The sequence below is a fragment of the Lactuca virosa genome, chromosome 5 (assembly GCF_052849685.1).
Source record: "Lactuca virosa cultivar CGN04683 chromosome 5, Lactuca_virosa_CGN04683_v6, whole genome shotgun sequence".
NCBI lineage: Eukaryota > Viridiplantae > Streptophyta > Magnoliopsida > Asterales > Asteraceae > Lactuca > Lactuca virosa.
This window is the reverse complement of record NC_136430.1, coordinates 459,595,017-459,667,105: the sequence shown is the minus strand read 5'-3', so window position 1 is coordinate 459,667,105 and position 72,089 is coordinate 459,595,017. Positions and strand designations below refer to the sequence as shown.

General features: G+C 39.5%; 2 protein-coding genes across 2 annotated transcripts; both read right to left on the bottom strand.

The window, feature by feature from the left end:
• Nucleotides 1–18,150: 18,150 nt before the first annotated feature.
• On the bottom strand, nucleotides 18,151–18,621 carry LOC145114361 (uncharacterized). Its single transcript, XM_079050352.1, has one exon. The coding sequence runs from the start codon at nucleotides 18,619–18,621 to the stop codon at nucleotides 18,151–18,153; it is 471 nt and encodes a 156-aa protein (XP_078906478.1).
• Nucleotides 18,622–30,269: 11,648 nt separating this feature from the next.
• Nucleotides 30,270–31,052, bottom strand: LOC145114360 (uncharacterized). The gene is made up of 2 exons (XM_079050351.1): nucleotides 31,005–31,052; nucleotides 30,270–30,782 (listed from the first exon to the last, which is right to left on the bottom strand). Exons 1-2 carry the CDS (start codon nucleotides 31,050–31,052, stop codon nucleotides 30,270–30,272), a joined length of 561 nt encoding a protein of 186 aa, XP_078906477.1.
• Between the last annotated feature and the right edge of the window lie 41,037 nt (nucleotides 31,053–72,089).

Sequence of the window (72,089 nt, the reverse complement as noted above, 5' to 3'; positions counted from 1 at the left end):
TGTGTTCCTGGAGGAATTACCTAGTGTACCTCCTGCGAGGCAGGTTGAGTTCAGGATTGATTTGGTTCCTAGAGTGGGCCTGATTTCTAAGGTGTCGTATCGCCTAGCACCGCCAGAGATGCAGGAGTTGTCCTCTCAGCTTCAGGAGCTATTGGTCAATTAGTTTATCAGGCCGAGCAGTTCGCCTTGGGGAGCGCCGAATTTGTTTGTAAAGAAAAATTATGGTTCACACTACATGGTATTGGTTATCGAGAGTTGAACAAGTTGACGGTGAAGAACCATTACCCACTTACACGAATTAATGATCTCTTCAATTAGTTGTAGGGTGCATCTTGGTTGTCCAAGATCGATTTGAGGTCAGGGCATCATCGGATGAGATTTATAGAGGAAGACGTAGAGAAGACCGCGTTCTAAACTCGTTATGGTCATTACGAGTTTATGGTGATGCCTTTTGGGCTCAACAATGCGCTTGTGGAATTTATGGATTTGATGAATCGAGTGTACAAGCCGATGCTTGATCGATCAATTATTGTTTTCATCAATGACATCTTAGTTTTTTCCAAGACCGGGGGCAGCATGACGAGTACCTCTCAGAGCTGATGGGAGTTTTGAGGAGGGAGAGGCTTTATGCCAAGTTATAGAAGTGTGAGTTTTGGTTACAGGAGGTCCAGTTCTTGGGACACCTCATTAACCAGAACGTGATTCTGGTTGATTCGGCCATGATTGAGGTTGTTATGCAGTGGGAGGTCCCGAAGTCTCCTTCGGATATTGTTTTGGTCAAAAAATGAACAATCAATAATCAACCAAATTGTATGAGAGGTTGTGATGTTCAGGGTAAAGCAAGTACAAGATGATGATCAAAGTGACACGAGTGGTTTACAAGGAAAGCTCTTGATCCTTGATAGGATTTCCGGCATAAAACCTTGGGAGGTGATAATGATCACCTGCCTTGATGAATTTATTGATTAGAAATGTTGATTATAGAGATGAATGTTGAAATATTGATCAGAAATGTTGATAATGATCACTTGCCTTGATGATTTCAACGATTAAATTTCTAGCCATTGGAATAGGTCAAATCACCCTTTTACCTCTCCGTGATTCCTGTATAAATAGGGCATTCAACTCTTTAGTTTCATCTTACTCTTTTATCTCTTATTTCTGACATTCATCGAATAGCATTCGAAGGTACTTTTCTCATTTCCTTTTCTTTTCATCCCTATTCAGTTCTGATCATGGGCAAGAAAGTAACTCGATCTCGTGCAAGCATCATTGATATACCCGATGATGATTTCACAGATCAGAAGATATTGTCTTATGAGGAAACTTGTACCTTCACCGACGATGACATTGAGATGTTGAAGTCGTCCGGAACTTTTCCTGTCGGTACCGTTTTTAGGGATTTCGATGTTAGGATTCAGCCTGATTTCATTTCTTCTACTTGGGTTTCTCTTCTTGAGTATCCTTTCACCCTATGGCTCTCTTACCCCTTCTCCGGAATCATTTCAGAATTTTTTAAGATCACAAAAATCTCGTACATTCAAGTCATGCTAACCATTTGCAGGATCCTCTATTGGATTGATCATTTGAATCGCTCCAGGGATCTTTCCATTGGCATAAATGAGCTAGCCTAAATTTATGATCTTACGACTTTTAGGAACTCCCGTTTCCTATTGAAGGTTAAAACTGATAGATTTCCCCTTGTTTTGAAGTCCAAGCATAATAACGGTGCTTGGAAAGGAAAATACTTTTTCATGAAACGCGACTCCATTCGTCATGGAAATCTCTTACCTCAGTCCTGGGTTAAAAAGGGTAGGATTTCATATTTTTGTACTAAGGATCCCGACATTCACATCTCTTATGTTGTTTGATTTTTTGCAGCTTTCAAGTTTGACGAGCTAGTTCCTCCCACTAGAGATACAGAAGACAGAATAAAAAAAATTCACTTTGTCTGAATGAAGGAGATCAATTAAACTCAACCAATTCAATCATCAAGAAAGTTCATCCACCATTGTCTCCATGTCGAAAGGTAAGGATCCTAAGTTCTTCTACTTCTTTATCATACGGAAGATCCTGACTTCTTATGCTTTTTGTTATTCTACTTAGGATCCAAGATTACCCGTTCTGGTGCTCACTTCACCCTTGCTGACTTGGATACGAAAATGTACAACATTCAACTGGTGGTGAAGAAAGGGAAGACCTTGACCTCCATTCCCATCATTAGAGCCCCCTGTAGTTTTGACCGTGAAAACTCCGGTATCCAATAAGAGAAAGAATATAAGCTCCACTGAGTTAAGTTTGGACAATCTTTGGGCGGAAGATGCACTCCAGAAGTTGGTTTCCTTCTCTCAGGTTGTACGAACAAATATCCTTCTTCCTTTGCATTTTACTCTTTTCTATTTCTTATGTCTTTCTTGTTTCAGGCCTCCGACCACGTTTCTGCTGAGTTGAAGATCCGGGTTGAAAGAGCCGAACAAGCCCTCAAAGAGCAATATAAAATGTCGAAAGCAACCAATGAGGATATCCTAAAAAGGATGGAACTTTTGAGAAAAGAGAAGGATGAGAAGGAAGAAGAGCACGTCGCGGAGATGGAGGAGGTGATCGTCGAGGCAAAGGCTAGTGTTGTTGTGGCCGTCTGGGAAGCCAAGATCAAACTAGCTGAAGACATGGCCAATGTAGGATCCTGGAACCTGGAAGGGTGGCGTGCCGCTCTTTCCCAACTAATTGGTGAGCCTGTGAACACCAGTCAGGATCCTGAAGGGTATCAGCCAAAGGCGGGCGAGGAGGAGAAGACCCCAGGCAATGATGACCAGTCTACGGTCTAGGCCCGCAAAGAATTAGATTAAATAGTTTTTGGTTTCAAGTGATGTAAGACAATTTAATATTTTATGGGGAATGCGACCCTTATGATCCATGGTTATGCTTGATTTTATATACCTTTCTTTATTTGTATGATTGTCTTGTGATTGTAGTAGTAGGATTTCTGAGGATCCTTATAATCAGGATCTTAAAGAGTTCAGGATTTGCAAGAACTCTCAGAATCTGAATAACCTGAAATAGTTAGTAGCCCATTTAGGATCTCAAAATAGTTGAGATCCATTTAGGATGATAAATCTTTAATCATCGCACAAGAAATACAACTTTTGAGGAATAAGGATAGATAGAACCTGATTATCTTTAGGCTTCATGTCACACCCCCGAACCGAAGAAACGGCGGAAACGTCCGGGGGTTGGGTGACTTCATCTTGTAATACCATCATAGTTTATATAATTGATGGACGACAACATCATCATCACACATACAATAATACAACCATCATTGTTTACATCGATGTTTTGGTTTACAATATTACATTCCCAAAATATAAGTGTACGATGATAGCAAAAATACATCAAAATCCACGAGTTCTTGAAGGCTAACCTGCTTAACGATTTCTTGAGAATACAAGTTATTTTGAAAATGGTCAACATATATAATGTTGGTTAGTTCATAAGCATATTTATATGAAAAGTTTGTATCATTTGTAAACACCAGAAAATCCGATATTTTCTGTAAAGAAATAAATGGTTTGAACGCTTTGTATCAAATCTTGTATTAAAGCATGTGTGTTACTGTTTTGAAAATGTATGAAGAGTGTATTCCAGAATTCTCATGTTTTCTATTGTGAGTAGAAGGTAATGTATAATTGTAAGTTTCCCAGAAAATCCGATATTTTCTGCCTGTAAAAGTATTGTGGTCTTAAAACCCAAAGACCGTAGAATGGTGTTTGTATAGTATCGCAACTGTATAATTGTTTATGTATTCCGTAAATTTTACAGTGGAGTTAATTTCTATGTGAGTCGTTATAACCATGCTTGATATGACGGAATTGCCTGTCATGACGTTTTTCAGGCGTCAACTTGTTTAAGGTAAGACATTTGTCACCATAGACTGGCCTAGTCTAGCTGTAGTGAATAGCTCAGGTGCGGGGCTGTCAACCCCGTATAGATCTATACACAAACTCTCGCTCTCACTCCAGGAGACTCTGGTTATAACTACAGGACTAAAGGTTGTACACTAGGTAGGTACGAATGAAAGAACGTGTCTCACAAGAACCTTAACTATGTTTACGCGAATATTGTATCACATTATGTAACACAGTAAATAATGATTCCGTGTATGTTTTATGTTTACAAGGCCCAATAAGCATGTAAATGGACCACAAAGGGCCAATAAACATGTAAATATATATTTCAGGCCCAATAAGCATGTAAATGGACCACAAATGCCCAATAAACATGTAATGTATATTCCAGGCTCAATAAGCATGTAAATGGACCACAAAGGCCCAATAAACATGTAAGGTATATTCTACGCCCAATAAAAGTGAAAATGAAGTATTTAGTCCGTTTGTTATTACGTTGTTTGTTTTAGCTCAATTGTTTACGAAAATGACATAAAAGGTCCACTTTTTGTAATGATGACATTTTTGGCCCATTAAGCTGAAAATTTACACTTAAGGCACATTTTTGGTAAAAATGACACTTTAGGTCCATTAAGACCAAAAGATTACATTTAAGGGCTTATTTTAAATAAAATAACAATTTTAGCTCACTTTTGTTAGAATTAACATTTTCGGCCCAATTTTGATGAAAATTGACATTTGCGGCCCAAATGTAAAGAAATTTAACCTTTTCGGCCCAAGTTTAGTAAAATTTACATTTTCGGCCAATTTAACCGAAGATTTACATTTTTGGCTCAAATTTGTTTAAAATGAAAATTTAAGACACAAAAGTCAAAAGTTTACAAATTTAGCCCATGAAACCGTGAAGGCCCAACTTTAAGCCCATTTTGTAAAAATTAATACTTTTGGCCCTTTTAAAACCATAAATACCTTTAAGACACATTTTTATATAAAAATGACTCTTTTAGTCCTTGAAAAACCGTGAATGTCCTAAATGCTTTACCTTTTTGTTTATTTGTCAAGAATGGCCCCTTAAACAGTTTTGTTTAGTTTTCTAGTGTTCCACAACATGTTTACTCCTTTCACTTCATAGTAAGTTGTATAACGTGTGTTAGTTTACAAACACCACTAAGTTTTGGTAGATTTTTCAATATTTATGAAGTTTCATCACATAATCACCACATATAACATAGAAAACACACATAAACACATAGATCTAACACAAATCAACTTGTATCCTCCCCCACAACATAGTAAAAACCGAAAATAGGGGGTATGAACTCACTTTGGTGTGATGGGTCGGTTTTGGTGCAGTGAAGGAGATGTTTTCGGCCTAGCTTACTTCTTTAATGAGATCTTCGAATTCTAGGAGATTCTAAGAGCATGAATCACGATTTGGAGTGTTAATGAGTGAAAGATTTGTCTTATGTTGAAGTTAAACACTATAATAGAGAGTATCTTACCAAAATGATGAACCTTGATGAAGTATCCTTGGACTCTTACACAAGCACACACGAATTTGGAGAGGGAAAATGAGATTTTCTTGAGAGTTCTAGAGAGAATTTTTTATGTTTGAATTGTGGATGAGGTGAGGATGGTGGTGGGGAGGTGGCTTTGGCTGTGAATAAGAAGAGAGAAGAGAAGAGAGAGAGAGAGAGAGAGAGACAAGATGTTGCATGGAGATATGAGAATGTCATAGATATCCAACATGTAATATTGAGGTGTCAAGATATTAGTTCCCACAATCTTTTCCCTTTCTTTTTTTATATATTTTCGAGAATGAGAGGAGGAAAAGAGAAGAGAATGTTTGGGCTTGAATAAAAATCGAGATCTTATAGCCCAATGAGAAAGCTTTCGGCACATTAGGCCCATACATGAGTTTTCGACCCAAAAGTGGTATAAACAATGGGTTTTCGGCCCAATGATGTCCACAATAGTGTTTACGGCCCATTAAGGCCCATGAAGAGTTTTGTGGCCCAAAATCAAATACTTGGTGAATGTGGGTCCAATTAGGGCCCAAATGAGGATTCGTAGCCCAAAAGAATCAAGTTGTGAGTTTATTGGTCCATTAGGCCCAATAACTGATTCCTGGCCCAATAAAGGGTTGAACCGGGAAATTAGGGTTACAAACCCAGGTTGAGTGATTGTAGTGTATGGAATTAGGTTTTGGGCTTCACGAGTGAGTTTTGATTGGAATTTTTGTTTTTGAATGAGTAATATGTATAACCTTAAACTTGAAGTTACAAAATATATCAAGAGTTGATTACATATAGACAGAATTTCCTAGCCCAAAAATGCTAGTTGTGACATCATCCCCCCGTTAGAGGGAATTTCTTCCCGAACTTCTTTTGAAGGTTGTTCTTAGGAACTAGAGAAAAGGTGAGGGTACTTTTGCATCATTTGGTCTTCGTGTTCCCATGTGAATTCCAGTCCGTGCTTTGCGTTCCATCGAACCTTCACAATCGGAATGCGGCTTTGTTTTGTACGCTTCACTTCCCTGTCCATTATCTCAACCGGATCTTCGACGAATAGGAGATTCTCGTTTACTTCGATCTCATCCAGAGGAACGACGAGGGTTTCATCTGATAAGCACTTTTTCAGATTCAACGCGTGGAACACGGGGTGTATGTTGCTGAGCTCTGCAGGTAGCTGAAGTTTATAAGCCACCAGACTAATCCGGGCAAGAATCTCGAATTACCCGATGTACCGCAGGTTTAGTTTTCCTCGTCTCCCAAAACAGATCATCCCTTTCCATAGAGAGACCTTCAAGAGCACCCGATCTCAGACTTGAAATTCCATAGGCTTTCGCCGTTTATCTGCATAGCTGTTTTGTCGGTCTCGCGATGCTTGAAGTCGTGCCTTGATTTGAACTATTTTCTCCGTCGTTTCCCGAATGATCTCTGGTCCTGTAAGAGTGTTGTTTGGTGTTTGCCCTCTTGCCAGCTGGGTGTCTCCCACCTCAGCCCAACAAAGAGGCGATCTGCATTTGTAGCCATACAAAGCCTCAAAAGGAGCAACCTTGATGCTTTTGTGATAGTCGTTATTGTACGAGAACTCAATTAAGCGCAAGTGGGTATCCCATGCCTTGACGAAATCAATCACACAGGCTCGGAGCATATCTTCAAGCGTTTGAATGGTCCGCTCGCTTTGGTCGTCGGTTTGAGGGTGGTAGGCAGTGCTCATATCTAGTTGTGTTCCCATTGCTTTTTGGAGCGACTGCCAAAATGGTGAGGTAAATCAGCTATGTCGATCCGAGATAATAGATATTGGCACCCCATGGAGTCTCACGATCTCCTTTATATAGATTCGAGTTAACCTCTCCATCTTGTATGTCTCTTTTATTGGTAGGAAATGGGCGGATTTAGTTAGCCTATCGAAAATTACCCAGATAGCATCCAATCCGTCCACTGTCTTAGGTAATTTGGTTATGAAATCCGTGGTAATCCTTTCCCATTTCCACTCGGGTATTACTGGCTGTTGTAACAATCCTAAGGGCTTCTGATATTCCACTTTAACCTTAGCACAAGTGAGACACTTGCTTACGTAAGTGGCAATTTATGCTTTCATGTTTGGCCACCAATAATGTTGTTTAATGTCCAGGTACATTTTATCGGAACCTGGATGGACGGAGTATCGTGTTTTGTATGCTTCGTTTATGACTACATCCCTGAATCCTCCAAATTTTGGGATCCAGATACGTTCCATAAAGTAATAAGCTCAGTCTCGTTTGACTTCCATATTCTTATCCATTCCACGCAATGCTTCATTTGCGGCATTCTCCGGCTTCAATGCCTCTAATTGAGCTTCCTTGATTTGTGAAGTTAGGTGAGAGTGGATGGTTATCGATAATGTTTTCACCCGACGACCCGAGTATTCTTTCCTGCTCAGGGCATCGGCTACCACGTTAGCCTTGCCTAGGTGGTACCTGATCTCGCATTCATAATCATTTAACAGCTCAACCCACCTTCGCTCCCTCATGTTCAGCTCCTTTTGATTTAGAATGTGCTGGAGGCTTTTGTGGTCCGTGAAGATGGTGCACTTTGTACCATAGAGGTACTACCTCCAAATATTTAGGGCGAAGACCACGGCTCCCACCCCACCTTGAGATCATGGGTGGTGTAATTTACTTCATGTGTCTTCAATTGCCTGGACGCGTAAGCTATCACTTTTCCACACTGCATAAGAACACAGCCTAACCCTTGATTCGAAGCGTCGCAATATACTACGAAGTCTTCGGTTCCCTCTGGTAAGGATAGCACTGGAGCACTACAGAGGGCTCGCTTCAAGGTTTGGAAAGCAGCTTCTTGTTTGTCCATCCAGTTAAAGGGTACGCCTTTTGTGTTAGAGTGGTGAGGGGCTTGGCTATCTTGGAGAAGTTCTGAATAAACCTTCGGCGGTAGCCTGCGAGACCCAAGAATTGCCGGATTTCTGTTGGTGTTTTCGGAATCGTCCAACCTTCAATAGCCTTGATCTTGGAAGGATCCACATGAATTCCTTCCTCACTAACTACGTGGCCCAAGAAGTTTACATTACGAATCCAGAACTCGCATTTGGAGAGTTTTGCATATAGCTTTTCAGCTCTCAGAGTTTCCAAGATGTGACGGAGGTGCTGACCGTGATCCTCCTTACTTCGAGAGTGTATGAGTATATCATCGATGAAGACGATTACAAAATTATCAAGGAATGGACGGAATACTCGATTCATGAGGTCCATAAATGTTGCGGGGGCATTTGTCAGATCTAAGGGCATAACAATGAATTTGTAATGGTCGTATCGAGTTCGGAAAGCAGTTTTTGGAATATCCTCTTCCCGGACTCGGAGCTGATGATAACTGGATCTTATATCTATTTTAGAGAAATAACTAGCTCCTTGAAGCTAGTTAAATAGATCATCAATCTGAGGGAGTGGGTATCGTTTTTTGATGGTGAGTTTGTTCAACTCCCTATAGTCGATGCACATTCTGAAGGATCCGTCCTTCTTCTTGACAAACAAGACCGGAGCTCCCCAGGGTGAGAAGCTTGGTCTAATGAATCCCTTGCTCAGAATTTCGCTTAATTGACTGGATAGCTCCTGCATTTCGGCGGGAGCTAACCTGTAGGGTGATTTGGCAATTGATGTGGCTCCCGGTTTTAGGTCAATTCGAAATCCGACTGTCTTTCTGGGGGTATTCCCGGAAGGTCTTCAGGAAATACATCCGGAAATTCACATGACACCGGGATATCTTTGATGTTTAGTTCCTCTTCTGCTTTATCCACAACGTGAGCGAGGAATACATAATTTTTCTTGTTCAGGCATTTTTGTGCCTTGATGCACGAGATAAGATGGAGATTGGCGCTAGGTTTATCACCGTAGATTATTAGGGTTTCGTGATTGGGGAGGTGAAGGCGAACGACCTTCTCGTGGCATATAATGTCGGCATGGTGGGGGCTTAACTAGTTCATGCCTATAATCACATCAAAACTCCTAATATCTACTGGCATCAATTTGATTGGGAATGAATGATTATTTAACGTGAGAGTGCACCCTATGTATATATCTTTTTTTGTTTCGGTTTTCCCATTAGCCATCTCCACCGTGAAGGCTTCGCTTAGCTTCTGGGGTTGTTGGTTTAGTAAGTGTTTGAATTTATTACTCACGAAACTCCGCTCAGCCCCACTATCAAATAAAATGCATGCGTAAGTGTTGTTGAGAAGAAACGTACCAGTAACAACCGTCGGGTCTTGAACTGCCTCTCCTTGACCCAAACTTAGGACCCTGCCTGATCCTCCTGCCCCTTGGATGTTGGCTTTGGGGAAATTTCACCTAAAATGGCCAGTTCCTCCACACCTATAACAAGTATGACTGGCCCCGACGTTATTGTTGTTGTTGTTGTTGTTTGGCTGTTGGTTCTGTTGGGATTGAGATCTGCAGTACCGGGCGGTATGCCCCTTGCGGTTGCAATTGGTACACTGCAGGTCTCTGCACTCGCCATTGTAGTGGTAGTTGCATTTGTTACACTTTTGTAAGGTTCCAGAGTAAGGCTTGGTAGTTGTTTGCACAGATGAGGCTGGAGCAGCTGCTGCTGGCGCAACTGGGGCGGTAGCAGCGTGGACTGCTACAGTTTGCTGCTTTTTGGAGGATTCCTGGTTCTATCGCCCCTTTCGTTTGTTGTCCCTATTTTTCTTGTTATTCCCCTCCTTCTTGGTCTCGGTCTCAGCAGTTTTGACTCCTTTCTTGTTTCCATGGTCGTAAAGCTTCTTAGCTAGCCTTTTTCGCACTGTCAAAAGTCTCAGGGTTTGCTGTTATTACATTTCCTTGGATTGGAGAAGTTAGTCCCCAAATGAACCGCTCAATCTTCTTTTCTTCCGAGGTGATCATACCCGGGCATAGAAGTGCCAACTCACTGAATCTTGAGATGTAAGCATCGATGTATGAGTTTTGTACTATAAGGTTCCATAGCTCATGCTCTAGTTTCTGTACTTCCCCATGGGGACAATACTCTGCCACCAACATTTCCTTGAGCTCTCCCCATGGCATAGCATTTGCCACTGGGAGTGTCATAGCCTCCACATGACCATTCCACCACGAGAGTGCTTGATCGACAAACGTGCAAGCTTCAAATTTCACCTTGCATTCTTTAGTACATCCGCACATCTCAAATTTCACCTTGCATTCTTTAGTCTATCCATCGCTTTAGAGTTATTACGCCTCCAGTCCCATTAAACGTTCGAGGTTTGGCACTTGAGAAGTCCTTGTAGGTACAGACTTTTGTAAGACCTTGGTTCATTCCTTGGTTTGAGCTTCCAGTTCCTTGACCGTTACTGCCACCATTGTTCCCAGTTTGAATGTGTGTCAAGGCTGCTGTGACTGCAACCGAGACTGCTGCTTGGAAAGCAACAGATTTCACCTCTGGCGGAGGCGGTGGTGGTGGTGGTCCCGTGTTGTTGTTCCTACGAATGTATCTTCGAGGCATCTTCTGTCATGGAACAGAAAGATGGTGAGTACATAGTGGTTTGTGGTTTCGTGTTCCTTTGGTATATAATGTTTTCAATGGTTCGGTTGTGCATATAAGTGAATTCATGCAATATCATGAAATAAGGAAAATAGAACACATAGCAGATAACAACATCACAATTAAAACATAACTGCTTCATTAATGATATAATATTCGTAGTACAGAGCATGAAAATTTGCCTTTTAAAAAGTTATACAGTACATAGAGAAAATATGATCCGACAGCATAACGACTTTATGAGTAGTGTAATCACTTAAACATAAAGTCGGTCCTACATACAATAGTACATAAAAGAGAACCATAACAATAGTGGTGATGGGTGGAGCGGATCATAGTCGCGGCGGGAAATGTCTGGTGGTGTTGATGATGAGGTGGATGCACCATGAAGTCTAGCCAGATGATGCTCGGTGGCTCGTAGCCGGTCCTCCAACGCTGCCTGTATTGCCTGATAGTCCCTAACCACCTCATGATTCATTCTCTCTGCGCGCTCAATTGTAGCTCTCGTTGCATCATCTGACCGGCGGTTGCCTGTGCCTGCTCACTTATATCACGCGTCCTCCTAACCATCACTGGCAGGGCTCAATCTGCAGGTCCGCCGTGACTCAGGTCGTAATAGTCCCGGTTCATGTCGAATGGGGGACGCACCCCCTGCTGGTGACTCCACCTCCAGATCTCATGTGCCTATGGGGGCGTAGGGCCGTTGGGACCCATCCTGTGCGGGGGCACCCTGACCACGTATGGCGGATTAATGACTTCAGACTCCACGTCCGAGTCATCTACATCGCCACCATCAACCTCCTCCTCCTCTGAGTCAACCACCGGTTCAGCTGGTCCTTCTTCGGGTTCTTCTTCTAGTTCCTCTTTTGCTTCCTCTTCTGGTTCCTCCTCTGGTTCTTCCTCGGGTTCCGGCTCTAGCCATCCTCCGTTCCCCTGGTTGGGGAAGTAAGGATCTCCGGGGTGATGAAATCCAGCCATAGAGTCTGCACAGAACTATATGAATGCGAGAAAAATGGATAGTATACAAAAATACTCATATAGTATTTTAATTTTTTATGTTTGAGTTCCTTAAAACTTTTTGGATACAAGGTTGGTAAGTTTCTAGATTCCTTTCCCACCATGATCACTCCTAAACACATGTTGGTCGTATTTTGAATAAATATAGTTGATCATGCTATATTTATCCCCAATACGACTACGTAACTGTCTGGGTTTAACCATAATGTTCAATTCATCTATAAACTTTTATCGTTATTGTAATAATGCACACATAGGTATGTATTTTATTTTTGTTCAGAGTATTTTAGTCCCAATGTATTTATAGTTGCATATCTTGTATGATTAGATATGTCAATTCACTATAAACATTGCTCTGATACCAATCTGTCACACCCCCAAACCAAAGAAACGGCGGAAACGTCCGGGGGTTGGGTGACTTCATCTTGTAATTCCATCACAGTGTATATAATTGAATGACGACAACATCATCATCACACATACAATAATACAACCATCATTGTTTACATCAGTGTTTTGGTTTACAATATTACATTCCCAAAATATAACTGTACGATGATAGCAAAAATACATCAAAATCCATGAGTTCTTGAAGGCCAACCTCCTTAACGATTTCCTGAGAATACAAGTTACTTTGAAAATGGTCAACATATATAATGTTGGTTAGTTCATAAGCATATTTATATGAAAAGTTTGTATCATTTGTAAACACCAGAAAATCCGATATTTTCTGTAAAGAAATAAATGGTTTGAACGCTTTGTATCAAATATTGTATTAAAGCATGTGTGTTACTGTTTTGAATATGTATGAAGAGTGTATTCCAGAATTCTCATGTTTTCTATTGTAAGTAGAAGGTAATGTATAATTGTAAGTTTTCCCAGAAAATCCGATATTTTATGCCTGTAAAAGTATTGTGGTCTTAAAACCCAAAGACCATAGAATGGTGTTTGTATAGTATCGCAACTGTATAATTGTTTATGTATTCCGTAAATTTTACAGTGGAGTTAATTTCTATATGAGTCGTTATAACCATGCTTGATATGACGTTTTTCAGGCGTCGACTTGTTTAAGGTAAGACATTTGTCACCATAGACTGGCCTAGTCTAGCTGTAGTGAATAGCTCCGGTGCGGGGCTATCAACCCCGTATAGATCTATACACAAACTCTCGTTCTCCCTCCAGGAGACTCTGGTTATAACTACATGACTAAAGGTTGTACACTAGGTAGGTACGAATGAAAGAACGTGTCTCACAAGAACCTTAACTATGTTTACGCGAATATTGTATCACATTATGTAACACAGTAAATAATGATTCCGTGTATGTTTTATGTTTACAAGGCCCAATAAGCATGTAAATGGACCACAAAGGGCCAACAAACATGTAAATATATATTCCAGGCCCAATAAGCATGTAAATGGACCACAAATGCCCAATAAAACATGTAATGTATATTCCAGGCTCAATAAGCATGTAAATGGACCACAAAGGCCCAATAAACATGTAAGGTATATTCCAGGCCCAACAAAAGTGAAAATGACGTATTTAGTCCATTTGTTATTATGTTGTTTGTTTTAGCTCAATTGTTTACCAAAATGACATAAAATGCCCACTTTTTGTAATGATGACATTTTTGGCCCATTAAGCCGAAAATTTACAATTAAGCCACATTTTTGGTAAAAATGACACTTTAGGTCCATTAAGACCAAAAGTTTACATTTAAGGGATTATTTTAAATAAAATAACATTTTAGCCCACTTTTGTTAGAATTAACATTTTCGGCCCAATATATGATGAAAATTGACATTTGCGACCCAAATGTAAAGAAATTTAACCTTTTCGGCCCAAGTTTAGTAAAATTTACATTTTCGGCCCATTTAACCGAAAATTTACATATTTGGCTCAAATTTGTTTAAAATGAAAATTTAACCCACAAAAGTCAAAAGTTTACAAATTTAGCCCATGAAACCGTGAAGGCCCAACTTTAAGCCCATTTTGTGAAAATTAACACTTTTGGCCCTTTTAAAACCATAAATACCTTTAAGACCCATTTTTATATAAAAATGACTCTTTTAGTCCTTCAAAAACCGTTAATATCCTAAAGGCTTAACCTTTTTGTTTATTTGTCAAGAATGGCCCCTTAAATGGTTTTGTTTAGTTTTCTAGTGTTCCACAACATGTTTACTCCTTTCACTTCATAGTAAGTTGTATAATGCGTGTTAGTTTACAAACATCACCAAGTTTTGGTAGAGTTTTCGAGATTTATGAAGTTTCATCACATAATCACCACATATAACATAGAAAACACACATAAACATACATAAACACATAGATCTAACACAAAGCAACTTGTATCCTCCCCCACAACATAGTAAAAATCGAAAATAGGGGATATGAACTCACTTTGGGGTGATGGATCGGTTTTGGTGGAGTGAAGGAGATGTTTTCGGCCTAGCTTACTTCTTTGATGAGATCTTCGAATTCTAAGAGATTCTAAGAGCATGAATCACGATTTGGAGAGTTAATGAGTGAAAGATTTGTCTTATGATGAAGTTAAACACTTGAATAGAGAGTATCTCACCAAAATGATGAACATTGATGAAGTATCCTTGGACTCTCACACAAGCACACACAAATTTGGAGAGGGAAAATGAGATTTTCTTGAGAGTTCTAGAGAGAATTTTTGATGTTTGAATTGTGGATGAGGTGAGGATGGTGGTGGGGAGGTGGCTTTGGCCGTGAATAAGAAGAGAGAAGAGAAGAGAGAGAGAGAGAGACAAGATGTTGCATGGAGATCTGAGAATGCCATGGATATCCAACATGTAATATTGAGGTGTCAAGATAATAATTCCCACAATCTTTTCTCTTTCTTTTTTTTATTATATATTTTCGAGAATGGGAGGAGGAAAAGAGAAGAGAATGTTTGGGCTTGAATAAAAATCGAGATCTTATAGCCCAATGAGAAAGCTTTCGGCCCATTGGGCCCATACACGAGTTTTCTACCCAAAAGTGGTATAAACAATGGGTTTTTGGCCCAATGATGTCCACAATAGTGTTTATGTTTACGGCCCATTAAGGCCCATGAAGAGTTTTGTGGCCCAAAATCAATTACTTGGTGAATGTGGGTCCAATTAGGGCCCAAATGAGGATTTGTAGCCCAAAAGAATCAAGTTGTGAGTTTATTGGTCCATTAGGCCCAATAACTGATTCATGGCCCAATAAAGGGTTGAACCGGGAAATTAGGGTTACAAAACCAGGTTGAGTGATTGTAGTGTATGGAATTAGGTTTTGGGCTTCACGAGTGAGTTTTGATTCGAATAGTTTTTTTGAATGAGTAATATGTATAACCTTAAACTTGAAGCTACAAGATACATCAAGAGTTGATTACATATAGACAGAATTTCCTAGCCCAAAAATACTAGTTGTGACACTTCATGACCTTCATGATTCACTTTCTTTTGACTTAGGAGAAGTGTAAATTTACAATTCTCTTAGTTTCATAGGATCATGAAGTTCGTATATGGAAGGATCCTTACTTTAAGAGTTCATCAAGGAGGATCCTTGATTGTCTTCAACTTAGTAAACTTTATGGAGGATCCAACCTTAGGAATCAATTGGAAATGACTCCAATTTAGAAAATAACTGAGGGAATATTTGTTTTGTAACATGATAGTGCTACAAGTCTTGCATATTTTCTGGGGAGTATCCCATCTTCAAGCAATACGTTAGTATCATAATTCTTGAAAAACCTTAGGGGAAAATCCCAATCTTGGAAAATTACCGGGGAAGATCTCAATCGTATGATAATATAAAAATGTTATAAACCTTAGTTTTTTTATAGGGAAGATCCTAACTTGAGATAACATGAAAGTGTTATGAACCTCGTGTATTTTCTGGGGAAGATCCCAATTTGAGATAATATGAAAATGTTATAAAGCTTGTGTATTTTCTAGGGAAGATCCCAACTTAATATAACATGTTAATGCTATAAACCTTAGATTTTAACTTTAGGATCTTAACTTATGTTCAGAAATAAGAGGGTTGTCAAGTCAGTGCATCGTGAAATGTTCCCCTTATTCACATCCCATAGTTAGATAATGTGCGTCCAAGCGATGTGTAGAAACCTTAATTCATATGAAAGAGGTAATTAACTCTTTAAACCTTACTGGGGATTAAGTACCCTTATTCGTAGGAGAGATGATCAGTCTCTATTATTAGTTACTAAGATACTTGCGTAACGAATAATAGAACGTTGTAGCTATGGGACTCTTAAGTGCTAGGGTTTTCAAACGTCAAGATCTTTGCATGTCAGGATCCTTGGACCTTCATGTGTCAAGGTCCTTATGTGTTAGCATCCTTGTGTGTCAGGATCCTTGAGTACCTGAGCACGACAAACATTAGATAGGGGTGGGCGTTAGTCTATCTAACGCCCCTCCGATGCTTAAGTTAGTAATGGTATTTGAAGAGAGCAAATAGTAATAAAAATAAAAGGTAAAAGTAAAGAGTATGTGTACCATGAGTGTGTTGGAAAATGACTAATCTTACTTACATAAAATAAGCTTTAAGATGTATAGCATTCCAGGATCTTGGCAAGAAATCTCCATCGAGGGTAGCTAGACAATATGCCCTCTTTCCTGCTTCAGCCTCTATGAGATACGGTCCTTCCCATTTAGGTATCAGTTGGCCTGCACTAGGATCTTTGGTGTTTTGGAATGTTTTCCTTAATACCTAGTCTCCTATCTAGAATCTTCTGACTTTTATATTCTTATTGTATGCCTTGGTGATTCTCTGTTGATGAACAACGATGCGAATCTTGGCAAGATCCCTGAGTTCATCAACAGTATCGAGATCTTGGGCCAGGATCCTGTCGTTTTTTTCTTGACTTTGAAGTAGGTATCTTGCTGTTGGGATCACTACTTTAGTGGGTATCATTGCTTCTGCCCCGAATACCAAAGAGTATGGAGTTTGGTATGTGGCTACTTTGGAAGTGGTCCTATTTTCCCATAGTACGAAAGGAAGTTCTTCTGCCCATCTTCCTTTCTTTTTTTTTTTCTAGCCTTTTCTTCAAGTTACTAACTATGATTTTGTTGCTAGATTTTGCTTGACCGTTGGCTTGAGGGTGAACAGGAGTAGACATTATCATTTTGATTCCCCAACTGGCGTAAAAGTCTCTTGTCCTCTTGCTTATGAACTTAGATCCGTTGTCACATATGATTTCGGCAGGGATCTCGAACCTGGTCAAGATATTGCGTTTAATAAATGAGACTACCTCTTTGTCTCTTACATGAACAAACACTTCGGCTTCTATCCACTTCGAGAAGTATTTGGTCATCACTAGCATGAATACTTTTCCTCCAGGAGCTACCGACAATTTTCCCACTATATACATCCCCCACTTCATGAATGGCCAAGGGGGGATGATAGGATGTAGAGGATCTACTGGTTGATGTAGGATGTTGCTATGTCTTTGACAAGCATCACATTTTTTAGCGTGAAGGAAGGAATCTTTCTTCATGGTTGGCCAGTAGTATCCAGTCCTCAATACTTTGGAGCATAAGGATCTGCCCCCAGTGTGGTTACCGTAGACTCCTTCATGTATATCTTTTAGAACTTCTGCAACTTCATGATCTTCTAAGCATGTAAGGTATGGACCTACCATAGATTTTTTATATAAATTACCTTGGATTATAACAAACCTTGAGACCCTTGTTCTGAATGCTTCATTGCTTTTTTCTTCTTTGGGAATTGTGCCATTTTGGAGGCAATCCATAATAGGTTGGATCCAATATTTTGAGGTTGGGGAAGGATCCTTGATGCTAGGATCCTGATAAGGAAGTTGAGGATCGGGGTCTTCGATTGTAGCGACGTTGGTAGCTTCCTCGTGATCGTCGGGATCCTTCAGTCTTTTAGCAGGATCCTCGATCACTGGGATCAACACGTGGGTTATCGGGATTCTGGTTTCTGGCGGGATGCTAATAGAAGATCCTAGGTTGGCTAAAGTATCTGCTTCAACATTGTCTTCTCTAGGAACTTGGTTTAGGCTAAATGCTTCGAATAATTGAGGCTAATTTTTTGAGGATCTGGAGATATAATGCTAGTCTTTCTCCTTTTACTGCATAGGATCCATTAAAATGGTTAGTCAATAATAAAGAATTGACGAATACCTAAAGAACCTTGATTTGAAGATCCTTGGCTAACTATAATCCCATGATTAGTGCCTCGTATTCTGCCTCATTGTTGATTGCATTGAATTCATATATGATTGCTTGGGGAAGGATGCCCCCCTGTGGCGATTTTAGTATGATCCCTACGCCAGTTCCTCTTTGGTTTGACACTCCATCTGTGAGTAATGTCCATATTCCCATGTTTTCTTCTTCTAGAAGTTGTTTGGCTTCTATTTCTACTTCAGCTTGTAGATCATCACTAAATTCGGTCGCAAAACCTTCCAACGCTTGAGACTTTATAGCGAATCTTGGATTATATTTTATGTCGTATGTGCTTAGTTTCACGGACCACTTTGCCATCCTTCCTGACATTTCTGGTTTTCTCATAACATTCTTAATGGGATAATTAGTTCTTACATTTATAGGATGTGTTTCAAAATAGTGTCTTAATTTAGTAGAAGCAGTTACTAATGCAAGTATGAGTTTTTCAAGGTGGGAGTACATGGTCTCAGGATCCAAGAGACTTTTACTTACGTAGTGGATGGGATGTTGGTCCCCATTAAGATCCTTAGCTAATACTACACCCAACGCGTTTGAGGATACTGAAAGGTAGAGAAAAAGTGGTTCCCCATCTAATGGTTTTAGCAATAGGGGTGCTAAACTAAAATATTTTTTAAGTTCCTGGAAAGCATCTTCATGTTCCTTGGTCCACTCGAACTTTTTTTTCTTCTTCAAGATGTCGTAGAAAGGCTTGCATTTTTCTGAGGATCTTGAGATGAACATGTTTAGGGCTGCCACTCTTCCTGTTAGTCTTTAAATATCTTTTATCGAGGATGGTGATCTTAGATCGAGGATGGCCTTGATTTGCTCCGGGATTGCTTCAATTCCTCTTATGGTCACCATGTATCCAAGAAAATTTCCTGATCTCATTCCAAAGTGACACTTGGAGGGATTCAGCTTCATGTTATATTCGTCCAATATGTCGAAGGCTTCTTCAAGATCCTTGAGATGATCTTCAGCTTTCTTAGATTTGACCACCATGTCATCGATGTAGACTTCCATGGTGTCCCCCAGTTTCTATTTGAACATCTTGTTGACTAGCCTTTGGTATGTTGCACCTGCATTTTTAAGACCAAATGGCATGGCCGTATAACAATAGATACATGTTGGAGTTATGAATTCTGTATCCTCTTGGTCAGATGGTTCCATCTGGATCTGTTGGAATCCTACTGATGCATCCATGAATGTTAATAATTCATGACCCGATGTCACGTCTATCATGGAGTCTATGTGTAGTAGAGGGAAAGGATCCTTGGATCAAGCCTTGTTATGATCCGCGTAGTCTACACACATTTTCCATTTACCATTCTTCTTTTGTACCACGACCACATTAGCTAGCCACCTTGGGAATTTCACATCCTTGATCATTCCCGTTTTTAAGCAGTTTTTCTACTTCTTCTTGTATAATTTGGTTTCTCTCTGGTGCGAACTTCATTCTCTTTTGGTGTATTGGTTTGAAATATGGATCAATGTTAAGTTTATGTGTTATTGTATTTTTGTCTATACCTGTCATGTCCTAGTGCTTCCATGTAAATGTCTTGCTTCTAGCTTTGAGGAACTTTATTAGATCTTGTTCAATTTGTTCAGGCATGTAGGATCCTATGAGAATTTTGGCTTCAGTATCCTCAAGGTTCAGGGGCACTTCTCTTGCATCTTGATCTCTTGTTTCCAATACGTCTCGTCCCCCTGCTTTAATTACCATGCTTGTCATGGTATCGTCGAATATTTCATCGAAGTCTTGTAGCATTCTTTGGATTCTTGTTGATCTCCTATGATCTTCACTGCCCCCCATGGGGTAAGCATCTTTACACACTGATGATATGTAACAACCGGTTATTTTGGGTCAATAAAGTCAAATGAGTCAAACTAAGTCAAACAAAAAGTCAATTGTGCCAACAAAAGACAATAGTTAAAAATTTCCAAATAAATAAGTCTTAAATAATGAAAATTCACATTGGCTTTAAAGGTTTTCGGTTTTTGGAATCAAAAACCACCAAAACTGAAATCCCTTTTGTGGAGCAATTAAGACCGAAAACCACATGGACTGAAATCTCTTCTTGGCCGAGATCACCATGCGAGACCGAGAACCTTCCTTGATCGAAATCCCTCTAAGCCGAAGACCTAGTTCTCGGTGGGAACTTTAGACCGAAATCAAAGTGATTTTGGTGAGGATAAGGCCTAAATCTCATATTTTAAACGGTGGCACACCTTCCAAAGTATTAAAATACACATTTCAATGCAAGTGTCAAATCATTTCACTCTTCAAAATCTCGCAAATTACTCTCAAAAGTGTTCTTAACATCTTCAAATCTTCAAGCAAAATTCAAAAATTCCTTCAAACATTCCCAGAACACCTTCAAACTTTCCTCAGGAAGCAAAGTTCTTCAATTAATTCTAAGGTATATATTGTATGTTTCCTCACACATATAGTATTCATATAACACTTCCCTTGATAGTTTAACTAATTTACACACATATTTACGTGTTAAAAACTATTAGGATTACAACCACTTTCAATTGTTCTAACTTGAAGATTATCACTGTCACTTCATTATCCAGCCAAGAACACACACGAGGTGAGTTCATACCCCTACAGTTTTCAAGATTTTTCTATGTTTTTTTTGGGGGGGGGGGGGATACAAATAAAACACAATAAAATTTGTGTTAATATACAAATCGTTATATATGCTTTCTATATTTTATTCGAAAATGCAATAATACATGAAATATCGTCACCTTCAAATTCAGGAACGTATACATACAATGTTTTCGTATAAATACACTACGGTTTTCTTACAATATATATATATATATATATATATATATATATATATATATGAAATGGGTACAAATGGATTCAATAAATAAACTATATAAATATAGTTTATAAAACGTTAACCCTTTTGTAATATTTTGAGCAAAATGGTATAATTATATAAACGTATATATAATTATTATTTCATTTCATTTTATTATCACGATAAATTGATAATGGTATACAAAGGATTCATCACTTCAGAGAAACATTTTTATAAACTATAATAGGTATAGTTTATGGGACATACACACTGTTATTATACCTTTTCAAGATACAATATAAAATAATTATTCCAAATTATAATTATTTTATACCATAACCACTATAAAACGGTGATACATACATTTACAAGAAAAAAGAATTTTCATCATACTACACGTAAACAGTCAATATAGCTTTATGAGACACGTCTTCAAGTACTTACCAAAGTACCAACAAAAGTCCTATTTTTATAATCAGAGTCTCCTGGAGGGAGAACGTGACAATTGTGTATAGATCTATATGGGACTGACAATCCCGCACCTAAACTGTTAGCTATAGTTAGACCGACAGGTCTAGGGTGACAAATGTCGTAACATTTCGACACCTGAAGAATGTCGTAACAGGCCAATAGTCGCTAAGTATGGTTATAATAACTCACAAGGGATATTAACAATACGTTTGGTTTACGAATACATACATGTCTTCAAATGGTTTTATTTATATAAAACTACATTACACTATTTTCCAGTACAATACAATTTACATTTCTTGAAACATACATTAAAAGGGTGTTACACAGATACATTTACAGTACATTATTTTCCAGTACAATACAATTTACATTTCTAGAAACATACATAAAAAGGGTATTGCATAGATACAACTACAATACATTATTTTCCAGTACAATACAGTTTACATTTCTGGAAACATGCATGCATTAAAATGGTTTTATAAAGATATAAAACTACATTATACTACTTTAGAGTACATCATTTCCTATACATTTTCAGTCTTAGGGTGTTTAAGACTACACTACATCTAAAAGAAAATATTTGATTTTCTGGAAGAACACACTATCATTTTCAAGGAACAAAGACATACCTTTCTCATACAAAATGCTTATGAACTCACCAACTTAAATGTTGAAACTTTTTCGAAACTACTTGTATTCTCAAGGAATCACTAAGATATGTAATAACAAGCTTTTGAAGATGAGACGCTAAGACGTCAGTGAAGTCTTATATCATCATATTGTAATTGATTTTTGAAACATGTAACACATACAAATGATGTAACTTTATCAATTATATTTATGATGGTTGTGTTTGCTTTGATCTCTATTATTCAATTGTTATGGTATTGTACATGACGTCATCCGCCCCTGGACGTTTTCGTCGTTTTATCGGTTCGGGGGTGTGACATGATATGTCGATGGCACAACCTTCATTTCGTGGATCCATGGTCTAATTAGTATAGCATTATAAGAGGATAACATATCAATTACTCAAAAAAGTTTCGTAGAGTTTTACCCCCTTTATGTAGATAGGCAACTTTATCTCGCCGACGGTGTGTTTGGTTTCGCCGCTGAATCCAATCAACACTGATGATCTTCTAACTATTTCGGACTCCGGGATGTTCATTATTTTTAATGCGTCCAGTAGTATAATGTTGACTGAGGATCCTCCATCGACAATGATCCTTCTGACGAAATGGTTGGCAATGTAGAGAGTGATCACCAATCTGTCATGGTTAGGATCCTGAATGTCTTGTCTATCTGCTTCGTCGAAGGTGATATCTTTCTCGTTTGTGATGACGTATTCTTCCGTGACCCTTTTTCATTTTTTATTTTTGACACTTTGGTGTGCCTCTTTGCTGCAGAATAAGAGGTACCACAAATGTCAGATCCTCCAGAGATCACATTGATTGCCTTGGCGTTAGCAGGAGGGGATCCTGGTTTGTCGAGGATCTTCTGAGGATCCTGATCTTTTTCTTTGGATCTCTCCTTTCTTCTTCCAAGGATTTATTTGAGGTATCCTTTGCCTAAGAGGTAGCTGATTTCCTTTCTAAGAGCTATGCAATCCTCTGTGATATGACCAAAGTCTTCATGGTATGCACACCATTTGGATTTGTCTTTCCAAGTGGTGGATTTTTCTCCTTTTCTTGGCCATCTTGCTTTGTCTCCAAGATCATGCATGGAAAATAATACGCCTGAAATATACATAAATTAAAAAAACAATAGTTAGTAATTTTAGGAAAGTCTTCTTCCTCTCCTTCATCTTCAAGGGCATTAACCCTATGATGGTTAGGTTTGGAATATGGTTTTGACTTATAGGATCTTTGGGCCGAGGAGTCGGCCTTCCTATTGGGGTGATCGTATGAGCTTGGTGGGTTGCTCTTCTTTTGGATCTCCTTGTCTTCTTTGAGCCTTATGAACCTTAGTGCTTTGCTCCTAACTTCGTCCATCCTTTTTCATGGAGTCATTATGAGGTCTTCGTAGAAAGGATAGTCCTTCTTTCAGCCCATTTTAAAGGCTTCAACTGCAGTCGCCATGTCAATGTTGGGGATACTCAGAGCTTCCCTGTCAAACCTGCTCACAAAAGTCCTAATGGATTCCTTAGGATCCTGAACCACTCGATAAAGATCATTAGTGATCCGTTCGAATGTTCTGCTACAAGAAAATTGATTGTTAAATCAATTAACTAAGTGAGCAAACGAAGTAATAGAGTAAGGAGGAACGTTAAGAAGCCATTTTAAAGTTGATCCTGTGAGGGCTGAACCAAAACCCTTGCACAAGCAAGCTTCTTTCAAGTGAGTGGGGATGGGAATAATCTCCATCCTTTCCCTGTATTGTGCCACGTGCTCCTGAGGATTTGTAGTCCCATCATAAGGCTTCATGTTGGGGGTTTGGAAGCACTTTGGAACTTCGATATCGACTATTGCAGAAACAAATCTTGAGATCCTGTGCCTTATGGGGGATACTTTCGGTACAAGTTGAACTACTCCAGGCACGCTTGAGATCATTTGTCTTAATTGATGAAGCTCCTTAGCCATGATCGGGATTAAACCTGTTTCAGGGTCCATAGAGTTAGTGGTAAAGATATTATTATTGATGAGGTTACCAGTATGGGCTTGCTCTCTTAAAGTTGTGCCCCAGGCGGGAACAGAGACCTATATTGAGGATCCTATCTTGCGGCTAATCACTGAGGATCCCGTGTTATCAAAGTTCGGGATATTGGGTTGCAAGATTGAGGGTGCTGCTTCTTGAGGCTTGTGGATCTCTGTCCTCATTCTCTCCACTTCCTTGAGTATTGTCATGTTATCCTCCTGCTGTTGAGTGACTTTTCGTTCCATTATCTTTATCATAGTGAAGATTTTATTATTGGAAATCAACACAGGAGGATCTTGGATCCCTTGGGTAGCGATCGGAGATGTGTTTTTCTTTGGTGCTTCGGAGGCTTTCTTGGGCGCTCCCATGTTTTGGTCAAAAATCACACAAGTATTAATCAACCAAATTGAATGAGAGGTTGTGATGTTCAATTTGTGTAATAGCAAATGATAAATGAGAGTGAGACAATGCTTTACAAGGAAAGCCCTTGATCCTTGTTAGGATCTCCGACACAAAACCTTGGGAGGTGACAATGATCACATGCCTTGATGATTTTATTAATGTAAAATGATGATTACAGAGAGTATTCTCGTAAGAACAAGTGAATAATTTCGTAGAGTAAGCTTCTAGTCTAAAAACAGTGTGTTGAGTGCGAGATACAAGTGTCAATTTATAGTCTAGACTAGTCAACAAGATGTCCGATATTTCGGGATCCTCTATGACTAGCTTCATGAACGTTATTTGACCAAGTATTCTGGGTCTTTATCATAGTTGAGATGTAACATCCATACAAATCATGCCAAATTTAAACTTTTAAAAATATTCCAAAACCATTGATTATTACAAAAGTTGTTTCCAAAATAGTTAAGTGTCAAAATATCCCAGAATCAAATCATAAACAACAGGAGGTGTACGATCATGCCTTCGCCTTCCCGCGATAATCAGAAGTACCTGAAACAAAATCAACAACTGTAAGCCCGAAGCTTAGTGAGTTCCCCCAAAATATCCATACGCACATCAACATACATATAACACAAACATCATACTATGGGTCCAATCAACCATCGGGTTGGAATACCCCAGACCCTCAACCATCGGGTTGGAATGCTAACATACTATAGGTCGAGTCATCCTCGGGATGGAATACCCGAGGCCCAAAACCATCGGGTTGGAATGCCCTCATACTATGAGTCCAATCATCCTCGGGATGGAATACTCACGGCCCACAACCATCACGTTGGAATGCCCAGGTATGTTGGCTCTCGCACAAAGCAAAGGAGACTCAATCACCAATCCACATGTGCACATATATATCAGATAATCACATAACATTCTATAGACATACAAACCGATTTAACCGATCATACTAGCATAACATCATCCTATCTACCAGGATACTAGTCTATAGATCATAGCAACATAATACCATCCTATCTACCAGGATGCTAATCTAACAGCTCATACTAGCATAACATATCAGAGTAACAATAAAAAAGGGTCGGCCTTGGTGCCTTAGACCCTTGAGCATAGTGAGGAAAACTCACCTTAAAACTGTCGAACTGAAGTGATAAGATCAAACTCTCGAACGACAACTATGAACTCCACCACCTATATTTTCCATGAGACCACTCCCATAAATTCCCAGTTTACAAAAATACCCCCAGAGGTGAAACTGGTCAACCCTTGGTCAAAGTCAAAGTCAACGGTCAAATTCAACAATCCATGTTGACCCAACTCATCGAGTGCAGCCAGCAACTCGTTGAGTTCCTTAAGGGTTCAGAAGGTCATAAAACCCTCACTGCCTCGCCAAGTTTACTACCAGCTCGTCGAGTCTATGCGTGTTCAGAAGTCGAGGAAACCCTAACTGGCTCGTCGAGTCATCCTACTGACTCGCAGAGTTCATGCAGAAACCTTCAAGGCTAATCTTCATCGGACTCGTCGAGTTGGCCATGCAACTCGTCGAGTCTCTTCAGTCCTTTCTCCATTCAGATACTTATAAGCCACCCCAAAGCTCCATATTGCAAATCTGAGTTCCTAGGGCATACTTCCTACATAAAGTTTCAAACTTTACGTACATGCAAGGTGTTAATGGCCAAAATCAAGCTAGAGAAGAGGTTCTAAGTGAGGATAAGGCATTATCTTGCTAAAGGCTGAAACTTTATGACCATAAGAACCAAGATGAGCCTAGATTTGAAGTTGCAACTTCAGATCATATTCAATACCCGAAATGAAACACCAATAAAGCTAAAATGGCCCTAATCTCAAACATAAAGAGGTCTGGATAGAAGGAAGCTCAAGGTAACAACTTGTTACCTTCAAGTGCTGCAAAATGGAGAAGATTTCAGATCCTTCAACTGTTCCTTGCTCAGAGCTTCTTGATCTCCAAGTTCCTCTCACCAAGATCCACCTTCCAAGCTTAAAAACACACAAATATGGAGAGAAAATGCGATTTAGGGTTTCTGGACTCAAAGGGGGCTGTAATGGAGGCTAAGGGAGGCCAATGACCCTTTAAATATGGCGCAACACCCCGGAAATTAGGGTTTCACCTTCCAGCTCCAACTCGTCGAGTCGGTCCTCCAACTCGTCGAGTTGGTCACTTAAAACCCGCGACTAAAACCGTGCCTACTCGATGAGTCAGGGCATCCAACTCGTCAAGTCGACCTTTCAGATTGAAATATAAGACTGAAAGGTTTATACCTGAGAGTCGGGGTGTTACATGTAACGATTCTTCGTTGAGAATTGGTCTTCCCTTGACTACTTCTGCATATATATTAATTATGAACAGAATATAACCGTTATGAATGTTAATAAAAATAAAAACGGTGATAGTTGGGATCCTGAGATAGCTGAGGATCCTGGATATTTTAAGGATCCTGGCCCTACCAATTGCCCCCAAGTTATTCCTGAAAATATGAGATTCAGTTTCGTAGATATTAAAGGAATAACTTAAATTAAGGAGATAAGAAGAGAGAGAAAGGTAATTTCCAGAATTAACCCTCAACGGCTAGGTAAGTTTTGAATTTCAACGGGCAGATAACTAGCCGTTAACAGTCAAATCAACCTTAATTCCTTAGTATAAATAGATATGATCGGTTTCTTTATTCCTTACTCACCATGTTCTTCCCTTCTTTACCCGTACTACTTTTTGAGTATCGACGATTCACTAGAAGGTAATTATTTTTACGTTTCGATTTCTTTTAGTATGGTTAGAAAAATTGTTGTTTCCCGTAAAAGTATCTTAGCCCTCCCTGACGATGATTTTATCAATCAAGGGTTCCTCTCTTACGAGGAGACGTGTTCTTTTGGGGACGATGATATTGAGTCTCTAAGACTCAATGGAGCCTTTCCTCTCGAAGCTATTTTCAGACCCTTCGATCCTCTCATTCAGCCCGACTTCGTCTCTCCCACTTGGGTGTGCTTTCCTGAGTACCCCTTCTCTTTGGGATTGAGATACCCTTTCCCCGGGATTGTTTCTGAATTCTTTAGGGCGACTGAGATTTCATATATCTAGGCCATGCCAATTGTCTGGAGGATCCTATATTAGGTCGACCAGGTAAATCAATCAAAAGGATTTGACATAGGCATTTCTGAATTGGCCAACGTATATGATATCACAACCTTTGGGAACTCACGTTTCCTCCTCAAGGTCAAAACCCACAGATCTCCTCTAGTCCTGAAAACCAAGCATAACGATGGAGCTTGGAAAGAAAGATACCTCTTCGTGAGACGTGACTCTGTTCCCAATGGGGATCTTCTGCTGGATACCTGGGTCAAAAAGGGTAGGATTATTTCATATTAATATAAGGATCCTGGAATTCACATCTTCTTATTTTGTTTGCTTTTTTGCAACTTTCAAATTCGAGGAGCTTGTTCCCGTTGTTGAGGATTCTGAAGAGAAGATTGAGAAGTTCCTGGCTTTGTATGAAGTTGAGAGATCCTTCTGATTTGATCAATCCATCCTGTAGGAAAGCTCTTCCGCCACTGACCTCATGTCGACAGGTAAGGATCCTTAGTTTTTTTCCTGTTTGTGGTGAAGATTTTAATGATCCTCTCTTATGTATTTATATAGGATCCAAAGCCACACTCTCTAGTGCTCGCTTCACTCTTGCTGATCTTGACACAGTCATGTCGAAGGACCAGCTGGTGGTGAAGAAGGAGAAGAGTTTGTCTTCTCTTCCTCCTAAAAGATCAACTGTAGACTTGACATTGAAGACCCCGGGATCCCGGAAAAGAAAAACTGTTGAGTCTACGAGTTTATCTTTGGAAAGCCTTAGAGCTAAGCAAGCACTCTAAAAGTTGGTATCTTTATCCCAAGTCATAAGTGTTGACTTCATTCACATTTTATTGTTCATTTTGTTTTTTGCTGACTCACTGTATCTTTGTCGTAGGTCTCTCATCATGTTTGCACTGATCTAAGGATCCGGGCAGAGAGGGTCGAACAAGCCCTTCAGGGACAGGAGAGGATATGGAAGGCGACCAACGGGGATCTTTTGAGGAGGGTGGAGATGCTCAGCAAGGAGAAGGCTGAGAGAGAGGAGGAGGAGCATGTACACGAGATGGAGGATGTGATCTCTGAAGCGAAGGTCAGCGATGTGGTGGTTGTTTAGGAAGCCAAGATTCGTCTTGAGGAGGATCTCGAGAATTCAGGTTCCTGGGATGTGGACGGTTGGCGCGAGGCACTGGCTATGATGACTGGCAAGCCTGCTACCGCCAACCAGGATCCTATACTGCAGCTGACTGGGGGGGGGGGGCGGAGAAGAAGGGCACGACCGATGATGACCAGGTTAAGGTCTAGGCCCGCAAAAAAAATTAGTTTAAATAGTTTTTGTTTTTGTTAGTGACGTAAGACAACTAAACTTTTGGCTGGGTTGGTGTACAACCCCTTTTTAAATGTCATGGTAGCATTTTCCTTTTATATCTCTCTCATGATTTTTCTGCATGGCGGTTATGATATTAGGATCCTTAAATAATTAGGATCCTGGAAAGCTTGGTTCCTGCGAATAATCCTGAAACAGAATTTCTTTAGTAGTTCATTTCTATCATATTTAAATCTTGGTAATTAGATGACTTTAGTTTAGGACCCTAGAAAATTCAGGACCCTTAAACTTTATCTAGAGTTCTTTGAGAATAAGGATAGATGGAACCTAATTATCTCCAAGTTTTTTTTAGGCTTTGTAAGTCTTGAAATTTACTGAGGATAAATCTCTTCTTCTGGAGAGAACTTCGGTCCATTGCTGATAATGAGGCTCTTTACCAATGAGGGTTGATGATGATCCTTAAGGGCAGGGATCCTTGATGATAAGGATCTCAATCATACATGGGAAATCTCTCCTTAGGATAACCTATTTAGGTTATAGGCTTTGACAAAATTCTTGTGTAACATCATAGGTTCAATGGATAACACGTTAATGTTATATACTGGGGAGGATCCCGACTTATGATATAATTCATGGGAAAGATGAAAATGTTATGATTCGAGTGTATTCTCTGGGGCAAATTCCCCACATGTGATAACATGAAGATGTTATAGACCTTATGTAGTTTCTGGGGCAAGATCCCGATTTTTGATAACATGAAAACGTTATAAACCTTAAGTAATCACTGGGGTAGGATCCCAATTTTTGGGTAACATGAGAATGTTATAAACCTTGAGGATCTTAACTTATGTTCAAAGATAAGAGGGTTGCCAAGCCACTAAATTGTGAAATGATCCCCTTATCTATATCCCACAGTTAGATATTATGCATCCTAGCAATGTGTATAAACCTTAGTTCGTGTGAAAGAGGTAATTAGCTCTTTAAACCTTAGAGGGGATTAAGTACCCTTAAGCGTAGGAGATATGATTAGTCTCTAGCTTGTGTATATGATAGTTTAAAGATTACATCGTTAAATGTAATGGAGTTTATCAAGTATTAAGACGTTGAGATCTTCATGTGTCAAGATCCTTATGTTTCAGGATGTTCAACCTTGAGGATCCTTATGTTTCAGGATCATTGCTTATGGAGATCCTTAGTTTTACGTTGTTCGGCATAGAAAACGTTAGCTGGGGGTAGGCGATAGTGTAGCTAACGCCCCTCCGATGCTTAAGTTAGTAATATATTCAAGGAGAAAACAAGTAATGACGAAGATTTTAAGATAAAGAACATGTGTACCTTGGTTTTGTTGTGGATCAGTCGACCGTACTTACATGTAGTATGCTTTGAGGTGTATAGCATTCCAGGATCTTGGCAGAACGTCTCCTTCGAGTGTTGCTAGCCAATATGCTCCTTTTCCTGCTTCAGCATCTATGAGATACGGTCTTTCCCATTTAGGAGCTAATTTTCCTGCACTAGGATCCTTGGTGTTTTGGAATGTTTTCCTTAATATCAAGTCTCCCATTTGAAACCTTCTAAGTTTTATGTTCTTATTGTAAGCCTTGGTGATCTTTTGTTGATGAGCAGCAATGCGTATTTTGGAAAGATCTCTGAGTTCGTCAATAGTGTCAAGATCTTGTGCTAGGATCTTGTCGTTATTTTCTTGATCTTTCGATAAGTATCTTGCCGTTGGGATCACTACTTCGGTGGGGATCACTGCTTCTGTCCCAAACACCAAAGAGTAGGGGGTCTGACCTGTGGCTACTTTGGAAGTAGTCCTATCCGCCCATAAGACGAAAGGAAGCTCTTTTGCCCATCTTCCTTTCTTCTTATCCAATCTTTTCTTTAAGTTGTTTACTATGATTTTATTGATGGATTCTGCTTAACCATTAGCTTCGGGATGAACAGGAGTGGACGTTATCATTTTGATTCCCCAACTTGTGCAGAAGTCTATTGTCCTTTTACTTATGAATTGGGATCCATTGTAGCATATGATTTCGGCCGGGATCCCGAACCTGGTCAAGATATTACGTTTAATAAATGATACTACCTATTTGTCTCTTACCTGAGCGAAGGCTTCAGCTTCAATCCACTTGGAGAAGTAATCAGTCATCACCAGCATGAAGACTTTTCCTCATGGGGCTACCGGTAATTTTCCCACTATATCCATTCCCCATTTCATGAATGGCCATGGGGAGACAATAGGATGCATAGGTTCTGTCGGTTGATGTAGGATGTTGCTATGTCTTTGGCAAGCATTACATTTTTGAGCATGTAGAAAAGAATATTTATTCATGGTTAGCCAGTAGTATCATGTTCTTAGTTTTTTTGGAGCATAAGGATCTACCCCCCCGGTGTGATTGCCACGGTCTCCTTCATGTATGTCCTTCAAGACTTCTGCAGCTTCAGGGTCTTCCAAGAATCTAAGGTATGGACCTTCCATAGATTTTTTTATAGAGTTTACCTTGGATTGACACGGATCTTGAGACTCTTTTTCTGAATGCTATTTTGCTTTTTTTCTTTTGTTGGGATTGTGCCATTCTGGAGATACTCCATAATGGGTTGGGTCCATGATGGCGGACTTCCTTGAGGATCCTGTTCATCGGAGTCCCTTTGAGGAGGGATCCTAGGGTCAGGATCTTTAACAGTTGCTATGCTTGTCGGTGGTTTAGGATCTTCTGATTTGTCGGAGAGGGTTTCTATGGCTGGGGTTACTATGTGGGTTATATGGATCTTCATTTCTAGTGGGATCCTAAGGGAGGATCCTAAGTTGGCTAATGTGTCTGCTTCTGTGTTTTCTTCTCTGTGAACTTGGGTTAGGCTAAAGTTCTCAAAATCAGAAGCTAATTTTTTTAGGATCTCTAGATATAGTGCTAATCTTTCATCTTTCACTGCATAAGATCCATTGAAGCGATTAGTTAGTAATAAAGAACCAACAAATACCTAGAGATCCCTGATTTGAACATCCTTAGCCAATTTTAGTCCCATGATGAGTGCTTTGTACTCTACTTCGTTATTGGTAGTGTTGAATTCACAAATAACTACCTGGGGTAGGATGTCCCCATGTGGCGACTTTAGTATGATCCCTAGCCCTGTTCCTTTTTGGTTTGAAGCTCCATCTGTGAACAACGTCCATTTTCCCAAGTGTTCATCTTCTAGGAGTTGTTTGGCCTCCATATCTACTTTGTTTCGTAGATCATCACTAAAGTCAGCTACAAAGTCTACTAATACTTGTGACTTTATGGCGGATCTTGGTTCATATCTGATGTCGAACGTGCTTAACTTCACCGACCATTTTTCCATCCTTCCTGACATTTATGGTTTTCTCATGACGTTCTTAATAGGATAATTAGTTTTTACATGTATAATATGTGTTTCAAATAATGTCTTAATTTAGTAGAGGCAGTTACTAAGGCGACAATTAATTTTTCGAGGTGACAGTACCTGGCTTTAGGATCTAGAAGACTTTTACTTACATAGTAGATAGGATGTTGGTCTCCGTTAATATCCTTGGAAAATACGACACTTACTGCGTTTGAGGATATTGACAGGTAGAGGAGGAGTGGTTCCCCGTCTATGGGCTTCACCAGTAATGGCGCAGAACTCAAGTATTTTTTGAGTTCCTGAAAGGATTTTTCGTGATCTTCAATCTATTCGAACCTTTTGTTCTTCCTCAAGATGTCATAGAAGGGTTTACATCTTTTCTGAGGATCTTGAAATGAACCTGTTGAGTGTCGCTACCCTTCCGGTTAGCTTTTGGATGTCTTTTGTTGAAGGTGGAGATTTCAGCTCGATGATTGCTTTGATCTATTCTCGGCTTGCTTCGATTCCTCTCTTGGTTACTATATATCCAAGGAACTTGCCCGACTTCATCCCAAAGTGGCATTTGAGTGGATTCAACTTCATATTGTATTCATCTAGGATGTCAAATGCTTTTTTAAGATCCCTGAGATGATCTTCAGCTTTCATCGACTTCACCACCATGTCATCAATGTAGACTTCCATGGTGTCCCTCAGCTTATCTTTAAACATTCGATTCACCAGTATCTGATACGTTGCACCTGCATTTTTAAGACCAAAAGGCATTACAGTGTAACAATATATACCTATTGGTGTTATGAATGTTGTATCTTCTTGGTCGATCCATCTGGATTTGTTGGAATCCTGCTGAAGCATCCATGAAGGTTAAGAGTTCACGGTCAGCCCTCACATCTATCATAGATTCAATATGCGGCAGAGGAAAAGGATCCTTAGGGCAAGACTTGTTAAGATCCGTGTAGTCTACATATACTCACCATTTTCCGTTTTTATTTTGTACGACAACCACGTTAGCCAGCCATCTTGGGAACTTTACTTCCTTGATCATTCCCGTCTTGAGGCGCTTTTCTACTTCTTCTTGGATGATCTGATTCCTTTCAGGTGCAAACTTCCTTCTCTTTTGGTGTATTGGTCTGAAAGAAGGGTCAATATTAAGTTTGTGAGTGATAATACTCTTGTCTATACTTATCATATCTTCGTGTTTCCATGCAAATGTTTTGCTTCTGGTTCTTAGGAATTTTAACAGATCTGGCTCAATTTGCTCAGGCATTGAGGATCCTATGAAGACTTTAGCTTCAGGATCCTCGAAGTCCAGGGTCACTTCCTTCACATCTTGTTCCTTCATTTCCAGGACGTGTTGTTCCCCTGCCTTAATTGTTATGCTTGCTGAGGTTTGGTCATAGATTTCATAGAGGTTTTATAACATTCTTTCGATTCTTGTTGATCTCCTATGATCTTCACTGTTCCCCATGGAGTAGGCAATTTTACACACTGATGATATGTTGAGGGAAACGCTTTCATCTCGTGGATTCATGGTCTACCTAGTATCACATTATAAGAATATAAGGTGTCAATAACACAGATATTTTGTATAGAGTTTACCCCCTCTATGTATATTGGTAGCTTTATTTCCTTAATCTTGTGTTTCGTTTGCCCGCTAAATCCTATGAGGACCGAGGATCTCTTGATTATTTTTGCTTATGGGATGTTCATCCTTTTTAGTGCGTCTTGGAGTACAATGTTGACCGAGGATCCTCCGTCAACAAGGATCCTTCTCACGAAATGGTTGGCCATATACAGTGTTATTACGAGTCCGTCATGGTGAGGATCTTGAATCCCTTCCCTGTCCGTCTCGTCAAATATGATTTCTTTTTCAATGCTAACCATGGTCTTCTTCTGTGGCCTATCTTCCTTTTTTGTTTTGGAGACCTTGGCGTGTCTTTTAGCCTGAGAATAAGAAGTACCATAGATGTTAGATCCGCCTGAGATAACGTTAATTATCTTAGCGTCGGGGGGTGGAGATCCTGGTTTCTCTGGGATCCTATGACCATCCTGGCTGTTCTCCTTGGATTTTTCTCTTTTTCTCTTGAGGATCTCTTTAAGGTGTCCCTTACTAAGGAGGTAGCTTATTTATTTTCTTAGGGTTATGCAGTCCTCTGTCATGTGACCGAAGTCTTCGTGGTAAGCACACCATTTGGACTTGTCTTTCCAACTGGTGGACTTGTTATCCCTCTTTGGCCATCTTTCTTTGTCTCCAAGATCTTGCATAACATGAATTATACCTGAAACATCCACAGAAAAACAATAGTCAGTGATCCTAGGAAGTTCCTCTTCTTCTCCTTCATCCTCGATGGCATTGACCCTGTGATGATCCGGTTTGGAATAGGGCTTCGATTTGTAGGATCTTGGGGTTGAGGATTCGGCCTTCCTGTTGGGGCTCTCATATTGACTTGAAGGGTTGCTTCTCTTCTGTATTTCTTTGTCCTCTTCGAGCCTTATGAACCTTAACGCTCGACACCTGACTTCATCCAGTTTTTTGCATGGGGTCATCACAAGGTCTTCGTAGAAGGGTGAATCCTTCATTAGTCCCATCTTGAAGGCCTCTACATCAGTAGCCATGTCGATGTTGGGGATGCTCAGAGCTTCCTTGTCGAACCTGTTAACGAAATCTCTAAGTCTTTCCTTAGGATCCTGGACCACTAAATAGGGATCACTAGTGATCTTCTCGAAGGTTCTGCTGCAAGAAAACTAGTTATTGAAAATAGTGACTAAGTGTGCAAAAGAAGTAATAGAGTATGGGGGAACGTTTAACAGGCATTTGAGAGTTGATCCTGTAAGGGTTGAGCCAAAGCCTTTGCACAGGCAAGCTTCCTTCAAGTGCCTGGGTTGGGAATGATCTCCATCCTTTCTCGGTATTGAGCTATGAGCTCTTCAGGATCCGTAGTTCCATCGCAAAGCTTCATGCTAGGAGTTTGGAAGCGCTTAAGAACTTTGGTATCAGCTATCGCGGGAGCGAATCTCGAGATATTGTGACTTGTTGGTGACGCTTATGGTATGGGTTGGACCACCCCGGGTACGCTTGAGATCATTTGTCTCAACTGCTGAAGTTTCCTGACCATGTTTGGGTTTATTCATGCATTAACGTTAGTATAGTTAGTATTAATATTATTGTTGTTTAAAAAGTTACTAGAATCAAGGTTTCTAGGAGTGTTGAAAGGCTCGTTGAGATCAGTGATCATAGATGCTCAGTTTTCCATAGTTGTCCCCCAGGGTGACGTCACAGTGGTAGGAACCGTGTTCTTCTGGCGATTTTCTGAGGATCCTGCATTATCGAAGTCCAGGACCCTTGGTTGCACAACTGTGGGCATTGTTTTCTGGTATTTATGAAATTCCACCTTCATCCTCTCCACTTATTTGAGTAGTGATCTATTCTCCTCCTGATGTTGGGTCACTTGTTGCGTTATTTTCTTCATCATAGCGAAAAGTTCTGCAGTAGTGACCGAGGCAGTATCCTGGAGTCCTGTGGATCCCAAACTTCCTTGATTAGCGATCGAGGGAGTGCTTTTATTGGAAGTGTCAGACGTTTTCCTCTTAGTAGGGGGCCCACTCGGAGGAGGTGGTAGGTTTTTGGTTGGAATGGAAGGAATAGAGGACAAGTATTAATCAACCAAATTGAATGAAAGGTTGTGATGTTCAAATTGTGTAATAGCAAATGATAAAAGAGAGTGAGACAATGGTTTACAAGGAAAGCCCTTGATCCTTGTTAGGATCTCTGGCACAAATCCTTGTTAGGAAGATATGGTTGGTTGTGTAGACATGATTTTTCAGGAGGTTTTGAACACCATGACCCCATGGTGGGCGCCAAATTGTTTTGTTCAAAAAATGAACTATCAATAATCAACCAAATTGTATGAGAGACTGTGATGTTCAGGGTAAAGCAAGTACAAGATGATGATCAAAGTGACACAAGTGGTTTACAAGGAAAGCCCTTGATCCTTGACAGGATCTCCGACATAAAACCTTGGGAGGTGATAATGATCACCTGCCTTGATGATTTTATTGATTAGAAATGTTGATTACATAGATGAATGTGTAGATGTAAGTACAAGTATCGTAAATGAGCTAAGTGTGTGTAGTGTGATAAATACAGGTGTTATTTATAGTCTAATGCTAAAAACAAGAAGTCTGATAACTCTGGGATCCTTCGAGAATCACCATATGAACGTTGTTTTGACTTGGTATTCCGAGTCTTTTGCCTAGTCAAGATGATTCTTCATTGAGAATAAATCTTTCGTTGACTATTTCTGCACATGTGAAAAATAAAGAAGCATATAACTGTTATAGATGTTAAGAAAATAAATAATAATAATCAGGATCCTGAAGTATGTTTAAGGATCCAGAGTCTTTGGAAATATTGAGTATCCTAAATGTAATTCTGGGATCCTGGACCTAACAGATATCATGAGTTTTCTGGGCTTAGTAGGGTATTATCCTAGGTTCATTCAGGATTTCTCCAAGGTTGTTGTTGAAGGGATTTGAGCATTCTAACATTCCTAAGGTGTACATGCAAACCTAAATACCTTGGATCTATGTTTTCTCTATTATACATGCAAATATCAAATTTTCAAGGTATTGTTCTAACTAGCATAATATGAAGTACATATAATATAAATTCTAGTAGAATTACATACCTCTTTGTTGTAGCTTGATTCCATAGAGCTTAAGAGCCTAGTGCCTCAAGTGTGACACCTCAAATGGTTCACACAACATCACCAACATCTTGGAATAACTTGAGAGAAAAGGTTCCTATGCTCAAATTGGCTAGCCCTCATGTGTACACACACTAGTGCCAATTTCTTGAGCCATGGGGTCCTTATATATGGTGGCTATTAGGGTTACACCATGTAACTCATGTCTTTCCATATTCTTCATGCTCCATGGGTTAAAACCTCCATGGAGTATCCATGGGTTACTCCATGGCTTTAGCCCAACATGAAGAATTATGGATCATAAGCCCACATATAAGAATGAATGATTTACACAATCAATCCCCATATATTTAATTAGTCTCCTTTTGATCACAAAATTAATTCCAAATTAATTCTTGATCAATACTAATTAAATAATATGATTTCATATTAATATATTAGAACTTATAATATATTAACAAATCATAATTATCCTTTTCTCACAAAAGTCTATCCAAATTGTTCCGATGCCATGCAACCCAAATGGACCATGCCAATCGGGTCAAGTACATACCAATTATAGTTATGGACTTAGACACTAATCCAACAGTTGTACCTCCCACTCGTTTGATGAGGAAGGGCGTGGATTTTCACTGGAGACCCGTGCAGCAGACTGCATTTGAGACGCTGAGACAGAAATTATGTGAGGCCCCAGTGTTGACCCTCCCAGAGGGTGTGGATGATTTTGTTGTTTATTGTGATGCTTCTATTACTGGTTTAGGGGCATTACTTATGCAGCGAGGGAAGGTTATTGTGTATGCTTCTAGGCAACTAAATCCGCATGAGGTACGTTATCTTACGCATGATTTGGAGGTGGGGGGCGGTGGTGTTTACCCTCAAGATTTGGCAGAACTATCTTTATGTGGTCCGATGTACCATCTACATGGATCACAAGAGTTTGAGGTATCTCATGGATCAGCCGAATCTGAATATGATGCAGCATAGATGGCTGGATGTGGTCAAGGATTATGACTGCGAGATTCGTACCACCCGGGGAAAGAGAATGTGGTCGCTGATGCATTGAGCCACAAGTCGGCTAGTTCTTCTATTGGGAGCTTATGTATGAGGATTTTGATCAATTCGCCACTTCTGGATTTGATTAGGGAGGATCAGGTCGAGGGAGTCAAGAAAGAAAATTGGAAGCAAGAGCGAATTAGGGGTGAAATTGACATGTTTTTTACTGATAGTCGCACATTACTGACCTGGTGCGGTCGGGTTTGGGTACCAGATTTTGGCGGAATCAGGAAGACTATGCTGGAAGAGGCGCATAAGTCCATATTTTCGATACACCCTAGAGCCACAAAGATGTATCAGGATTTGATACTTAGTTACTGGTGGTCATGCATGAAGAGGGAGATAATATGGTATGTTGTGAGGTGCTTGACCTATCGGATGGTCAAGGCCGAGCACCAGAGGTCGCACAACAAGCTTCAACCTTTGGAGGTTCCCATGTGGAAATGAGAATTACCAAGTTACCTCAGACGACTAAGGGATTTGATGCGATATGGGTTATAGTGGATCGTCTGACCAAGAGTGCCTACTTTCTAGATATTCTGGAGAGCTCATCGGCCGAGAAATTAGACGATGTATATGTGCATGAGATTTTCGCTCGATATGGTTTTCCAGTTTCCATCGTATCTAATAGATATCTTCGGTTCATTTATCGATTTTGGCAGAGTTTCCACGAGGAACTGGGTACGAGATTGCATTTTAGCACTCCTTATCATCTGCAGACTTACGGCCAGAGCGAGAGGACCATCCAGTTTCTCAAGGATATGTTGAAAGCTTGTGTTATATACTTCGATGGGAGTTGGTACTCCTACCTTCATCTAGCTGAGTTATCTTATAATAATAGTTATCACTCCAGTATCGGTGCGCCACCATTTGAGCTTCTTTATGGGAGGAAGCGTCGTACCCCAATCTGTTGGGGAGAGGTTGGTCACTGGGTCATGGGAAAGACCGAGGTAGTTCTCCAGACGATAAAGCTTATCCAACAGATCTGGCAGAGGTTGCAGACAGCTCAGGGTCGGCAGAAGAGTTATGCCGACATACGTCAATCCGAGTTGGAGTTCCAGGTCGGCGATATGGTTTTACTGAAGGTATCACCCTGGAAGGGTGTAATATGCTTTAGGAAAAGGGGCAAGGTGGGGCCCCAATATATTGGTCCATTTTGAGTATTAGTCAGGTTAGGCAGGGTAGCCTATCGATTGGATCTGTATGAGGAGCTCCATCAGATTCACAACACCTTCCATGTTTCTCAACTTCGAAAGTGTGTGGCTGATGATTCAACAGTTGTTCCTTTGGATGATATCCAGGTTGATGATCACCTGAATTATGTTGAGAGGCTAGTGGAGATTTTGGATAGGAAGACGAATGCCTTGTGCAACAAGGTAGTATCATTAGTCAAGGTTAAGTGGTAGCATCGGAAGGGTTCCGAATGGACTTGGGAACCCGAGGAAGAGATACGAGAGCAATACCCTGAGTTATTCATAGAATCGAACTTCGAGGACGAAATCTGATTCAAGTGGGAGAGAATTGTAACACTCATTGTTCAAGTATTTTCCATTTTTACCCCTTAGTATGAATTTTGTTTCAAAATTTGGTCCCATAGCTCGTTTAAGAGGGACGTGCATTTTTGTGAGTACGCTGGGTGTATTCATGCGTACGTCGGGAGTACGTGGCTGGGGTGCGAACCCTAATTTTTAGGGTTTGAGCCCTATTTAAACATCATTAAGTCCTTGAGACGTCTTCCTACATCATGCTCCTTATCCCAAATTGTCCCTTACAAACCCTAATTCATTGTGTGGGCATTTTTGAGCTTGAGAGTGTGTATTTTGTGTTCTTAAAGGAAGGAGAAGATATTGGAATCATCTTGGAAGCTTAAGGAGCCCTAGATCCAGAAGTATCTCACCCTTAAGCATCATTTAAAGGTATAAAGCTTGGAACTTTATGACTTATCTGCTTAGATCTTGCTAGTCTAGAGTTTGTGTACATTTTTGGTCCCATAGTTTTGCTCTAGTGGAGTATGAGCTACCCTAGGTCCTTGAAATGTAGTTTTATGTGGTTTTGAGCTCATGGATTCATAAAAATAAGAGCTTGGACACTCTCATTAATCCATGCAAGAGTTTTGGAGCTTTGGATGACTTTTGGACTAAGGGTTTGAGTTTATACCCTCTTGTATGCATGCAAATGAATAAATTTGGAGACTTTATCCATTAAGACGTCCCTTTTTACCTGGATCTGAAGTTTTATGCTTTGGCTTTATGCAATAAGGACTTAATGTTAAGTTTTGGATTCAACGCTGGTAAGTTGGGCATACCTGGACGTACGTTGCACATACCAAGTTTGGAGCCCATATCATGGAAGGCACCCTCTACGTTGGGCGTAGAGGGGAGTACATAGGACGTACTTGGCCTAAGTGGGACCTTTAACTTTTTGACGTTGAATTTGAACAAGATTTTGACCAAATGTGATCTAGGGGCATTTTGCGTATTTTGAGACTAGGCCACTGTTTGTTGTATAGGTGACCTGTAGAGTTAGTGGTTGGAGCTGTGATTTGTTCAGCCACATTACAGACTGTGAGGTGAGTTTCTCCTCACTGTACTTGTTGGTCGAAGGCACCAATGCTTGCCCACTAGGTTATGTATCCTGGTATATAGGATGATATTATGCTGATTATATGTTAGATTGGTAGATCTGTATGATTACATGTATTTTTTTTGTTATATGTTATATGTTAAATATGTCGATATAGTGTGGGTGGGTTGAGGCTGCACTGCTTTGTGCTGTCGGCCAACAAAACTGGGCTATCCAATCGGGAGATTGTGGGCCAGTGGCAATCTAATCAGGAGATTTTGGGCTAGTGGCAATCCAATCGGGAGATTATGGGCCAGAGTGGCAATCTAATCGGGATACTGTGGGCCAGACCGCCATAGTGGCAATCCAATCGGGAGATTGTGTGTAACATCCCGTGTATTAAATAAAGAAATAGATTAAGATTAATAAATGAATAATAGTCCTCAAGTCCATAATATTTAGCGGGATGTTGGTTTCGGGGAGCCAAATGATATAAATTGGGTTTCCGGGGGTTAAAGTGTAATTTCAGGATTTATTTTGTAAAGATTTTTAGAAGTGAGGGTATGCTTGGTAATTATTAGGACTTATTATGAAGGGAAGTATGGGAAACAAGGACTAAAGAGTAAAATGGGGATTTAGATGGTAAGGATTAGAGAAAGGAGGACTAAATGTGTCAAGAATTGAGATCATGGGGGTTAAAAGGTAATTTTCAGACTAGTCTTGCAAATAATTCTCAAAGTGGAGGGCTGTATGGTAACTGTTGGATTTCATTTGAAAAAGAAATAATGGGGAGGGACCAGAAGTGAATAATAAAGCATAAGTTGAAATGGATACGGGATTAAACCCGTTCATCCCTCTCGTTGCATCGTGAAGCCCTAACCCTAGCATTCAAAACAGCCGCTACCACCTCATGTGAGCCTTCTCAGCCGTCGCCCCTCTTCCCACTATTCCGATCAGACGAAGCTGCCCGCCGAGGAGCGCCACCACTACGCTGCTGCCGGAGACGTCTTGGGCAGCCGAAGAACCGCCGAGTTCCGGGGAAAAACCCATTGTGTAGTCGTTGTGCATGTCGTGAGCCACCGGGAATGCACAGTAAGTCGCCCTCAACCTATCCTTCCTCTTTCTCTTTCGTTCTTTTGTGGGTGTAACTCCAGATACGTCTCTGCCACCATCGGTGGCCATGAGGGGCCGCTGGTGCATTTTTCCGGCGACGCCTGCCGCCTAGGCAGTGGCTGTATGTTGTATTATCGAGTGTACATATCGACTGTTGTTTTTGTGAGGGTTATATGTGCCTTAGCTGGCTGAAAACCCACCGCCACCACCTCATGGTAGTGGCTGCCACCGTTTCAGCCACCTTTTGCCGCCACCAGCCACCATAGGAGGTGGTTGTGTGTGTGTTTATTATATGTGCAGTAGTATGTGTGATTTTTTTGGACAGGAACCACCACCACTACCATTAGAAATGGTGGCTGCCGCCGCCTGCCGCCATGAGCTGCCGCCGATCACCACCGCTCGAGGTGGCAGTGGGTGGTGCCCGGCTTAGTGGAACCCTAATGGACCTAAACACTTAACCTTGGACTGGGCTGGTTCGTTTTTGGGCTTGAAAACCCTAATTAGGGTTTAGAGAAACCCTAATTTTAGAAAATGTTGGTTTGGACCTATCGGGACCCGCGTTTGGACCAGTGGACTGAAGTTATGACTTATGTTGATTCCATTGTTTGTTGGCTTAGCGGAATAATGTACTTAATGGGTTAAGTCCTTAATGGGTTAAGTGAGAACACTTAACCCTAATCGTCATTTCATGTGAAAACCCTAATTGCATTGGGTTTTGAGTTGGGCCTTTTCTGTTGGGCCTAGATGTTTGGACTATTGATGGGCCATCCAAGAACAAGTATGGACTAGAATATTTGGATTGGGCATTAGGATAAGGCCCATTGGACAGGCTTAGGCCCAATTTGGAAAATTGGGCCATAGATGGGCCATAACCAGGCCTTGATGATTATGAGATATTGGACCATCAGAATGTCAAGTGTTGGACCAAGAACAAATAGTTGGGCCTTAAGGCAAGACCATGTAGAGGTTTGGGCCCAATTTGGAAAATTGGGCCATAGTTGGGCCTTGGTTGATTATTGGACTTTTTGGGCTTTCAGAGTATGAGTTGGGCCTTGGTCTTGGACCAAGCTATGTTAGGGGTAAATGGTCCTTTTACCCTAAGTGTGAATTTAGAGTTATGCATTGGAAACCCAAATGGTTAATTGGGTTTTATTTTGATGTTGACAGTCTAGGGATATGTCAGCTAGTACCCAGAGATTTATTCGCGGGACTCTAACAGTGCGATGTGAGTTTCCTTCAGTAGGAACGAGTCTAATGCACCAAGGTCGGCCCGTATATGTGATATGTTAGTAGCTGAGTGTGGGCGGGGCTCGTATCTCATTATTACTAGAGTATAGATGTCAGTCAGATTATTGGATTGCTATATTTGTTGTCTGTGTGATACTTGTATGTGTTTGTTTATGTATGTGAGTGTGGTCGGGGCCTGTATCTCATTATTATTTGAATGTGGGCGGGCCCGTATCTCATCATTAGCTGAGTGTGGGTGGGGCCCGTATCTCATCATTATTTGAGTATGGTTATTGGTATAATGGTAGGTTGTGTATTTGTTATCTGTGTGATATTTGTATGTGTTTGTTTATGTATGTGAGTGTGGGTGGGGCCCGTATCTCATTATTATTCGAGTGTGGGGGGGCCCGTATCTCATGATTGGTTGAGTGTGGGCGGGGCCTATATCTCCTAGCCAGCAGAGTGTGGGCGGGGACCGTATCTCATAGTCAGCAGAGTGTGGGCGGGGCCCGTATCTCCTAGTCAGCGGAGTGTGGTCAGGGCCCGTATCTCCTAGTTAACGGAGTGTGGGCGGGGCCCGTATCTCCTAGTTAGCAGAGTGTGGGCGGGGCCTGTATCTCTCAGCAACATGATTATGTGTATGGTATGTGGTGGTTTGGGGAGACTCACTAAGTTTCGTGCTTACGGTTTTCAGTTTTGGTTTCAGGTACTTCGGTTTTCAAAAGAGGAGCTCGGGATGATTGCAGTGCACACACCATTTGTTCAGCTTGGGATGTTTATACTCTGATATATTTGACAGATGTTATGTTATTCTTGAGATACACGATTTATGATTTTTATATGTTGAAAGATAATTATGGTTTTATTAATGATTTAAAACGAAATTTTTAGACTGTATTTTTGGGATGTTATATTGTGAGCCGGGGTAATCCAGTCGGGAGACTGTGGAACCAACATGCAATATGTATATTTGTTTGATTGCGTGTGGTACTTTGGGGGAAACCCACTAAGCTTTGGCTTACAATTTAAGTGTTATGTTTCAGGTATTTCTGATGATCGGGGCAAGGCGAAGGCTTGATCGTGCACATCCTTCTGATTTTTTGAGATTTGATTTTGAGATACTCTGATTTGTGATTTGACTTTTCGAAACTATATTTTGTAAATGTTATGGTTTTTGGTTTGGTTTTGAAAAATGAAAATTTAACTTGATTTTTGGGATGTTACACACTAAGATTTGTATACTACCAATTTTTCATAATAGGTATTATTGTGTAAGAATGGACATGAGTTAGTGGAAGAAAGTGATGTATTACTCTAATACGATTCCGTGGATATAAAGATCATCAAAAACAGAGTTTGTATGAGAAAGTTATAAACGTTTGAAGTTATGGTGAAAGTATGTTTCTATTTTGAGAAGGTGAATAAAAGTCAAATGGTTATTTCTCGGATCACCACGACATGGTTGCTTACTCACCACATCGCAGTGTGAAGTGAGTCAACGAGACACGTGGCGATCGTGCGAGATACGTGGTAAATCCGAAAACGCTTTGTCACCGTGGCGCGTCTGGGTATAAATAATCCTCATTTATGTCATTTGAGGAGTTTTTCTTGTTTGATCGGGAGCATGAAATGAAATTATGTTCCTGGTCATATCTGACTAATACCAATATTTAACTAAATCAACCCTAACACCACTATCAAACACAAGTTCATAAACCTCGATCCTAGTAACATGTGAAGAACGTCTATTCTCCATGATCAGGTTCAACTTCCCATGCTCGACCTCTTCACTTTCCTTTAGTCCCTGCATATCAGTACAAATGTGAAAATCACATCCCGTATCAAGGACCCAATAATTAGAAATTTATGTGTTGTTTATTTCGATAATGTACATACCAGATGAAGAACCATACACTTTTCCGTTTCCTTTTTTCACCTCTTGAAGGTATTCTGGGCAGCTTCTCTCCAATGCCCCTTTTGGCCACAGTGAAAGCAAACGACATTTTTGGGATCACTGATAGGAGGGATATCATAATTATCTTTCCATTTTGACCCACTATTAGACTCTCTAATGTGGGCTTTCCCTTTCAACTTAGGTTGGGTGACACATTCCCTTTTTTTCCCATTGCCTTGATGAATGGCCAATACAGGAGCAATATCAACACTGGTGGGATGAGACTTCTTATTCCCGCTTCATCTGTTTGCAACAAGTTATGGAGTTGGACCAATGTCTTTTCGGTGTTGTTCAGTTGATTAGTCAAGATGAACTGATCATAACAACTAGGCTAAGAGTCAAGAACCATATCAATGGTCAACTCCTTGTCGAAATTCACATTGAGCTTCTCCAATCTCTCCACGTGTCTATGTATTTTCCGCACATAAGCACACACATATTCTTCTTCCTTTAACTTGCACAACATTAGGGCTTTGACGACCTCAAAGCGTTATTGTCTAACTTTCTTGTGAAACATTTCACCAAGAGCTTGATTTATTTCATATGGCCAGTAGTCTTCATAGGAATTTTGTAGATCTGGCGCCATAATGCTAATCATGATGCAAGCAACCTTTGTGGCATTGTCGACATGTTTGGCATTAACAACAATTTCTTCTGGAGTAGCAGTTTCCATGTCAATATCAGGAATTATGGTATCGAGAACATACTCTTTGTTCTCATACTGAAGAGTCATCTTCAAGTTACGCATCCAATATATGTAGTTTGGGACAGTGAGCTTTTCCTTTGGCAGGATTGACAATAGAGTGAAGTTTAAATTATGAGCGGGGGGGGGGGGGGGGGGAGGGGGGAGGAGGAATATCATAATTTCCAGACATTTATTATAAGAGAGAAAGTTTTAGTTAGTTGATTTCAATCCTTAATATATTTTTACCCTAAATTTATATAAGGCTAGGATCTATATTTTCAATTTGAAATAAGAAGAGTGACGTCGTTATTAAATCGCGAATCTATTTTAGGTAGGTAAGACTCTTTACCAATTTCAATCACAATGAAACTCCTAGATCATTTGAGATTTATTGAATCTTATCGATGATATGTTTAATCTCGGATTATGTTTTTACCTTCTGTGACTGGTACGTAAGACACTTAATTGGTTTATATATATATATATATATATATATATATATATATATATATATATATATACCATTTGTTTATATTATTTTAGTATTATCTAATTTATAATTCGAACAATTTAATTCATTTTTATATCATAACTTTCAATATATAAAGTTTGATATATCAGAGTATACCGTTAACACTGTTTAAGTTTTATGAACTTTCAAATATAACTTTCTATTGCAATCGAACATAAACAAATGCCATACTCCAGAATTTTTTTTTTGTCGTAGAATGTCATTTTTTATTTCATTATAAAGTAACTTTTTGACATATATTCTCGATAAAAGATACCAATTTTATGATCTTCATCACAATATTAATATAGAACATTCGTCATTTTTTACGATTTGATAAATTACACAAAATATCCTCTCTTAAAAAAATAATTAAACTATTGTTTAATCAGTTTCGTTGACAAATGCGTGTTTATAAAAGTAACTGATAACAATATGGAAAATTCCATTAAAATGTAGGTAAATCATAAATTCTAACATATTTTAACAACATAGTTGTTATCCTGCGTAATGAACATAGATTCGTTTAGTTAGTTGAAAAGTTATGTGATAATTAAAAAGTTAGTTAATAACTAAAAAACTAGCTTTGAATAACTATGCCACTATTTATATGTAAATCTAACAAGTCACACATTTAATAATATAAAAATAAATTAATAAATAATATTCCTAATATATAAATTTATTATTTACCAACTTAAAATAATAAATAAATAATGAACGAAGATGCTCACTCATCCATACACTTATGGATACATTATACAATATGCAAAACAATATAATCGGCTAGTTTCGAAGAAATCGAACTTCGAGCGTGTTCGGCATAGAGTGTTTGGGTGCGTTTGAAAGCTTTTAGTTTCTAGCGTTTGACAAAACGCTCTGTTTTAAAAAGAAAACTTTGTTTGACACTACAAGTTTCTAGCGTTTAGTTTAAACGATACACTCAAAATCCAAATGCTATTCCACGTAGCGTTTAACAAAACGCTACCAACTACAAACTACAAGTTGCCCGCTACCATCTATTTTTGTCGAACGTGCCCTTCAACTTGAAGTTTTCAAAACGTAATATCAGTAAACACTAATTTCATCAATTCAAGTTTTGAATATATTTTTTTTAAATATTAAAAATATTCCATGTCGTTCTATCAATGCAAAATTCTTAACATATTTTATCTTTGTATACGCTTGTGTGTTTATGAGTTGATATGAAGTGTATATATTCTCATGCTCCTTGCCTGCCAAAGTTTAAAATGCCTTAGCTTTCACACAGAAAAAACAATAATAATAATAAGGGGAATAATATTCTGGAACTATAGGTTAAAAGTTTATAAAAGAAAACTTTTGAACCTAAATCATATTCTTGATTCATAAGTGGAATGGTTTGAAATTAAAATGCAATTAATTATGAGGAACTTTGTAAAGGAAAAATATTAAAGGATATCATAAGAGACCTCCATTAACAAAAGTAGCAAAGAGTCCACTTTCAAGTTGACCATGCTATTTATGTACTTTGCTTCTTATTAAAAAGATGAGATGATAACTAAAATAACCAAAATTGATGTCGAATGGTCATATGTTGAAATTCTATTATAAAAAATATTAATTTTGTAAGAATAATTCCGCAAAATGATATTTCTTTGCCTGATTGTATTATAAATAAATAAAAATAAGGTTACAAAACCAATTTCACAAAAAAAACAATGGTAAAATCCATTTTATACTATCTGAGTGTTTAAACCTAGATTATTATTTACTTTTTTTAACGTTCGATGAATGTTTTAATAGATATGAGTCGAACTTGAATACTAAACATAGTTCTTATAAATATTATATATTACATGAACTTGTTATATTGAATATAACTTTGATAAATATTTCGAACCATTTGAATTTTTTAGTAGACTTAATATATTTACCAAAGGCGAATCTATATAGAGGTAGGTGGGTCCTACGACACACATAAATTTTTTAACTTACTAATAACTTTTATAGAAAAAATTGAAAGATATATCTTGAAAAAACTTAGGAACTATCTGTTGGTGACTTATATTACCAATGTGTATTTAAACAAGTAAGGAGGAGCGGAGTGCACACTTGTTTGAGTTTATTCAAGATTTAAAGTACATTGTCATTTATGGGCGAAGCCACTGAACGAACGGAGGTCCTGGAGCAGCACCCCTGGTAGCGGGGTCCAAGGGGCGGCAACCCATGTTGATACATAAAAGTGAACCTCTAGCAATCTGAAGCCAAACCAGAACCAAAGTCATAGTGCATTCCGAGATGTTCAGGATAAAAGTTCTTCTATATAACGTTTTTGCTCCAATACTTTAACTTCAATTGCTCCTAATCATCAAACTCAACAAATGTATTCGATGCAAATAGCAAATAGCGTGGGTTGCCCTTCTCGTACCCCACTGCTAGTTGTTGAAGAGTATGATCACTGGAAAGTTAGGATGAAAAGATTTTTACTTGGTAAGGAAAAATTTGAAGAAATATGGAGATCTGTGAAAGAAGGTCCTCATGTTCTGGATAGACAAATGGTGAGAGATGTTGTTGCTACTCTCATGGGCCAAGAAGAACAACGTCCAACACCTCTTACTGCATCTAACATCGAAAAGCTTCATGCATACCAAATTGCATTTTCAGAAATGGTGTTTGGTGTTCCTCCGTCTCTCTTTGAGCACATTAAGTTGTGCAAATCTGGCAAAGAGATTTAGGACACTCTTCAAGACTTGTTCGAAGGATCCGAGAACATGAAGGATAAGTGTCTGACTTTGGTTGTTAACGATTTTGATACATTCACCATAACTCCCAATGAATCTGTAGCCTCTGCTTTGAATATGTACATAATTGTTGTGAACAATATGACTGCACATGGTATAGTCAGAACTCCTCTCGAGTATAATCTAAAGTTTATCAATAGCCTCGGAAAAGGTTGGGAGAACATCAAGTCATGTCTTCAAAGTAACAGATCTCTAAAGAAACTGAAGCTTTATCAACTATTTGACGAACTACAAGGCCACGAATCTAACGTTGCTCAAACGTTAAGAGAACTGTCAGGAGGTCCTCTTGCCTTGGTTAGTTGTGTTAACCCACTAATTTCGAACCCATCTGTTTCAGATCCTTTTGGAACTATCCCACCTTTTTCTCCTGTTCAACCAACAATTCCTACACCACCTACTCCACCTGTTTCGAACCATTCTTTTGAAGAAAATCTTGATCTCGATCCAGTTGAGTCCGAACTTCGCTTTCAACAGGAATTCACACTAATGTACATGAAGTGCAAACGTCCATGGAATCCCAGTCATAAACCTTATAAGAACCGATTTCAAGCCCCTCATCAAAATAATCCACAACCATTTCCTAAACCTTTAGAAAACCCACCTGCATACCGACCCAACATCCCAAATCACTCCTCGGAATCCCAAGAAATTTTGAAATCAGTCAAACTCAAGATAGTTTGTCATAAATGTGGTCTTGGTAACCATTTTGCTAAAGACTATTTGGTTGAAACCTTTCAGAAACCGAAGGTAAAAGATTTTGCATACTATGCTCGCAGAGCCCAAGAGCTGGCAGAAAGTGAGAAAGCTTTTGTTACCATAGTGTCAAGAAATGTTGATGGGTATTGGTCTTCCGGAGATGAGGATGGAGTGAGAACTGGAAGGAACATGTTGTTGGATATAGTGTCTAAGTCCATAACTTTATTTGGTATGTACTTGACCCGACCCGGCATGGTCCATTTGGGTTGCATGGCATTGCAATATTTGGATAGACTAGATGAGAGAATAAGGCACTTATGATTGTTAATATATTATAAGTTCTAATATATTAATAATAGTATTATTTAATTAGTATTGATCAAGTATTAATCTAGTATTAATTTGGTGATCAAAGTGAGACTAATTAAATATATAGGGTTGATTATGACAATCATCAATTCTTTTATGGTGGATTAATGATCCATGGTTTATGGGTTTGGTTATAACCATATGGAGCTCCATGGATAGTCCATGGGAGTTACAAACCCATGGGTCATGAGAAATCAAGAGTCATGACAATTAAGGGCATTCATGTGTAAACCCTAATTGTGACAACACTATAAAAGGAACCCTATGGCTAGCAAAATCGTGACCTAGTGTTACTAGAGAGGGCATAACCGATTTTGAGTGCTAGAAGTATTCTCTCAAGCTATTCCAAGTCTTGTGGTGTTGTGTGAAGCATTTGAGGCACAACATTTGGGGTGCTAGGCTCACAAAGTCTTGAAGGAATCCAAGCAACAACAAGGTATGTATTTCTACTAGTTTTATGTTCTATGTAATCCCCATGCCATGCTAGTTAGGAAATAACCTTGAAAAAGAAATTTGCATGTATATAGAGAAAACATAGATTCAAGGTTATTAGGGTTGCATGAACACTTAGGAAGTGTTAGAATGCTCAAAACCCATCAGTGGTATCAGAGCCTAGGATTGTTTTCTGTATACTTGATGCAAAACTGCTTAAAAATCGAAAATTCTGCATTCTGATGACTGGACTCGCCGAGTCCATGGGGAGGACTCGCCGAGTCCATGAACAAATTCATCCTACTCGACGAGTAGAATAATGCACTCGGCGAGTAGGAGCGTGCTGGGCAGTTTTTTCGAGTTTTGTTGCTGAGAATGGATTAAGATCATTATCCCAATCTGTTTTGGACTTGTAAAATCTGTTTTTCAAAATGATAATGATTATGTTAACCCATTTTACATGACTTTTATCAATTTTCAAGTATTGTATATATTTATATGATTTTCTTGAAATTGCTTGACATGAATTTGTGTTCATATGAGTTTAGAAGATCATAGGAATTATGTGTAACCTCCATGTGTGTTTAATTCATGATCTTAATGGCTATGATGGTGTCCATAACTTGTCCTCAAGTTATGGATAACCAAAAGTCACTTCTTTAAATTGTGATTAAAGAACTAAAGAGGTTTCATAAAATGAAGAGTCTTCATTTTTTATGAACCATTAAAACTCATAAGTTACAAATTGAAGAGACTTGGAATAGTTTCAAATCTTGCCCTCAAGTTTTGAAATTTGAAAAGTCTTACACTTTAATACTTTAATTCCAAATTAAACCTTAGATTTTTAAAAAGTTTAAAAATCAACACTTATACTATTATTATAATTTTATTATATAGATATGTATAAGAATATGTCATTCTTACCGTTAGTAGGCCTCATTCACGAAGCCGGTCTATAAGGGGGGTATAAGGTTGTTGCCTATAAAATGGTGACTTAATGGGTGTCCACTCTCACCCACCGCTTCCTTGATCGGTGGAGGGTCGTTAGCCGAACGGGTAGGATACGACTTTAAATACTCGTTAAAAGTATAATGAATTATAAAGTAACTATACATTATAAATTCCCAATCTTAGTTACTTTAGGAAAATGTGAAATTGGTGCTAGCCCATAAAATTACACTTTGTACCTTACCAAGTCGTTAGTGGAGCGTGTGTGGTTAACCGGCACACTAACATTGACTAGTAAGAGTGGCAAAGGGTAACTTAACTTTATTATAGATCGGTGGAGCGTGTGTGGTTAACCGGCACATCGATTAGGTAATATTGTTGAGGGTACCAAGTCAATTTGTATGGTTATTCACACCTTGTTTGTGATCCTCGGCATCACAGTCACAAACTTGAGAGGGCACAATCGAGATTCAAACATGCCATTGAAAAGTTCAATGTATCTCAAAAGATCTAGGAGTTTCAAAACCAATAAAACCTAATAATAAAATATTTCGTTCTTATGGTGGAAATTGGTAAATCGTCATTTACCTACCTTCAAATATTTTATAGTATGGATTACGGCATCCCTCTTCCAACTATAAATAGTTTGTTGGATCCTAGCCTTAATATTTCATTTGGGTGAATTATTAAGGATTCCTAATCTAATGAAACTTGTCTTTCTTTCCTTTCAGATGTCTTCCAACAATGCTTCTGGCTCAAACCCAACAGGCTCCTTTTCCCTTATGAACTTGTGTGGTAAGGTCATCTTTGATGGATCCAATTTCAATGAGTGGATCAGAAACATCAGAATGATTACCCGCTATGAGGACAAATAATATGTCCTCGATAGGGAGCTTAAGGTTGTGAGTGAAGCCACTGCTACTCCTAAAGAGTTTGCGGAGTTTGTTGCACATGAAAAGGATGCTACTAAAGTAGCATGCATCATGATGGCCACCATGACTCCTGAACTTCAAAAATCCTATGAAGATTTCTACCCCTATGAGATGCACCTGGATCTGATGGAAAGGTACCATCAGAGCGCGCGTCAGGAGAGGTATGAAATCATCTCCTCCATGATAACCGCAAGGATGAAGGATGGTGAACCCATCACCGGTCACTTGTAGAAGATGCAAAGGTTCGTTGACCGGTTGCTGAAGCTAAATGTTGACTTTCCTGAGGAAATGGCGATTGACATCATTCTCCATTCCTTACCTCCAAGTTATGATCAGTTTCGTATGACTTATCATATGAACAAGGAGGAAGTCACACTTAGCAAACTTCAAGGACTCTTAAGGACAGCTGAAAATGGCCTTAAGGGTAAAGCGGTTGCTACTTCTACTCCTTCAACAGCCCCTGTTCTGGCTATTGGGCAGGGAAAGGGTAAGAAGAGGAAAAGCCCTTCGAAGGGTACCAAGGGTAAGACTCTTGATGGTTCCTCTTCAAGTGGGACAAAGAAAGGTCCCATTACTCCTTCTTCAAACCCAAAGGAAGCACAGTGCTTCTATTGCCAGGATAAGGGACACTTCAAGCGAAGCTGCCCTATATATCTGCAAGATGTAAAGGATGGGAAGGTTAAACCCACCCATGCAGGTATTTACACAATATTGTCTAATAACTCATCTAATGCTAATTCTTGGGTGCTTGATACAGGTTGTGGTATTCACATCTGTACTGATTTGCAGGCACTAAGAAGAAGTGAGCAAGTGGAGCACGGGAAGATAAACTTAGTCATGGGCAACAGGAAAGCATCACCTGTTACCAAGATAGGAGTTTATTCTTTATTGCTTAATAATGGGTTAATGTTAGATTTGAATAAGTGTTGTTACTCGCCCGAAATGGCGAGAAATATTATTTCTTTTCATGGCTTGTACAAACAAGGTTTTTCATTTTCATTTGATAATAAAAATGGTGCTATTAATGTTTATTACAATGATGTATTTTACTTTAAAGCATTACCTTGTGATGGTGTATATGAAGCCGTGAATGTTGTAGACAATCTAGGAAATAATGTGTTGTATATTGATTCTTCAGATAGCTTGGATAAAGCATCCTTGTGGCATTGTCGTCTTGGACATGTTAACAAGAAGCGCATAGGCCAACTCCAAAAGGCTGGAGTCTTGGAATCATTTGACCTCAAGTCAGATGATAGTTGCGAGTCTTGTTTACTTGGAAAAATGATAAAGTCACCCTTCACAGGTACTTGTGATAGGGGTGAAGGTTTGTTGGACCTTGTACACACGGATGTGTGTGGGCCCTTCAGAGTTGCTACAAGGGATGCTAATCGCTATTATGTGACTTTTACTGATGATTACAGTAGATATGGATATATTTACTTAATCAAGCATAAGTCAGAAACCTTTGAAAAATTCAAAGAGTTTAAGCAGGAAGTCGAGAATCAATTGGGCAGGAACATCAAGATGCTCCGATCCGATCGGGGAGGAGAGTATCTTAGCATTGAGTTCCTTGACTATCTTAAGGAATGTGGGATTGTCTCACAATTGACACCTCCCAGAACACCACAGTTGAATGGTGTAGCTGAGAGGCGCAATCGAACCTTGCTGGATATGGTTCGTTCCATGATGAGTCGAGCTTCATTACCAATCTCTTTCTGGGGGTATGCCTTAGAGACTGCCGCCCATATCCTTAATCTAGTCCCTACTAAAAAGGTTGCCAAAACACCTCACGAGATGTGGACTGGGAAAGTTCCCAATTTGGACCACATCAAGATTTGGGGTTGTGAAGCTTTCGTGAGGCGTGAGACTCATGATAAGCTTGAACCTCGAAGTGAGAGGTGTATTTTCATCGGCTACCCACAAAGATCCTTTGGTTACCTCTTCTACAGACCCAGTGATAATGTGGTCTTTGTAGCAAGAAGAGGAGTCTTTCGTGAGAGAGAATTCATAAGCCAAGGGGACAGTGGGAGGCAAATTGACCTTGAAGAGCTTCAAGAGTCAAGTGGTGAAGGAACCTCAAATGCTATCGACCAACCTGAGGAGGAAACTCCTGTTGATCCGATAGATGAGTCTGTACCTCCAAGACGTTCCACTAGGGTGAGGAACACACCTGATTTTTATTATGGTTATCACATCACCACTGAAGGTGATACATTTATTAGTGATAGTACACTAATAGATTTGGATGAACCTAATAATTACAGGGAAGCCATGGCAGGCCCTGAGTCTGCTAAATGGAAAGAGGCTATGGACAGCGAGATTCAGTCCATGTATGACAATCAAGTTTGGAACTTGGTTGACAATGTACCAGGTCGAAACACAGTTGGGTGCAAATGGATCTTCAAGAAGAAGACCGACATGGATGGGAAGGTACATACTTACAAAGCGCGACTGGTTGCGAAGGGCTTTACTCAAACTCCGGGAGTTGACTATGATGAGACCTTCTCACCAGTAGCTAAGATTAAGTCTATTAGAGTATTGTTAGCCATAGCTACATTTCATGATTATGAAATATGGCAAATGGATGTCAAAACCGCTTTCCTTAATGGAAAGTTGGCTGAGGATGTTTACATGGCTCAACCAGAGGGTTTTGTTGATACAAGATACCCTAATAGAGTGTGTAAGCTTGATAAATCCATTTATGGATTGAAACAAGCATCTCGCAGATGGAATCTTTGCTTTGATGAGAAAGTCAAGGAGTTTGGCTTTTCTAGGAGTGAGGATGAGTCTTGTGTGTATGGCAGGGCTAGTGGGAGCATAGTTAGCTTCTTGGTGTTGTATGTGGATGACATACTTCTCATAGGAAACGACGTCCCAACCTTGCAGGAGGTTAAGTCCTGGCTTGGGAAGTGTTTCGCTATGAAGGACCTTGGGGAAGCTGCCTATATCCTAGGGATAAGGATATTGAGAGATAGGAGTAAGAGACTAATTGGACTTAGTCAAAGTACTTACTTGGATAAGGTGCTGAAGAGGTTCAGTATGCAAGATTCCAAGAAAGGAGAATTACCAATCCAGAGTAATGCCAAGCTGAGTAAAACTCAGAGTCCGAGTACAGAGGCTGAGATAGCTGAAATGAGTCATATACCATATGCTTCCGCTGTGGGCTCGATCATGTATGCTATGACTTGTACTCGCCCTGATGTGGCCTTTGCTTTGAGCATGGTCAGTAGATATCAAGGGAACCCTGGCAAGGCACACTGGACAGCGGTAAAGAACATTCTCAAGTATCTGCGGAGGACTAAGGATTGGGTCCTTACCCTCGGAGGCAGTGATGACTTGAGAGTGGAAGGATATAGCGATGCTAGCTTCCAGACTGATAGGAATAATTTCCGCTCTCAGTCAGGCTGGGTCTTTATCCTAAATGGAGGGGCAATTACTTGGAAAAGTTCCAAGCAGGAGACAGTAGCTGATTCTACTTGTGAATCAGAGTACATAGCAGCAAGTGAAGCAGCTAAGGAGGCGATATGGCTAAAGAACTTCATCGGAGACCTTGGAGTTGTACCAGCTATAAAGGAGCCAATGGAAATTTTCTGTGACAGCGAAAGTGCGGTTGCTTTGGCTAAGGAACCAAGAGATCACGGGAGATCTAGGCACATTGACAGAAAATACCATTTCATCAGACATCGAATAGAAGAAGGACTCCTCGTGGCTAAGAGGGTATCATCAGATGAGAACCCGGCAGATCCCCTCACGAAGGGACTGAGCAGGGTTAAGCATTTACAACATGCGAGGAGCATTGGGCTGAAGGATGATATTAGTTTCAATAATTAGATTCCTGAAACTTGTAAAATGTAATTGACATTCGATGATAAATAAAAGTTGTTATTTATTTATGAGTAAGGTGTTACTATCTTGTGTTGATTGTTTACTATGTTTCAATTTTGCATGTTTTTACTTCCAGAATAATTATGTTATTATTCAAACCATCCACAGTCAGTCAAACTTTGGAAGTAAGTATTGATTTAAGACTGTCATGAATTTGGCTTGTATGATTTGTCTAAAAGTGCTTTGGATAATGCAATGGTTGCTACAACATTCATGAGTACTCATAAGGGCTGAGTATTGGATCCAACCCACGCTCACTTGCATCACTTCATGGAATTTATCTCGAGTGATCGTGAGACGGTAATATCATATAAATCTTCAAACCTAGAGATATGAGTTGTTGACTATGAGTTGGTTATTCATTGATTGCACGAAAACGCATTGGTAACTTGATGTTATAAAACGTGCCTTTGTGAATAATTCAACAAGTAGTTAGTACAAGCATATCAGTCGAAGTTTATCTGTTCCTTCTAGAAATAGAAGCGATATCTGGACCCCTCGATGATTTGGTTTTGACCTATGTACCGGGCCCGGTCAGAACCTAATTGATGTGTTCAATTTAGTTCTATGTCGAAACAAATCAGAGATCGAGAAACAAATGCTGGACAATAAGTAAGACCATGTTCCATGTGTTTGTCCGGCTGATATCATGAGAACATAGGATTATATGATCACTTATCTTAAATGGCGTATCATCATCATCTCAGTTCTGAGAGACTTTGAAAGAGCTACGATTGCTAGTCGGATTTTGAAGTCATATTTGCAAATATAGTTATTAGACTTATCCAAGTGGGAGACTGTTGGATATAGTGTCTAAGTCCATAACTTTATTTGGTATGTACTTGACCCGACCCGGCATGGTCCATTTGGGTTGCATGGCATTGCAATACTTGGATAGACTAGATGAGAGAATAAGGCACTTATGATTGTTAATATATTATAAGTTCTAATATATTAATAATAGTATTATTTAATTAGTATTGATCAAGTATTAATCTAGTATTAATTTGGTGATCAAAGTGAGACTAATTAAATATATAGGGTTGATTATGACAATCATCAATTCTTTTATGGTGGATTAATGATCCATGGTTTATGGGTTTGGTTATAACCATATGGAGCTCCATGGATAGTCCATGGGAGTTACAAACCCATGGGTCATGAGAAATCAAGAGTCATGACAATTAAGGGCATTCATGTGTAAACCCTAATTGTGACAACACTATAAAAGGAACCCTATGGCTAGCAAAATCGTGACCTAGTGTTACTAGAGAGGGCATAACCGATTTTGAGTGCTAGAAGTATTCTCTCAAGGATAAGTGTCTGACTTTGGTTGTTAACGATTTTGATACATTCACCATAACTCCCAATGAATCTGTAGCCTCTGCTTTGAATATGTACATAATTGTTGTGAACAATATGACTGCACATGGTATAGTCAGAACTCCTCTCGAGTATAATCTAAAGTTTATCAATAGCCTCGGAAAAGGTTGGGAGAACATCAAGTCATGTCTTCAAAGTAACAGATCTCTAAAGAAACTGAAGCTTTATCAACTATTTGACGAACTACAAGGCCACGAATCTAACGTTGCTCAAACGTTAAGAGAACTGTCAGGAGGTCCTCTTGCCTTGGTTAGTTGTGTTAACCCACTAATTTCGAACCCATCTGTTTCAGATCCTTTTGGAACTATCCCACCTTTTTCTCCTGTTCAACCAACAATTCCTACACCACCTACTCCACCTGTTTCGAACCATTCTTTTGAAGAAAATCTTGATCTCGATCCAGTTGAGTCCGAACTTCGCTTTCAACAGGAATTCACACTAATGTACATGAAGTGCAAACGTCCATGGAATCCCAGTCATAAACCTTATAAGAACCGATTTCAAGCCCCTCATCAAAATAATCCACAACCATTTCCTAAACCTTTAGAAAACCCACCTGCATACCGACCCAACATCCCAAATCACTCCTCGGAATCCCAAGAAATTTTGAAATCAGTCAAACTCAAGATAGTTTGTCATAAATGTGGTCTTGGTAACCATTTTGCTAAAGACTATTTGGTTGAAACCTTTCAGAAACCGAAGGTAAAAGATTTTGCATACTATGCTCGCAGAGCCCAAGAGCTGGCAGAAAGTGAGAAAGCTTTTGTTACCATAGTGTCAAGAAATGTTGATGGGTATTGGTCTTCCGGAGATGAGGATGGAGTGAGAACTGGAAGGAACATGTTGTTGGATATAGTGTCTAAGTCCATAACTTTATTTGGTATGTACTTGACCCGACCCGGCATGGTCCATTTGGGTTGCATGGCATTGCAATATTTGGATAGACTAGATGAGAGAATAAGGCACTTATGATTGTTAATATATTATAAGTTCTAATATATTAATAATAGTATTATTTAATTAGTATTGATCAAGTATTAATCTAGTATTAATTTGGTGATCAAAGTGAGACTAATTAAATATATAGGGTTGATTATGACAATCATCAATTCTTTTATGGTGGATTAATGATCCATGGTTTATGGGTTTGGTTATAACCATATGGAGCTCCATGGATAGTCCATGGGAGTTACAAACCCATGGGTCATGAGAAATCAAGAGTCATGACAATTAAGGGCATTCATGTGTAAACCCTAATTGTGACAACACTATAAAAGGAACCCTATGGCTAGCAAAATCGTGACCTAGTGTTACTAGAGAGGGCATAACCGATTTTGAGTGCTAGAAGTATTCTCTCAAGCTATTCCAAGTCTTGTGGTGTTGTGTGAAGCATTTGAGGCACAACATTTGGGGTGCTAGGCTCACAAAGTCTTGAAGGAATCCAAGCAACAACAAGGTATGTATTTCTACTAGTTTTATGTTCTATGTAATCCCCATGCCATGCTAGTTAGGAAATAACCTTGAAAAAGAAATTTGCATGTATATAGAGAAAACATAGATTCAAGGTTATTAGGGTTGCATGAACACTTAGGAAGTGTTAGAATGCTCAAAACCCATCAGTGGTATCAGAGCCTAGGATTGTTTTCTGTATACTTGATGCAAAACTGCTTAAAAATCGAAAATTCTGCATTCTGATGACTGGACTCGCCGAGTCCATGGGGAGGACTCGCCGAGTCCATGAACAAATTCATCCTACTCGACGAGTAGAATAATGCACTCGGCGAGTAGGAGCGTGCTGGGCAGTTTTTTCGAGTTTTGTTGCTGAGAATGGATTAAGATCATTATCCCAATCTGTTTTGGACTTGTAAAATCTGTTTTTCAAAATGATAATGATTATGTTAACCCATTTTACATGACTTTTATCAATTTTCAAGTATTGTATATATTTATATGATTTTCTTGAAATTGCTTGACATGAATTTGTGTTCATATGAGTTTAGAAGATCATAGGAATTATGTGTAACCTCCATGTGTGTTTAATTCATGATCTTAATGGCTATGATGGTGTCCATAACTTGTCCTCAAGTTATGGATAACCAAAAGTCACTTCTTTAAATTGTGATTAAAGAACTAAAGAGGTTTCATAAAATGAAGAGTCTTCATTTTTTATGAACCATTAAAACTCATAAGTTACAAATTGAAGAGACTTGGAATAGTTTCAAATCTTGCCCTCAAGTTTTGAAATTTGAAAAGTCTTACACTTTAATACTTTAATTCCAAATTAAACCTTAGATTTTTAAAAAGTTTAAAAATCAACACTTATACTATTATTATAATTTTATTATATAGATATGTATAAGAATATGTCATTCTTACCGTTAGTAGGCCTCATTCACGAAGCCGGTCTATAAGGGGGGTATAAGGTTGTTGCCTATAAAATGGTGACTTAATGGGTGTCCACTCTCACCCACCGCTTCCTTGATCGGTGGAGGGTCGTTAGCCGAACGGGTAGGATACGACTTTAAATACTCGTTAAAAGTATAATGAATTATAAAGTAACTATACATTATAAATTCCCAATCTTAGTTACTTTAGGAAAATGTGAAATTGGTGCTAGCCCATAAAATTACACTTTGTACCTTACCAAGTCGTTAGTGGAGCGTGTGTGGTTAACCGGCACACTAACATTGACTAGTAAGAGTGGCAAAGGGTAACTTAACTTTATTATAGATCGGTGGAGCGTGTGTGGTTAACCGGCACATCGATTAGGTAATATTGTTGAGGGTACCAAGTCAATTTGTATGGTTATTCACACCTTGTTTGTGATCCTCGGCATCACAGTCACAAACTTGAGAGGGCACAATCGAGATTCAAACATGCCATTGAAAAGTTCAATGTATCTCAAAAGATCTAGGAGTTTCAAAACCAATAAAACCTAATAATAAAATATTTCGTTCTTATGGTGGAAATTGGTAAATCGTCATTTACCTACCTTCAAATATTTTATAGTATGGATTACGGCATCCCTCTTCCAACTATAAATAGTTTGTTGGATCCTAGCCTTAATATTTCATTTGGGTGAATTATTAAGGATTCCTAATCTAATGAAACTTGTCTTTCTTTCCTTTCAGATGTCTTCCAACAATGCTTCTGGCTCAAACCCAACAGGCTCCTTTTCCCTTATGAACTTGTGTGGTAAGGTCATCTTTGATGGATCCAATTTCAATGAGTGGATCAGAAACATCAGAATGATTACCCGCTATGAGGACAAATAATATGTCCTCGATAGGGAGCTTAAGGTTGTGAGTGAAGCCACTGCTACTCCTAAAGAGTTTGCGGAGTTTGTTGCATATGAAAAGGATGCTACTAAAGTAGCATGCATCATGATGGCCACCATGACTCCTGAACTTCAAAAATCCTATGAAGATTTCTACCCCTATGAGATGCACCTGGATCTGATGGAAAGGTACCATCAGAGCGCGCGTCAGGAGAGGTATGAAATCATCTCCTCCATGATAACCGCAAGGATGAAGGATGGTGAACCCATCACCGGTCACTTGTAGAAGATGCAAAGGTTCGTTGACCGGTTGCTGAAGCTAAATGTTGACTTTCCTGAGGAAATGGCGATTGACATCATTCTCCATTCCTTACCTCCAAGTTATGATCAGTTTCGTATGACTTATCATATGAACAAGGAGGAAGTCACACTTAGCAAACTTCAAGGACTCTTAAGGACAGCTGAAAATGGCCTTAAGGGTAAAGCGGTTGCTACTTCTACTCCTTCAACAGCCCCTGTTCTGGCTATTGGGCAGGGAAAGGGTAAGAAGAGGAAAAGCCCTTCGAAGGGTACCAAGGGTAAGACTCTTGATGGTTCCTCTTCAAGTGGGACAAAGAAAGGTCCCATTACTCCTTCTTCAAACCCAAAGGAAGCACAGTGCTTCTATTGCCAGGATAAGGGACACTTCAAGCGAAGCTGCCCTATATATCTGCAAGATGTAAAGGATGGGAAGGTTAAACCCACCCATGCAGGTATTTACACAATATTGTCTAATAACTCATCTAATGCTAATTCTTGGGTGCTTGATACAGGTTGTGGTATTCACATCTGTACTGATTTGCAGGCACTAAGAAGAAGTGAGCAAGTGGAGCACGGGAAGATAAACTTAGTCATGGGCAACAGGAAAGCATCACCTGTTACCAAGATAGGAGTTTATTCTTTATTGCTTAATAATGGGTTAATGTTAGATTTGAATAAGTGTTGTTACTCGCCCGAAATGGCGAGAAATATTATTTCTTTTCATGGCTTGTACAAACAAGGTTTTTCATTTTCATTTGATAATAAAAATGGTGCTATTAATGTTTATTACAATGATGTATTTTACTTTAAAGCATTACCTTGTGATGGTGTATATGAAGCCGTGAATGTTGTAGACAATCTAGGAAATAATGTGTTGTATATTGATTCTTCAGATAGCTTGGATAAAGCATCCTTGTGGCATTGTCGTCTTGGACATGTTAACAAGAAGCGCATAGGCCAACTCCAAAAGGCTGGAGTCTTGGAATCATTTGACCTCAAGTCAGATGATAGTTGCGAGTCTTGTTTACTTGGAAAAATGATAAAGTCACCCTTCACAGGTACTTGTGATAGGGGTGAAGGTTTGTTGGACCTTGTACACACGGATGTGTGTGGGCCCTTCAGAGTTGCTACAAGGGATGCTAATCGCTATTATGTGACTTTTACTGATGATTACAGTAGATATGGATATATTTACTTAATCAAGCATAAGTCAGAAACCTTTGAAAAATTCAAAGAGTTTAAGCAGGAAGTCGAGAATCAATTGGGCAGGAACATCAAGATGCTCCGATCCGATCGGGGAGGAGAGTATCTTAGCATTGAGTTCCTTGACTATCTTAAGGAATGTGGGATTGTCTCACAATTGACACCTCCCAGAACACCACAGTTGAATGGTGTAGCTGAGAGGCGCAATCGAACCTTGCTGGATATGGTTCGTTCCATGATGAGTCGAGCTTCATTACCAATCTCTTTCTGGGGGTATGCCTTAGAGACTGCCGCCCATATCCTTAATCTAGTCCCTACTAAAAAGGTTGCCAAAACACCTCACGAGATGTGGACTGGGAAAGTTCCCAATTTGGACCACATCAAGATTTGGGGTTGTGAAGCTTTCGTGAGGCGTGAGACTCATGATAAGCTTGAACCTCGAAGTGAGAGGTGTATTTTCATCGGCTACCCACAAAGATCCTTTGGTTACCTCTTCTACAGACCCAGTGATAATGTGGTCTTTGTAGCAAGAAGAGGAGTCTTTCGTGAGAGAGAATTCATAAGCCAAGGGGACAGTGGGAGGCAAATTGACCTTGAAGAGCTTCAAGAGTCAAGTGGTGAAGGAACCTCAAATGCTATCGACCAACCTGAGGAGGAAACTCCTGTTGATCCGATAGATGAGTCTGTACCTCCAAGACGTTCCACTAGGGTGAGGAACACACCTGATTTTTATTATGGTTATCACATCACCACTGAAGGTGATACATTTATTAGTGATAGTACACTAATAGATTTGGATGAACCTAATAATTACAGGGAAGCCATGGCAGGCCCTGAGTCTGCTAAATGGAAAGAGGCTATGGACAGCGAGATTCAGTCCATGTATGACAATCAAGTTTGGAACTTGGTTGACAATGTACCAGGTCGAAACACAGTTGGGTGCAAATGGATCTTCAAGAAGAAGACCGACATGGATGGGAAGGTACATACTTACAAAGCGCGACTGGTTGCGAAGGGCTTTACTCAAACTCCGGGAGTTGACTATGATGAGACCTTCTCACCAGTAGCTAAGATTAAGTCTATTAGAGTATTGTTAGCCATAGCTACATTTCATGATTATGAAATATGGCAAATGGATGTCAAAACCGCTTTCCTTAATGGAAAGTTGGCTGAGGATGTTTACATGGCTCAACCAGAGGGTTTTGTTGATACAAGATACCCTAATAGAGTGTGTAAGCTTGATAAATCCATTTATGGATTGAAACAAGCATCTCGCAGATGGAATCTTTGCTTTGATGAGAAAGTCAAGGAGTTTGGCTTTTCTAGGAGTGAGGATGAGTCTTGTGTGTATGGCAGGGCTAGTGGGAGCATAGTTAGCTTCTTGGTGTTGTATGTGGATGACATACTTCTCATAGGAAACGACGTCCCAACCTTGCAGGAGGTTAAGTCCTGGCTTGGGAAGTGTTTCGCTATGAAGGACCTTGGGGAAGCTGCCTATATCCTAGGGATAAGGATATTGAGAGATAGGAGTAAGAGACTAATTGGACTTAGTCAAAGTACTTACTTGGATAAGGTGCTGAAGAGGTTCAGTATGCAAGATTCCAAGAAAGGAGAATTACCAATCCAGAGTAATGCCAAGCTGAGTAAAACTCAGAGTCCGAGTACAGAGGCTGAGATAGCTGAAATGAGTCATATACCATATGCTTCCGCTGTGGGCTCGATCATGTATGCTATGACTTGTACTCGCCCTGATGTGGCCTTTGCTTTGAGCATGGTCAGTAGATATCAAGGGAACCCTGGCAAGGCACACTGGACAGCGGTAAAGAACATTCTCAAGTATCTGCGGAGGACTAAGGATTGGGTCCTTACCCTCGGAGGCAGTGATGACTTGAGAGTGGAAGGATATAGCGATGCTAGCTTCCAGACTGATAGGAATAATTTCCGCTCTCAGTCAGGCTGGGTCTTTATCCTAAATGGAGGGGCAATTACTTGGAAAAGTTCCAAGCAGGAGACAGTAGCTGATTCTACTTGTGAATCAGAGTACATAGCAGCAAGTGAAGCAGCTAAGGAGGCGATATGGCTAAAGAACTTCATCGGAGACCTTGGAGTTGTACCAGCTATAAAGGAGCCAATGGAAATTTTCTGTGACAGCGAAAGTGCGGTTGCTTTGGCTAAGGAACCAAGAGATCACGGGAGATCTAGGCACATTGACAGAAAATACCATTTCATCAGACATCGAATAGAAGAAGGACTCCTCGTGGCTAAGAGGGTATCATCAGATGAGAACCCGGCAGATCCCCTCACGAAGGGACTGAGCAGGGTTAAGCATTTACAACATGCGAGGAGCATTGGGCTGAAGGATGATATTAGTTTCAATAATTAGATTCCTGAAACTTGTAAAATGTAATTGACATTCGATGATAAATAAAAGTTGTTATTTATTTATGAGTAAGGTGTTACTATCTTGTGTTGATTGTTTACTATGTTTCAATTTTGCATGTTTTTACTTCCAGAATAATTATGTTATTATTCAAACCATCCACAGTCAGTCAAACTTTGGAAGTAAGTATTGATTTAAGACTGTCATGAATTTGGCTTGTATGATTTGTCTAAAAGTGCTTTGGATAATGCAATGGTTGCTACAACATTCATGAGTACTCATAAGGGCTGAGTATTGGATCCAACCCACGCTCACTTGCATCACTTCATGGAATTTATCTCGAGTGATCGTGAGACGGTAATATCATATAAATCTTCAAACCTAGAGATATGAGTTGTTGACTATGAGTTGGTTATTCATTGATTGCACGAAAACGCATTGGTAACTTGATGTTATAAAACGTGCCTTTGTGAATAATTCAACAAGTAGTTAGTACAAGCATATCAGTCGAAGTTTATCTGTTCCTTCTAGAAATAGAAGCGATATCTGGACCCCTCGATGATTTGGTTTTGACCTATGTACCGGGCCCGGTCAGAACCTAATTGATGTGTTCAATTTAGTTCTATGTCGAAACAAATCAGAGATCGAGAAACAAATGCTGGACAATAAGTAAGACCATGTTCCATGTGTTTGTCCGGCTGATATCATGAGAACATAGGATTATATGATCACTTATCTTAAATGGCGTATCATCATCATCTCAGTTCTGAGAGACTTTGAAAGAGCTACGATTGCTAGTCGGATTTTGAAGTCATATTTGCAAATATAGTTATTAGACTTATCCAAGTGGGAGACTGTTGGATATAGTGTCTAAGTCCATAACTTTATTTGGTATGTACTTGACCCGACCCGGCATGGTCCATTTGGGTTGCATGGCATTGCAATACTTGGATAGACTAGATGAGAGAATAAGGCACTTATGATTGTTAATATATTATAAGTTCTAATATATTAATAATAGTATTATTTAATTAGTATTGATCAAGTATTAATCTAGTATTAATTTGGTGATCAAAGTGAGACTAATTAAATATATAGGGTTGATTATGACAATCATCAATTCTTTTATGGTGGATTAATGATCCATGGTTTATGGGTTTGGTTATAACCATATGGAGCTCCATGGATAGTCCATGGGAGTTACAAACCCATGGGTCATGAGAAATCAAGAGTCATGACAATTAAGGGCATTCATGTGTAAACCCTAATTGTGACAACACTATAAAAGGAACCCTATGGCTAGCAAAATCGTGACCTAGTGTTACTAGAGAGGGCATAACCGATTTTGAGTGCTAGAAGTATTCTCTCAAGGATAAGTGTCTGACTTTGGTTGTTAACGATTTTGATACATTCACCATAACTCCCAATGAATCTGTAGCCTCTGCTTTGAATATGTACATAATTGTTGTGAACAATATGACTGCACATGGTATAGTCAGAACTCCTCTCGAGTATAATCTAAAGTTTATCAATAGCCTCGGAAAAGGTTGGGAGAACATCAAGTCATGTCTTCAAAGTAACAGATCTCTAAAGAAACTGAAGCTTTATCAACTATTTGACGAACTACAAGGCCACGAATCTAACGTTGCTCAAACGTTAAGAGAACTGTCAGGAGGTCCTCTTGCCTTGGTTAGTTGTGTTAACCCACTAATTTCGAACCCATCTGTTTCAGATCCTTTTGGAACTATCCCACCTTTTTCTCCTGTTCAACCAACAATTCCTACACCACCTACTCCACCTGTTTCGAACCATTCTTTTGAAGAAAATCTTGATCTCGATCCAGTTGAGTCCGAACTTCGCTTTCAACAGGAATTCACACTAATGTACATGAAGTGCAAACGTCCATGGAATCCCAGTCATAAACCTTATAAGAACCGATTTCAAGCCCCTCATCAAAATAATCCACAACCATTTCCTAAACCTTTAGAAAACCCACCTGCATACCGACCCAACATCCCAAATCACTCCTCGGAATCCCAAGAAATTTTGAAATCAGTCAAACTCAAGATAGTTTGTCATAAATGTGGTCTTGGTAACCATTTTGCTAAAGACTATTTGGTTGAAACCTTTCAGAAACCGAAGGTAAAAGATTTTGCATACTATGCTCGCAGAGCCCAAGAGCTGGCAGAAAGTGAGAAAGCTTTTGTTACCATAGTGTCAAGAAATGTTGATGGGTATTGGTCTTCCGGAGATGAGGATGGAGTGAGAACTGGAAGGAACATGTTGTTGGATATAGTGTCTAAGTCCATAACTTTATTTGGTATGTACTTGACCCGACCCGGCATGGTCCATTTGGGTTGCATGGCATTGCAATATTTGGATAGACTAGATGAGAGAATAAGGCACTTATGATTGTTAATATATTATAAGTTCTAATATATTAATAATAGTATTATTTAATTAGTATTGATCAAGTATTAATCTAGTATTAATTTGGTGATCAAAGTGAGACTAATTAAATATATAGGGTTGATTATGACAATCATCAATTCTTTTATGGTGGATTAATGATCCATGGTTTATGGGTTTGGTTATAACCATATGGAGCTCCATGGATAGTCCATGGGAGTTACAAACCCATGGGTCATGAGAAATCAAGAGTCATGACAATTAAGGGCATTCATGTGTAAACCCTAATTGTGACAACACTATAAAAGGAACCCTATGGCTAGCAAAATCGTGACCTAGTGTTACTAGAGAGGGCATAACCGATTTTGAGTGCTAGAAGTATTCTCTCAAGCTATTCCAAGTCTTGTGGTGTTGTGTGAAGCATTTGAGGCACAACATTTGGGGTGCTAGGCTCACAAAGTCTTGAAGGAATCCAAGCAACAACAAGGTATGTATTTCTACTAGTTTTATGTTCTATGTAATCCCCATGCCATGCTAGTTAGGAAATAACCTTGAAAAAGAAATTTGCATGTATATAGAGAAAACATAGATTCAAGGTTATTAGGGTTGCATGTACACTTAGGAAGTGTTAGAATGCTCAAAACCCATCACATGTGTCTTATGGCAAGTCAATTGATCGAGTGTGATGAAGGCTATTGGTCTTCAGGTTCAGAAGAATACGATGATGATGTTGAACCGAACTTTTGCTACATGGCAACAAACGATCCACACGGCAAAAGCATCATCCAGCCAGATCCAATCGGATATGATAGTTATTGATAGAGCCTATTAGTCTACCATAGAAGTAAGTGAGAAGTTGGATAGTGAACTGACTCGTCTTAGATTATGCTTTGAAGATCGCAAGCTTAAGACATAATCACTAGAGAGAAAGCTTGTAATGTCTAAAGATGAATGTATCATTTTAAAAGACAAATATAAAATCACCTTTTGTGAAAGAAATATCCTAGTTTCTGATAACAAACGTCTTAATGCCAAAATTGATGTTTTGCATAGCTTTATTTATATTATTGAAGCAAACGAACGGATGACACATAATTTTTGTCACCCATGGTCCAAAACACCAGGCCTCGGAAGTGAGTTTCTGAAACCTGCTGTCCGTCCCTTGAAGGAACTTCAAAATCTAACGTTTATGGGAGACGTTCCGAACCATACTCATTTGGATACCCCTGTTGTCTTCTTCTATTCTGATGAATCTCAACACTCTAATTTTGACTTCACCTATTCTCTTGCATGGGGTCATCACATGATCCTCATAGAATGGATAATCCTTATTTAGGATCATTTTAAAAGCTTCCACGGCAGTGGCCATGTCAATATTTGGAATGTTCAACACTTCCCTACCAAACCTGTTTACAAAATCTATAAGGGATTCCTTAGGATCCTGAACTACTCGATATAGATCACTAGTGATCCTTTATGTCCTGTTACAAGAGAACTGATTATTAAAAAGGTTAACTAAATGATCAAAAGAAGTATTGGAATAAAGATGAACGTTAAGAAGCCATTCCAAGGCTGATCATGTGAGGGTTGTACCAAAATCCTTGCATAAACAATCTTATTTTAAGTGTAATGGGATTGGAATGATTTCCATTCTTTCCCTGTATTGTGTTATGTGTTCCTCAGGATCCGCGGTTCCGTCGTACGGCTTCATTCTGGGAGTCTAGAAGTGTTTTGGAACTTCAGTATCGACTATTGTGTCACACCCCCGAACCGTCAGAACGGACGGCGGAAACGTCCGGGGGCGGGCGACGTCATGCGTAGTATCACAACAATCGTATCATAGTAATCAAAGTAAACACAACCATTACATTAAAATATGAATATTTACATTTGTTTGAAAACATAGTTTGTACATATCAGTATATTCAAAAGTAACAAAAGATAAATACTGGACTTCAAGATGCTCCGTCTTCTCCAAAAGTGGGCGAAGGTACCTGTCTATCGTTGCCCTGAGAATACAAGCGATTTTGAAAACGTATCAGCATAAAGCTGGTGAGTTCATAAGCATGTTTTTGTATTGGAAACTAGTCACTGAATTTGTAAAATTGATTCCTTTTCGTTATAAGTAAATATCGTTTGAAAACCCTGGTTACCACCAGTAAGTAGTTTTATTACTCAAATAAAACCAAGAGTAGATCGCTGGAATACCCTCCAGTAAGTAGATAGGTAGTTTTACTAATTAAAATATTGAAGAAGAAATCCCGTAAACAAGGTTAGTTTATACTTATTGTGAGTCGGATAACCATGCTGATATGACGCGTGACCTCCTTGACGTTTCTTCAGACGTCGTACGATTACAAAATTTGTCACCCCAGGCGTGCCCGCCTAACTGTAGCTAACAGTTCAGGTGTGGGATTGTCAGTCCCGAATAGATCTATTCACAAATTTCACGCTCTCCCTCCAGGAGACTCTGGTTATACTTCCGGAGAGGATTTATTGGTACCCAGAAGGGCATAACGAAGATAAGTCTCACAATCCTGTATTAACTAGTTTACGTGTAGTTCGGTTATTTTCGAATTCGAAATCGTTAATAAGCAATGTAGAGTATAAATAATTATACAAAATAATTATTTAGTAAGATACTCTCGTTATTTGAATGGATAAACTAAATCTGTCATAGTTTATGTATTTGAATTTGCATGAAGTTTGATTCTGAAATACCGGTAATGAAATCCCCAAACTATACCTATTATAGTTTGATTGATAAGTTATGATCATGTGCTGTTCTGAAAACTATGCAATTATGTTTAGAAAACATCCTTTATGCTCCGCATATTACAAAAGGAATAAAGTATCTAAATGTTTAACGTAAAACCATTGTAATTGCATCAGTTTTTAAGTTGCGAAAACCTTTATGTTTGGCTTGTATTCCCCCCCTGAAAACATTATAAAAACTTATAAAAGCGTAGGGGTATGAACTCACTGTTTAACGTAGGATTCGGATGTACGATCAGTTACGAGTACTGAGTGTCAACTGATGTTTCGTATGCAAGTGGATCCTATTAACATATAATAACACATATATGTATTAGATTAAGGTATTCCTTGACAAAACATGGTGGGAAACCACCCTAAGGACTTGGAAACGCTTGTCGGGACCCTATATGATCAAACAAAGGAGGTGTACGGCCAAAAGCGTGTGTGTGCGGCCAGGGTGTGTGGCCAGGACGTGTGTGCGGTCATACATGGGAGTGTGCGGCCGTACAGAGGGGGTGTGCGGCCGTACACAGGAGTGTGCGACCGTACACTCCTCATTTGTGCCCGAAATGTCGATTTTTAGGTGTTCTAGTGCTAATACCAAGTCCAACTAGCAAATGGAGGCCAAACTCTTCACTTTGGAGAGTCTTTAAGGTGTGTACGACCACCTTATGAAGGTGTGCGGCCATACACCTTCAAAGGATGAAGAACACGAAGAACACTATGAGTTTTAAGCTTAGATTCAGGTGTCTTACCAATCTAACAAGCTGAATGATGAAGTAATTCACGTTTTTGAGGCCTTTAGAGTGTTCTTGGATGAAGTTTTTAGAAAGAGAAAGTAGTGAGAGAAAGTTGAGTGCAACCAAAGGAAAGGAATGAGTGAAGGGATCTCCTCTTTTATATAGAGGAGGGTGTACAGTTGGAGGGTGGGTGTGCGGCCACACACCCATGTGTACGGCCGTACACTCCTCCCGAGAGGGTGTATGGCCCGAATGTTGTACTATAACTTGGTATTACTCGACCTAGTACTCAACCTTTGATTGTACGAGGCTTAGAAAGTATCATTACACCCTTAAATGGTGTTAAATGATGATAAAATCGAGTTTAATATTGATAACATTAACTGATCTTACAAGTTAGAAGTTTCGGGTTGTCACATCATCCCCCCGTTAGAGGGAATTTCGTCCCGAAATTCGCATATAGAATACAAATCATGAATTAGGGAAAGAGATGCGGATACTTCTGTTTCATTTGATCTTCGCGCTCCCAAGTGAATTCAGGTCCCCGCTTGGCATTCCAGCGAACCTTCACTATCGGGATGCGACTTTGTTTTGTTCGTTTGATCTCCTTATCCATGATTTCGATTGGTTCTTCCACAAAGTTTAGATTCTCGTTGATTTCAATCTCATCGAGAGGAATAGTAAGAGTCTCATCGGATAAGCACTTTTTAAGGTTCGAGACGTGGAAGACGGGATGAATGTTGTTAAGCTCTTGAAGTAAACGGAGTTTGTAGGCTACAGGACCGATCCTGGCGAGGATCTCGAACGGTCCTATGTATCTTGGATTCAGCTTTCCACGCTTCCCAAAGCGTATCATGCCTTTCCAGGGCTAAACCTTCAACAAAACACGGTCTCCAACCTGGAACTCCAAGGGTTTTCGTCGTATATCGGCGTAGCTCTTTTGCTATCTCATGAGGCTTTCAGTCGTTCTCGGATTTGGACGATCTTTTCTGTGGTTTCGCGAATTATTTCTGGGCCGGTGAGAGTGTTGTTGGGGACTTGTCCCTTGGAAAGCTGCGTGTCGCCTACCTCAGCCCAGCACAGAGGGGATCTGCACTTACGGCCATATAGGGCTTCAAACGGCGCAACTTTAATACTGGTGTGGTAGCTTTTGTTGTAGGAGAACTCGACCAAGGGTAAATAGGTGTCCCACGACTTTCCGAAATCGATAACACATGCTCTCAACATGTCTTCCAGGATCTGGATGGTTCTCTCACTCTGCCCGTCTGTCTGAGGATGATAAGCTGTACTCATGTCCAGCTTAGTTCCAAGAGCCTTCTGCAGTGACTGCCAGAATCTCGAAGTGAACCTGCTATCTCGATCGGAGATAATGGATACAGGTACACAATGTAGTCAGACTATCTCTTGGATGTAGATTCGTGTAAGTCTCTCCATTTTGAAGGTTTCCTTGATCGGCAGGAAGTGAGCGGATTTAGTTAGTCGGTCGACTATTACCCAGATGGTGTCGTACCCACTCGGAGATTT

What these genes read in the sequence shown, in the direction of transcription:
- LOC145114361 (XM_079050352.1), bottom strand. Translation starts at nt 18,621, where the DNA reads ATGTACTCCCACCTTGAAAAACTCATACTTGCATTAGTAACTGCTTCT.
- LOC145114360 (XM_079050351.1), bottom strand. Translation starts at nt 31,052, where the DNA reads ATGACTGATTACTTCTCCAAGTGGATTGAAGCTGAAGCCTTCGCTCAG. An exon ending in AAGCTGAAGCCTTCGCTCAG is followed by an intron (nt 30,783 to 31,004) that starts GTAAGAGACAAA and finishes AACAACTTAAAG; the next exon opens with AAAAGATTGGATAAGAAGAA.